The 72,089-nt window shown below is 41.0% G+C and overlaps 3 protein-coding genes and 1 long non-coding RNA gene across 6 annotated transcripts in view; 2 read left to right on the top strand and 2 right to left on the bottom strand.

The window, feature by feature from the left end:
• Positions 1-3,362: 3,362 nt before the first annotated feature.
• Positions 3,363-17,712, bottom strand: tmem38b (transmembrane protein 38B). 2 transcript variants are annotated; one of them, XM_061263190.1, is made up of 7 exons: positions 17,370-17,469; positions 13,770-13,790; positions 10,150-10,306; positions 6,697-6,881; positions 5,842-5,929; positions 5,021-5,138; positions 3,363-4,014 (listed from the first exon to the last, which is right to left on the bottom strand). In XM_061263190.1, exons 3-7 carry the CDS (start codon positions 10,254-10,256, stop codon positions 3,712-3,714), a joined length of 801 nt encoding a protein of 266 aa, XP_061119174.1. In that variant the 5' UTR covers positions 10,257-10,306; positions 13,770-13,790; positions 17,370-17,469; the 3' UTR covers positions 3,363-3,711. The 2 variants fall into 2 exon arrangements, with proteins under 2 accessions (XP_061119174.1, XP_061119173.1); XM_061263189.1 differs by lacking the exon at positions 13,770-13,790 and having other exon boundaries at positions 17,370-17,712.
• A 13,288-nt stretch (positions 17,713-31,000) lies between these two features.
• LOC133141809 (uncharacterized) lies at positions 31,001-48,921 on the bottom strand. Its single transcript, XR_009710127.1, has 3 exons — positions 48,798-48,921; positions 35,521-35,690; positions 31,001-31,131 (listed from the first exon to the last, which is right to left on the bottom strand). It is a non-coding gene; the product is annotated as an uncharacterized LOC133141809 (long non-coding RNA).
• LOC133141807 (inactive tyrosine-protein kinase PRAG1) lies at positions 45,756-64,787 on the top strand. Of its 2 annotated transcripts, none has more exons than XM_061262564.1 (6): positions 45,756-45,946; positions 49,737-50,091; positions 50,287-51,833; positions 59,462-59,622; positions 60,112-60,845; positions 62,081-64,787. In XM_061262564.1, the coding sequence occupies exons 2-6, from the start codon at positions 49,840-49,842 to the stop codon at positions 63,122-63,124; spliced, it is 3,738 nt and encodes a 1,245-aa protein (XP_061118548.1). In that variant the 5' UTR covers positions 45,756-45,946; positions 49,737-49,839; the 3' UTR covers positions 63,125-64,787. The 2 variants fall into 2 exon arrangements, with proteins under 2 accessions (XP_061118548.1, XP_061118549.1); XM_061262565.1 differs by lacking the exon at positions 45,756-45,946 and adding an exon at positions 46,030-46,142.
• Positions 64,788-69,208: 4,421 nt separating this feature from the next.
• oaz1b (ornithine decarboxylase antizyme 1b) overlaps positions 69,209-72,089 on the top strand; it is a 6,640-nt gene continuing 3,759 nt past the window's right edge. Inside the window, 3 exon segments of the mRNA XM_061262566.1 lie at positions 69,209-69,479; positions 71,245-71,296; positions 71,298-71,384. Coding sequence (XP_061118550.1) covers positions 69,355-69,479; positions 71,245-71,296; positions 71,298-71,384 — 264 coding nt within the window. The 5' untranslated portion in view covers positions 69,209-69,354.

Here is a 72,089-nt window from a genome sequence, read left to right as displayed (position 1 = left end):
TCATTGTACCATTGAACTAGTGCCCCTGGGCCACTGGGAGCAAAACATCCCCAAAACATCAATGACCCACCGCCATATTTAATAGTCGGTATGAGCTGCTTCTCTGTGTATGCATTCCATTTTGCCGCCAAACATGTCAATGGTGTGTATGGCCAAAACGTTCAATTTTGGTCTCTTCCAGTCATAATGCCAATGAGGTTTGGCAAATTCAAGATGCTTAGTTTTGTGTATTGTTTATTGTATCCATAAGGGCTGTCTTTGTGGCACCTTCCGAAAAGTTTGTTTTAAAATATAAATATGAATCATTATGTTATTTATTATATACAGCCTTTTTCCGGAGCCCACTGTATATTAGACTACACCCAATGCTCAAGGTTGGAGTGCATTCTGTCAATAAAAACAAAAGAGAAAGAATTGTGCAATAAGGCTGCATAATAGAGGATTCCATTGCCTAGGGATTCTGTCATCAGTGTCAGGTATGGTCATAGGCAAAGTGGAAGTTCATGAAAATACATGCATTCCTAGTTTTAAATGTCAGGATGTAGGCATTTTCACCCATAAAGAGTGAAAGGAATTGATATATTATCCAGTTGTTTGTAGCCTAAGTTGCTGACACAAGAGGATTTTGGGCCACAGATGGCTCACTGGAGATCAAGTGATTAGTCAGGGAGGACAGGGCAGGGGTGGCGGTGCTAGACTGCAGTCATAGTACGGGGGCTTTTTCCTGAAATGGGTTCATTCTTTTGAAAAAAAGTAATTGAAAAGGCATCCCTGTGAAATTTATGAAATGCTTTCTGCAGTACTTATTATAAAATGCAGTTTTGCTAATATTAACAATGCCTGAATGAGCCATGAGGCAGCTGATGAAGTAGCTAGAAATGTAGTCTCCTAAATGAAACAAATTTGCCTCGTCACGGTACAGAGATGTACTACATAAACCATTTCACAACTTGTGAACTGGCTTCATCTACAGTATGTCTGAACATTGACAGTTTATGTCACACTTACGTTTCCTCTCAGTAAACCTCACACTGAGCTGTAATGGGATATAAATATAAATATTTTAGTAGATATTTAAATTCACACATACCTCATGCAAATAAACAGTGACGCAAAGAAAGCTATTTCCTTTTTTGTTTTATTTCTATTGCAATTACAGAATTTTTGAAAGGCATAGATATTAATAAGAAAAGCCGTTAATCTTTTTCCCAATACTGTGATGAAAGACGACTTCTCAGTTGTATGATAATGTTACAGGGTCAGTTTCACAGACGCAGATTAAGCCTAGTCTTGGACTAATTTGAGTTTTGTATGGGTGTCCATTCAAAGTGTCATTTAGTCTAGGACTAGGGTTATTAAGTGAAACTAGCCCATAGTGGAGAAGGTGCCAATGAAATGGGTGACAGTACAGCGGTGTGTTTCTGTGGTGACTTACTGATAGCTGAATCAGAATAGAATTTGAGTTTAGCAACAATGCTATAAAAAACAACGTGATGTACATCTATGAAAGAAAATGCCTGTAGCATTCATGTTTTGGTTTTGGATGTAAATGGTGTACATGCACATAGAAAAAAGTATGATGAAACATGTATTGCCAGCTGGTAAGCTGGGGAAGGGGGACAGCTGATCCCTCTACTGGTGGACAGGATCCAGGGTCAATTTACCAGCCAAAATTCAACATATGCAAATTTGAATTTTGAATCTGAACCAAAATGACATGGGTTACACACATTATACAGTATTTTAATGTGGCCAGGGGGGATGGGGATAAAGAGCTACTGATGTAATTTCATCTTAAGAAAAGCTCTGACGTTTATTTAAAGTAAATGGTGAAATGGTTGGAATAATTTATGTATAACTGATGCTTCTCACACTTAAAAAAAACCTGTCTTGTTTTTGTGGCTGTTTTAGATACTAAAACCAGGAAGAGAACACTGATGTGTGGAGGCCTATAAATAAATTGTTAAAAAGTCCTCATATGAAGCTGTGATTTAACAGTATCAGTTTGGACAATGCAAAGTCTTGCATAATGGACTTAAGCTGAGAATCACAGTCCACATAAAGATGAACCTCCTAATTGTGCTTTAGAGATGACTCTTGTGCCAGCAAATGCACAAGAGATAAATTACCTCTCATTTAGTTCATGCAAATAAGGCTGTTGTGTTGTTACTTGCTTCAGGTTTGGCAACAGTCCCACAGCCAAAAAAGTATTCAGACAGCGCACACTATTTTGCCACACATTGAAAGGTTAATTAGGGTAAAGGTGTCAGGATCTACTGAGGGTTACTGAGTCAGAATGATGAGACTGAACAGAACGGTAAATCAGAAGAGCCATAATATACAGTCTAATTATATTATACAATTCACTCATAGTTCATTTTACTCATAACAGCCATAGTCCTACACACTGGAATGAAACCTTTTTAAAGAGTATCTTTTTTTTTTTTTTTTTTTTTTAGGCCTGGCATGAATAATCTGAAAATATTGCCATGTTTCTCAGCGCTGTTGCTCATGCTAAAACACCCCACAGCACCGGGCTGTTTTTCACTGCCATGTTCTGCTGGCAGAGACCGTGTGAGCAATTAGCACAGATTACAAAAATATATGCTCCAGCTGGGAAATCTCTCTTACAGACGGGACATGCACGGTCCTGCAATGTGCAGAAAGGCCCACAATCACAATGACTGTGATGTCTATGTAATAAGCCTGAACAGGGTGCAGCCTAAGGCTTAATATCCGGAACTAATGCAATGCCCACTACATTACCATCTAGGCCCAATACGACACACGCTCTCATTGCCGTGATTCATAAGTTAAAGCTTTATGAAGCATTTTAGAGTTTGCTACAGCAATTTCAAATAACAATATGAATTGTTTTTTAATCGACCAGGTTTATAAAGGCAGAACCAATAGGGCTACAGGATGGCAGTACTATTTAAATAATTCTAACACTCTTCAAACTTTTTCTGAAATCATAACATGTACAAAGTGTTTTATAAAACTTCTGAACTTTGTGTGGGTTTCTGTTCCATTCAGGGTAAAATACTTAAAATAAGGTAGCCATATATTTTCATTGCATATCCATTACAAAAAATTCTAGCCAAAAATAAGCAAGCAGCTTATCCAAGTTAAATAGACACACAATTACAGTACCAATGGGTTCATGAAATGTTTTGCCAATAGTTTGATTCCAAAACATAGATTGAAGACAAGACAATTAAATCAGTAGACATGCAGCAGCAACTACCTAATGTGGTTTCAATGTATTACAAGAAAAGTGAAGCACAGCAATGACATTTCCTATGAGTTAATATTAAATCAACCAGAAAAAAACAAACCATAATATTTCCACTTTGGCCAAGTTTAAGTGAAAGTAACATTTTAATTTATTCTCAATAGTATTTCATGCATTCACAAGAAAATTACAGCATATTACATTCACAGGTGCAGGGTCATTGTGCATAAATCATGTCATTTTAAAAATCTCATGTCAAATCACCAACATTTCAACACAATAAATAAGTTCCCATTGCCTTTCAGAGATTCCCCTACATCAAAACCCCTAAAAACCCAACGTATCAAATTACAAAATTACCATAATATTTTATTTTATAAATATGAAAATATAGCTCTATTATATTAAATTAGCCCCACAGTCCTCAACATGCTTTTATTGAAGTGAAATGACTATACGAATGTGAAAACTGGTCCTTAATCAGTTTTCTTGCTCCTCCCACTGCTCTGTGATTGGTTCCTGTCCCTTGTTCCCGACATGGCCGCCGCTTCTCCCTCGGAGTCGGAGGCCACGGCACCGTTCTGGCACTCTGAGGCAGCTTTGCCCTCCCCCTGGGGCGCTGCGCAGGTGTCTGAGGAGGACGTCCTGCCTGGCCCCTTGGCCTGGGATGCAGACGCAGGGCTCGGCTCTGCGGACGGCTCGGCGAAAAGGACGCTGTACACGGCCCCTTCCACCGGAGAGAACAGCCAGGAGGAGGAGGCAGAGAGCATCATGGTGGTCTGTGGAGGGGAGGGGAAGACCGGCCGGATTGTACAGGACTGTGCAAGTCTTAGGCACCTGTATAACATTCTGTACAGATAAGATTCTTTCAAAAATCATTCACTGAAAGGTCCTAAATAAAAGTACTATACATTTTACATTACATTTTAGTAATTTGGCAGAATAGTTAAACTGAATCAAATCTATATTTTTTGTGACCACCCTTTGGCGTTAAAACTGCATCACTTCTCTGAGATAAAGAACTGCAGGACAGCGTTGGCTAAGGCAATCAGCAGGGAGGTTGTTCCAAGCATGTTGGAGAACTTGCCACAGTTCTTCTGCAGACTTTGGTCAGCTCCTTGCTTCTGATCTCAGACAGCCTTGATCAAGTTTTTATGTAAATGTCTTACAGTAATATGTTACTTTTAAATTAAATTAAATACAAAAATGTCTCTAAAATGTAATCTTTGGAAATCTCAAATGTGTTATTTTATACTAACACACAAATAAATAAACATATATATAATATATAAAGTCTAGGGTATCGAGTGCACAATACTGTACTTGTGAACACTAAATAAAAAGCAGTTAATAGCTGGAGAACATCATTTGGATGTCTTGTTACACCACAGGATATCACAGTTATATTGTAAATGCATCTTTTCAGTCATTAGAAGGTCAGATTCACAATTAGTCTGCATCTGGTGAGAAATTAGGCTTTCCCACAGCCTGAACCAAACCAGCCCAACAAGCTCTAGCTAAATTAGGCCTGAAATATTTTAATGAGACTAGACTTGCCTTCCTTTCTGAAACATCAACGCACGCAAGGCAGTAGAAAAAGGAAACCGCTTTTGAGTGTTTCCTTTTGATACGATGGTATAAATTTAATAATTTATCACCAAGCCGATACTACATTTTCTAAAGTAGTGACAACTAGTTAATATACACAGAATTACAGAATACAGAAAACCAAGGTATCTGTGGCGGGATAAGCCATCCTGAGAGGCTGGAGAGTGGTGAACTAACCTTGTTGACAACCAGGAACACAGTGTAGATGAACATAAGGTGGTGCTTCTGGAGCGGGAGATACTGGCACTGCTGCAGTGAGAAGATGACTGCCCCCATCAGAGTGACCTTAGTGGGGCTGCAAAACAGGACTGAGATTAAAGGGTTTTAATGTATACAAAACAAACAACAAGCTCAGAGCTCATTACTTTCCCTGTTTCGCATTATTCAGTGTGGCAGAGAATAACCACACTGCTGACACTGAAGAAGACCAAAAAAATATATAAATATAATAAATATAATCCCTAAACTGCCATCTGAATTAATGGACTTATCACATTATATCATTCTACTATTATGTTCATAGTTTGGAAATCATATGAAGTTTTTTCCTGGTAGAATAACACAATTATGATGCATTCAAATGGATCCTCATGTTTTGAAGGTCTTTTGACATTGTTAGGAAACTGACCAAGAAGGAAATAACAGCTTTTTTAACTGCAGTGTAAGAAACAGGATCAGAACGCATGTTCAGAAACTGCAAAAAACGATGTGTGAACACTTCATGTTCCTTTATAAAAAATAATAATAATACACAACCTATTATGTTACCTGCAGTCTTTGATGTAGACTCAAATGATTTTGGTTTTTATTTATGAAAGTATACAAGCCCAGAGCCATGAAAGAGATGACTTTTCAAATAAGAGTCCAGATACGTACAGATGAGAAGCATGGCACTACATCCGTTCTGGATCACATGTAGAGTTTTTCCGTTTCTGCACATGAAAACATACTTTTCTAACTAGCCAAAGATGGTAGTTGTGTGTACAAATGTGACTCACTAGGACATTTTCAGAAGCTCATTGGTCTCTGGTTTCCAGACTCCTCGTATAAGCTGCTCAAAATTACTCATCAGCCCACCTCCAGCACCTGCAAAAGGGCAAAGAACACTCTGAGGCTCCCTTCTCTCCCCGCACTGCCTTCCAGGTCAGTACAGTGTTACACAAAGGGCGCCGGTAAGTGTTTTCTCTAGCAGTCTACAAACCGAGTCGATACGATACAGGAAATACTCGCAGACATTTTGTTCAACTCAGAAAACCGAAAACCAACGCATCTGTGGTGGGATAAGCCATCTTGTGAGGCTAGCAGATGGTGAAGGAAGACACAAAATCCTAACTTTGTTGACAAGCAGAAACACAATATAGATGAACATACAATGATGCTTCTGGAGCGGGACTTCAAATGTGCCGACGGTCAACATTTGTTTTGAAATTCAATGCATGAAATTTCAGTTTGAAATGATAAAATATAGCACAGATTGGAATTATCAGCAGTACAGCTTCAGAATAGCCTCACAGAAATGTAAACGCTGATGGGATATCAGGAGAAAGGGATGATCCAAGATGACAGTGAAATCTAAGCCTCTTTCAATATTGCTAAAGCTATTTTCATATTGAGAAATTTACAGAGTAATGTAGATCCCGGCTTGGTCTTGGAGGGGGTAAAGGGGATAGGGTAAAGTGGTGTTAAGGCATTCAACATCAAACATTATTACAGTAGAAAAGGTTACCTGTACTACAAATCGTCTAAATATAATGTGTAAAATGTAAGGATACTTGAATATCTTAGTGAAAGCAGCGGAATGCAGATATAGTGGCTAGAGGTGCTTTCAGAGATGGGGAAAGCAGCGCAGATACCTTTAGCCCAACCCACAGCGATCATCACCAATATCGCATCCTTGTAATGCGTCTGAGCTTGCACAACTCCTGCCAGAACCTTCCTGGTACGGGTCACTTCCTTCATCCCGGACAGAACTATTCGGATGGGCAGGAGGGAAGCTGATCTGTGGACCAGGTCCTGGGGGCTATAGAACACCAAGTACCTGAAAATAAACAGAAGGGTACCTTTAGTGCAATTGGAAGCGGACCGTCTCATAAGCTGCAGTGCTCTGCATTACATGTAATATTATTTGGTCCCGGCACATCTGCACTGGTTTCACATGCTTCTGTAAAACAGCATGTTGTCAGTAGATGGCGCTATTTTACTAAATCAAGCTACAGTATGTGCCCTAGGTAGAAATTAATGCATATTATCATATTCTTATGCGTGTAATAGGAACATGTAAATATCATTACTTTTCACAGTTAACATAGAAGGCATATTTGTGCATCCAATGTACATACATTGATAGACTTGCAGAATAGTGATGCTCCAATTAATACTTTGGTACCTTCTCTTAGGTAGTTAAACATATTTTGTGAATAACATTCAAAATGTATTAACTGTCTCTGCACAACATGCGTGTGATTTTATGGGGACTGAATCATTCATTGTTGGTTAATGTTGTGTGGCTGATGAAGTCACCGTCTTGTGATGTACTTGTATTCACTTGAAGTTGGCACCCTTCATACGAGTCAAACATCCAATAAGGTAATTATTTTATTAGAATGTGTGACTTGCAAAATCATCACCAATATAGTTAGCTCTCTGATCCTTTTCACCATTTAGTGCATGTTAAATTAATATAACTGATCCTAGTTTTTGATGTCGGACATTCTGCTGTGTTTGAATGAATCATCAAAACACTATATCCCTTAAGTGCAGATCATTTATTTTAAAAGGCTGTCACACTTTGATATCTGTAATGTTAAATGTCTCATCAACAACCCTGCAGTGAGTCACATCAGCTGTAATTGCATACACAAGCTGAAAAGGAAGCCAAATGTTTTGACTGGTCCTTTTGCCTTTCATCACAATGCATGATGCTGGCTTTAAATTACTGACTGCTATAAGCTGAAAAAAACATTCTCTCTATTCTACAACTGTGCAGGGTTCAGATAAACATGTGCAATTGATTTTTGCCACAGAGCACAGAGAACATGAACATGAAGGCAGTTTATGTAACGTTTTTTTTTTTCCTGTCAAGTCTTATAATGGAAGTTCAGATTTGTTTATGAACTCTCCCATAAACAACCTATTCCAGCAATAACCATTAAAGTGGTGACTTTTACGACACTTGCACCAGAAATAAGGGGTTAATTTTAAAGTTTCAGAAGCGAGTCACACAAAAGTTTGTAAAAGCAGGCAAGTGGACATCCTGCAGCAAAGTGTCAATTGTTTTAATCAGTGTTTTAGCCAGCCGACTGCTGCGCTTGGATTGCATATCGAAACAGCAAAGCATACATTAGCCAGCTGCAAACTTCAGTTTAGCTAACTCCTTTAGTTTGCAATGTCAGACTACAGAGCGGACATGAACACTTTGCCCATGAATACTGGTGTGCTTTAGTGGAATATTCTGCTTGTGCTCTGTTTGAGTCCTAGCAATATAAGAATTAGTTCTGAATTTAAATGTGCATTTTTGACTGGTTGATGTTCGCAAGTAACTGTAGTATTATATTAGGAAAAATTGTTGCGCATTGATTATCAGAAAAGGAGTGGTGCATTATATTATGGTGAACTGCATCTTAAAAACTGCATCATGTCGGGGGCGACATGGCTCAGGCAGTAAGAGCAGTCGTCAGGCAGTCGGAGGGTTACCGATCCCCCGCCCGGGCTGTGTCGAAGTGTCCCTGAGCAAGACACCTAACCCCCAAATGCTCCTGACGAGCTGGTCGGCGCCTTGCATGGCAGCCGATCGCCGTGAATGTGTGTGTATGAATGGGTGAATGAGAAGCATCAATTATACAGCGCTTTGGATAAAGGCGCTATATAAATGCCTGCCATTTACCATTTAAAAAAAAAAAGTTGTGAAATCTAGAAAATGTGTCACATCACAGCAAAACTATTCAGATGATGCCGTTGCCATCTAGGAAATCGGCAGCTCACACCAGGGCCTAGTGTTTCTTGATATGTTTGGTGTGCACAGGGTCTGACGTTTTCATCTTACATTTTATCTTTTTGAAATATTCAGCTTTCTTTTGGACAATCACACCATCATTTGGTATTGAGTAAGTGGGATGAGATACAATAACTGAAATTAATGATTTCTTTCTAACATTGCTTGAACACCTGAAGTAATAAACATAAGTGAGAATAAGTATAATCAGGGTTACACAACACTGACAAACAATCCTGTAATATGTCCTGAGGGAGTGTGATGGATTGCATGTTGGTTGGAAAAGAGGAACATCATCCAGGAACATTAACTGTTTAAACATAGCGTCAGATATGAAAAGGGGAAGGTCACCTTGGAAGCATGTCACTTCTTTCCATGCTTCCACATCCATGTTTAACGCCACTTACGTCCATTAACGCTTTCAGCCCAAGAGTGACAAATGGCTGCTTCTCTATTGTTTTGAGCGCCCGTCAAAACTAAATTTTCAACTCTCTCAATCTCAACCAATGCCAAAATCCCTTGGTATTGGGCTTGGGACTGAAAGGGTTAACATTTTTGCAGTAAAAAGGTATCATGCCTTTCTATCCCAACAGAAGGCATTCCAGGCTTCGATGAGCAATACAGATATCATGTAACATTCTTTAAAGAGTCAGGTTTCTATTACCCATGCATATACATTTCCTCCCCCACGACTGCCTGATGTTAGTTCTTTTATTGTGCATTATTTTGTTGCTTTAGTAGTCTGTCACTATGCCCTGTAATGTTTACATTCTGCCAGGAAAAAAAGAAAAAAAGATGTTGCACAAAAATATGAAACGCCCCTCACTGGTCAGATGTCTAAGCTCCTTGTTTGGAATGTAAATATTTTACCCATTTGAGGAATTCAGTACTCTGGCATTTACAGTATAGCTTGAGAACAGTGATAGGAATGAATGCATGCGAGAAGAGAAGAGGCCATATGTTTTGAATGAAACATTGATTATACCAAGAGGCTGTCTGTATGTATTCTTAGGAAAATAGAAGATACAACAGAAAATATCTTGAAATTCATGGTTGACAAATAGAATAAAGGGGATAGCTTGAAACACACTTTTACAGACACAATTATCAGTTGTAATTCCAATCCTCAACATAGACTATACTACAGTATGATTATGTTACTGTATAGCACACCACAACAAAGAACAATACTCGATACAAGAAAGTCCATCTGCAGTCGTCTTCATGGGTGAATGAGAGGCATCAACTGTACAGTGCTTCGGATAAAACGCGCTTCAGATAAAGTGCTTCGGATTTAAAACGTTGCAGGACTCACCAGATGAGAGAGGCCAGCAGCACGTTGCCACCATTGGAAAGGGCCGCCACGGGAGGTTCAGCCAGCATCAGGTTGGAGAGGATGGCCCCTCCGAAGCAGAAGAGCATGGAGCTGAACCAGCAGGCCAAAGGGCTCCGGCGCGACACAGCCACGGCCCCTGCAACCGGTCAACACTGTCAATCACCAGGCCCGTGGCCACCTCCTCCACCAAAATGCCTTTTCTTCAATTCAAAATGGATGTCATATGGAGTTAAGAGCCACAATGGAAAGAGACCAATAATCGCACCAAGCGTTCAGTTCCGGGCCTAGTTAATCATCAGACATTTCCTCTGACGTGGATGTTCGGCGAAAGATTATGCAGCCATTCGCGTCATGACCAAGTAAACGGTCACATATTCCAGAAGACTTGGCAAGAAACGTACGGTTTTTATGAATAAATGCAATAAGTGTACAATGCTGTCAGTGTAGTGCAAAGCTCTAAGCAGTTACAGAGCTTACAACAGAGCTCAAAGCCATGTTATTTTGCCGAATGTATGCATTGAGAGGTCTTAAGTTTAGCAGGGAGCAATCATACTGAACGAACAGCACATTTTCCACTTGCCTCTGATTTATGTGAAAATATTTGATATCTGATTGCACAGAGTTCTGCATAAAGCAGCATAAACACAAAAAGTTCTTAAACTTCTCATTTAAACAGAATCCATTTTATCTAGCCTACGCCATGAGAAGATCAATTCAGCACTACACACTTTGCATAAGAGTCTATTCATCAACATATTGACAAGAATAATGATGGGAACAGAGGTTTCTACATTTGGCATTATCAGAGACACCTCATAAAGGACTATCACTAGCGACGCTGTTGCCGTCTAAACATTAACTTCAAGAACTGGAAAACGATTATTTGAAAGAAGGCAGATTCAAATCTAGCACATACTATAGAACATTTATTTTTGATTTAGAGCATTTCCACTGATGCATAGCCTAGGCCTTGCTACTTGACAGCTCCATTACTGGCTGTAAAGTGCATAGTCCAAAGGTTAAATACACATTTTCACCACTGCAGATAATGGCAATAATATAAAATAGTCCTTTCAAAATTAGACCATCACCACCAAAAATTAAAATTGAAAATGAAATGAAAACACTTTTTTAAATAATTATTTGGAGATAGTAAGAATTTATTTGCTGACCAGATCTTGGTCTGAGACCAGCACACTATGAGAATTGCTGATCCAGCCATTTTCTCCTTACAAGATTTGCACAACCTTCTAACTGCACTGACGCAATGGTGGGAATCTGGAGATTAGATGAACACCACGTTTTACTGTAGGTTAAAAAATTATTTCAAATGATCAGTGTTGTAACTGTACTGACTGGGAAAGCTTGCCACTGTGATCAGTTTTCAAGATGGTTTCCCTCCTGTTTCCAGTTTCAATAATTAAGAAGCTTGGATAGTTTCAGGGCATTTTCCATCCATCTCGCCAAGTTCTGATAAGAGGTTTATCCCAGAAGGTTTGGTGTGCTTTTATTTTTCAAATTATTGTCCAAAAGACCTCAATGTTTGCTCAATGTTTCAATACATAAACACAATCTAAGCTGGCACCAGACCTTAGACCTAGCAGCCTCTTCTGCTTGTTTACATGAAGTAAAATGAGCAACATAGCCTTTCCTCTCCAGGTAGAAATGCATAGCAACAACTACTGGAGCACAAAAACGAAGTGTAAGATCAAGTGTAAGATCTGGCCTTGCCTTAACACCTTCTAAAAGGGTTTAATTTTAGATACCATGCTGAATTCAGGAAGGAAGTGGAGCGAAAGTGACTGGCTAAATGACAGTTGGCGATGTTTCCAGAGGACATGCTTGGCTTAAGATAAAGCTGATGGAACAGGGCGACATTGGCTCTGGTGACCAGAGCAGCCGTCTGGCAGTCAGAGGGTTGCCGGTTTGATCCAGCCTTGGGTGTGTTGAAGTATCCCTGAGCAAGACAACTAATCAATCGCCATTGATGTGCGAGTGTGTGTGTGTGAATAGGTGAATAAGAATCATCAATTATATAGCACTTTGCATGAAGGCACTATATGAATGCAAACATTTCCATTTATTTAGAAGAAGCTTATGTTATTGGGCTAAATCCACATACAGTCATAACTTCTTTCTAACCATCTTCCATATAGCCTTCCATTCGGTTAAGCTTGATTCGGTGTACATGGAAAACCTTCACAGCCAGATGAATTTTTTTGCACATGAATCTTCAAAAAGGCATTTGAATGGTTCCAGGCACATCAACTGGCATGCAATCCTATCAAAAAGGCAATAGGAGTATCCAAGCTGACATGTTCTGGTTATCACCACTCATAGAACAGCCATTCAAGAATTCAAAATTCAAATATCCAGTCTTTTCATTCCCCACAAACTCTCTTATCAACCCCAACTCTAATCTCTCTTCTGGTCAATACACACAACAAATTAAAAACCTGAATACACATCTCTCCAAAGGACCTTCTGTGATATAAAGAGCGGCCCTCGAAATGTCACTGCACTTCCTTTAACTTATTTCTGTCTGAACCAACCAGAAACTATAAAGTCGTCTGTACCTCTGAATCCACACATCGAAATCAACACTGATTAGTCTGTATTGCCTTATTTAGATTTCATGCATTTGATGGTGAACCTAGCTCTGCAACTTTGAATTATTTTTTAATTATACTTGCTGTGATTGCCCTTGGAGAATTCTACTGCACTTTCAACTGAAATGGGGTGTGCTTTGCCCTATCCTTTGCCGTATCCAATAATGCCCAGTACATGTTTCTGGATAAAGGCATCTATCAAATAAATAATCATCATAATTACATACAAATTGTTGGATCAAAAAATAGTCCATTTCACCCTTTGTATACCTGAAGGGTTTTTTTGGAAATACAGTAAATCGATGTGAACATGCACTGGGAGTCATTACCTTCCTAGGGACACACAAATGAACAATGAACAAACTAGTTTAAGATAGCAACAAATACACAAGGTTTTGATTTGCTTTGCAGTAGCAGTACGTGGTCATAGACATGAGTCATAGATATTGTTCAACCAGTATATAATGCAGTTCTTTATAAAGCCTTATATTATTTTACACAACGTTTGTACATTTGATTAACATGATAAATTATACATTAAAAGTGAACACTTCGTCCATGGCAGTAAAATGCCATTGGATGTTGCAGATGGCTACTTGCACATTTAGTACCCATCTAGACACAGACACACGTATGAAGAGGCAATTTCTGTATCACCATAGTTAATTAGGATATTAATAGGGTCAGATCTTTTTCGCCCAAAGACACCACAATGCAGCCAAAAGTCATTCTTGTTAAACATGTTTTTTTATATAGCCACACATTTTAAAAAGCTGTGAGTACAGAAAAAATTTGGCTAGAGACTGATGACAGAAGTTTGCCGTTGCAAATTCAAAATATCACAGCCTAAGCACCAGGACACTGAGAAACAGGCATGCACTGGGTCTGAGACAAAGCCATCTTCAGCAACGACTCGTCAACACTGATCATGGAAGCAGAGAACAGCAAGGAGCAGAGATGGGGGATGTTATGATTCATTTAGTAACATACCTGTCTACTGGAAGACATAACCTGCAATGTCATCAAAAGCAGCACATTAATCATTTCAAAAGTAGAAGTCAGAACAGTGTTTGCATCATTTAAATATCCAAATATTATAAATTATAGTTACAGGCCTGAAGTAAAGTAGTGTCCAAACAGACATTTTATGAACAGAATGATGGAATGTACAATCCTTGAAATAAAAAACAGTGCTTGTACAAGATTTTGCCAACTCTGTGATATAGGCCTAGGATTTTAAAGCTGATATTTAACAGAATTAGGATGACACAAATAGGTACGCAGAGAAACCGTGAAATGCCTTTTTAAAAGAAAACGGAACAAAGTGTGAGAGAAATGGGCAGTGATGAACTTCTCAACGTCCCACCCCAATGTAACTCTTTCAGTGTTAGGGTGCCAATACGCTGTACTGTATTTGTATGGATGGAAGGTGCTGGAATCCCATCCTCTTTGTCATCGTCATTATGGGTCCCAGCTGCAAAGCTATAGGAGAGCCCTTATTGTTTTGCATTATGTGTAGGGGTCCAAAAACAACATGGTCGATCCATATTGCTTTTGTTCCATTATTATGGGTACAAGCAACACGGGCACTTTATCGCCAATATTTCAGTGCTTTTTATGTGACTTATGTTTCTTTAAAACCCAAAGTTCAGTGTGCATAGTTATGTAAAGAGCTCAGCTATGGTAGCTCTAGGTTAGAGGCTTATGACATTATTTATTTTGCGGACACCCTTATCCAGTGTGAATTTACAAGGCTTATAATATACAACTCTGGGCATGTATTCCAGTAATTGCAGGTGGTAAAGTGCTTTTTCCCGTGGGTACAACACCAGTGTCCCCCACCCCCTTGCACTTGCACTTGCTCATAGTTTTGCATGGATTTTTGCGGTTCCAAAGTGGTTAGACCGACTTTAAATATTTCTCAGAGCTGTGAGAGAACAGAGTGCTGACTTCTAATGAACTCAAAGAAATGTGCCGAACTCGGTGAAATTAATGCATACACATTGACCAGGGCAGATAGAAATGCCATTCCTGACCCCTTCCAGTTTAGGGAATGCACACTGCCCAGTATGTCACCCTGTAAGACACACCGATCGCATGTTATTTTTGGACAGAGTCCAGAGTGCACATTTTTATACCAGTCAGGTATCTTAAGGATCTACAGAAATGAAGACTTCAGACTCTCATCGCTCGTCTGCGTTACTGGGTTAGTCCTCCTGAAAGAACGCCATTATGGGACCTTTATACTGTATCAGAGTTCAGGGAGTGCTCTGTGAGTTATTCTCAGGGCCTTATTCCCATCTGAAATGACACAATAAGACTTAAAATAGAATTTTAATTATACAAAAAACTCATTAAAAAAACAAGTGCTACAATGATAAGACTATCAACTAATTATGAACACCATGGCTTGTGGAAATAGGGATATTCCTTGCTGTCCTGACCATTGGGGAGATGGCCGGGATAAAAGGTTGAAAGGCCAATGGGACACGAGAGCCAAACAAGGCAAGCAATCCCGGCAGCTCTGAAATAGCCAGGCACCAGGCCAGGGTAACAATGGGAGATTGCTGCGGAAAGGTCACGGCAGCTCAATAAACAAGAATCTACTGCAACTGGCACAGATCACACAACTCGCATGGATTAATGCTTTTAAGAGTACAATAACTAAGAAGCTTTAAAGGGTTACAGTCCCCCACAATTTAACTAAAGAAAAGCATAGCATGCAGCTTAAAAAAGAAATGGGAAAAGAATGAGTCCTATTCAGTCCTAGTCTTTACTTTTTTTTCTTCAATAAAAGTAATACAAGTGAAAACAATCACTTGCTTCACATTTATAATGTTAGCCACTATGTGAAAGAATATCTGCTTAAAATGTACCTTATTATTTCTACTGGCCTTCCTTCAGTTTTAATATTTAAGGTAACATCTGCATCTGCGTCCCCTAGTGCATTAATATGTTGTGCTTAATGATGGAAAACGTTTAATCCCTCTTTCTGTCCATATGCGACCAAAAAACTATTTATATAACACTGGATTACAATAAGAAAAAATGTTCCAATATGCAAGCTATCAAACCTTTTTTTTTACCTTCTTATTTTAAGGCGCCAATATTAATTCCATAGCACATGTCAGTCCAAGGTTTCTTAATTTGTTTTTCTTGTTCCAAGGAGCACAGACCTAACGAATGAGCTTCCGGCAATGTTCAAAGTTTAACAACTTCCTTAAACAAATAGCTAAAAATGACACCATCAGTCTATATCCTACCTTCCCATTTTAAGAAGATTGGTATGTGCCAAAGAAGGTTTCCACAAGAGAAGAAATCGCGTGCGCGTTAAACAGCCAGATAGGCCATACTTTACTTACATGTTATTATTCAGTTATTCAAAACTACCCTACAAAGTTTTCCAGTAAACTCGGGGTTGGGGATGCATAGCTTCGATAGTTAAACCAGAGATCCGTTCAGGCTCAATCTCACCCAACCTAAAACAAATCTCAATCAATCAGCTGACATGACAATTTGTCAGCATGGCGAAGTTACTTCATAAACATTGTAGATTAATTGGAAATAAAATTCTGCAAACACAATGGCCTACACATCACACCAGTAAGCTGACCAAAGTTTTAATGCGATCGGCTCCATTTAGATGTGCCGGCTTGCCGCTTGATGCATAACAGCAAGGTGGAGTAAACCGTTTAAAAGGAAAGTATAGGAACAGTTTGATGCGCGGGTTCAAATGGAGTGGAAACCACGTCCACCCGGTGCGGTTTGTTAGCAGTGGGGTTTAGGAGCCGACCCATGGTTTAAAACCAGCATTTCTTGGCAGTATGACACGGCCTAAACCGAATGTTTATAAAATATATAACTTCAGTTTTTCTGAAATGACTTTGTAACTGTACACTCGATTGACTACAACTTGACAGGCTACCGGTATATTGCGAATAAGTTATACTCAAAGTAACCTACCATTGGTAACATTCGCCAATTTAGTTTAATATAGCAGATAGTAGCCCCACTGAAACATAAAGGTTACCACTCTGACCTTCACTGGCTATGTTATTTGTAATAACCAGAAAATTTAGGCTACTACCTAGGTACTGTGGCCAACCCTACAGAACACAATTTGGCTAGGGATTCGTTGGGACGTTGGAATGAAATATTCCGTTTGCTAGCAATTTAGCTATAACGTTACTGCACAGTGCAACAAAGCCATTCTTTTGCATGTTACATATCTCAATTCAATTAACTTTACTTCAAAACAACAATAATTTCCCAAGCTTCACGGAGATATCACAATGTAATTCCATTGTCTCTTCAAACGTCATATCTAAGAATTAGGCCGGATATGGTTCCAAATATAGGCTAACGTTAATCGTACCTAAAATGTTTATGTGTCCAATCGAAAAGGCTTATGTCATGAGTGCATTTCGTATAGCCTACCAGCGTTTACGAAACGACTCGGTAAAAAGGACTGCTATCCCGTGGTATTGTAGCTAGTTAGGTAAATTGCACAGAGAATCATATCTGCTACTTGCTATGCAAGTTAATTAACGTTAACTGGGCATTGCTGGTACTGCTAGGTCACTGGCTTACCTGGCTGCTCCTTCAGTGCCATTAACGACACAATATAATGTGCTGTGTCGAACAGTGGGTACATTGGAAGCTTGGCCATTCCGAGGGAAAGTTCGTTTACATTCAGAAACGCGAGTAAATCCATGATTGTTTCTCCGCTAAGCTGTCCCAGCAAACTTGCTTAATTCTGCGTGCGCTGAAATTTCACGGCGCTCATCCACCCATCAGCTGCGGATGAGGTTGGTTATCCCAGAGTTGCACACAGCTGGATCTGGTATCAAACCGCTGACAGCTGTTATGAAAGCTGCCAGCACTCCTATTTCTCTTTTCGATCGTCACTAGAACGGGATGAGCGTAGAACAACGCCCGCCTTAAACGTGAACAGTACGTACCGTCGGGACTTGAAAGGGTGGGAGGGGCGAGAACGTGAAGATCCAGGAAGAGAATATAAACGGCCTCCACTGCGCATGTTGTTAAAAAAAATGCTGAAACATTGTGTACAATGAAATTACATTTAACAGCCAAACGAAACGTTTTTGAAAGATTTTTTGTTGCGCCTTTTTTTGTGTTTTTTACTTTTTTAGAAAATGCACAGTATATTACCATAACACAAATCCCATTTAGCTCTATTCACAATAGGTTGTCTTTGGAAGTATTCAAGAGCACCAATACCGTCGCAAATGTTGGTGCAGTGTTGCAAGAGTGTGTCAAATGCAGAAGAGACAGAACTTCCTAATTGCTAGACGGAGCAATGAGTTTCATCATCATCACTCTTTAATTTCCTCTGCCTTTAATTTCTTTCAAAGTGAATAGTTTAATAGACATGCAAACATATATCATACCTGGCCATGTGTTTTGAGAATGGCCTGTGTGCCAGAACCATCTTTAGCACACATTTTTGGTGCCTAGCATTATCCTGGCAATAATCCTATCATGGTATGGGAATGGAAACATTCTACATGCTGCAGTGAGGATAACTGACATTGTTGCATGCTGACTATTCTAGTATATTGACCTATCCCTCCTCCAGGGCATTTGAAAGTGATTCTAGGTATGCTGCCAGTAAATTTGAATCTATTTACCATGCCACGGGTATACTTTGCTTAAAATGCAAATTCTGCATTTGTCTATAGGTATACTTAATCAAAGGTCAACCTACTTATGTCCACTCAAAGTAAGCAAAGCCTTTTGGTTCTGCTAAGTTTTGTCTGCATGTTAACTTGCGGAATATGTTTACTTTAGATCGCTCTAGTGGTAACCATCCCTGATCCTGGAGATCGACTGATAAGTTTTTATTTTAACCCTAATTTATCACGTGGGCGGCACGGATGGTGCAGTGGGTAGCACTGCCGCCTCACAGCAAGGAGGTCCTGGGTTCGAATCCCCTTCGGCTGGGGCCTCTCTGTGCGGAGTTTGCATGTTCTGCCCGTGTCTGCGTGGGTTTCCTCTGGGTACCCCAGTTTCCTCCCACAGTCCAAAGAAATGCAGGTTGCATTGGAGAGTCTAAATTGCCCATAGGTATGAGTGTGTGAGCGAATGGTGTGTGTGCCCTGCGATGGACTGGCGACCTGCCCAGGGTGTATTCCTGCCTTTCGCCCAATGTATGCTGGGATGGGCTCCAGCCCCCCCGTGACCCTGTTCAGGATAAGCGGGTTAGGGTAATGAATTAATTAATTAATTAATTAATTAATTAATTAATTAATTTATCACGTCTGATGAATCTCACAGCTGTTGTGTGGAGGGTGTGCTTTGTTAGGGTTCCCACTGCTCTAGATTGTTTGTGGAAAATTTGCAACTGAGTCCTAGTGCTCAAACTCCTCACCAGCTGGTATATTTGAGTAAAGCAGTCATTTTTGTGACATCTGAGTTTCATAGAAATAGAAATATTTCCCTTGGAATTACATTAAAATATTAAACCTCTCCTGTTAAAAAAGGGAGAAAATACTGGCTAATTAGATGCATCACATATCAGTCCTTTAAACACTGCCAGTTCGCTTGCTTTATTTTGACTCCCATTCATCCCTCCGGGAGAGGGAGCGCATGCGCAGCCAAAGCAAAACAAGGATGTAATCTGGGACAATATGAGTTTCTATTGAGCTACACTGATCCTTAGTGTTTTTGACGATCGTTCTTGTTTCTCAGTGGGATTTCACTTTCACGTTAACTATCCCAAAGGATAGTTTTTAAACACGCAATGAGAAGATGCTTGGTTGCAGTCATCTCCAGTGGCTGACCCTTCTTCAGGCAATGGGGAAGCATGTCGTCAGTAGTATGATAAAATGAAATTACATGCAATGTTCAACGGGAACAAAACTTCCGTGCTATTTGCCGTGCCGGACCGATATATGACGTCACAATGCCTCATGCTCAACACTCGTGCCCTGTAACTGCAGTTTAGAAATTGTTTATTACACTTGAGCTCCAGTAGGTGGCGACAATTGTCTGCATGTTTGCTCGGTGCTCTGCAGAAGACATTTCAACTGCTGCATTCAAATGAAGACATTAATAATGAACTGTTTCTGCTCTCCCCTCCTCCCTGTTGTGAAAAGCATGTGAGGGCCTAAAAGGTGCAGTGCGATATTTACCTATTGATCTGGAATAGGTAAGACTTTTGTGTTAACATTGTTACAAGATCATTCTAAATCCTTTCCTATCATTGAAAAAGGCTCACCAAAATTTTGACTCTCTGCCTGTGTTCTTGTCCTTAAATTCGGGTTTCAAAATATACAGTTGACAGGCCGACACTGTATCAAAACATTGTACTGAACAAACTGTATAATTATTCAAGCTCATTGGTTGAAAATTGGTTCTAATTGCCACAGCCAATAGCGTGGGAGTTTCAATGGGGGTTTCAGCCAATGGGGGTTTCAACATCAGCACGTTTACAGAGAAGGGGGAGGGATAAACAGTGTTGTGGTTTGAGGGTGTTTGTTGCTGCAATTCCTCTCTTGACCATTTGAAGTCTGAAATTACCTATTGTACCTTGAAGTACTTCAATGTTTATTTTTTCATGTGGTTACTTTAATGTGTGACAGATCTCTTGAAGCGGTAACACATATTTAAATCTACTTTTCATTGATATAATTTGTAATCTACAAGAATACATAAGAAAAGAACGTATCAATGCACATCATTCCCTTCTCTAAGACATTGTGAATTAAATAAAAATGATTGCATTGCTTTTCAAGTTATTTAGTATGTTATACGCAATCTGTCAGCATCTGGCTGCAGTGATAACATCACATAACAGGACATAGCATTTTGTTTTTGCTTCTTTGCTTTTGGCCTTATATTCACTTGTACTCACAGCTTTACCGACTCCCTAAAATTGTGATTGTGCTTTGTTTAAAAAAACACACAGTAGTATTGCTCTGCCCTCCTGCTCATATCTTAGTGATATGAGCAGGTCAACAGACAAGGCTTAATTCTCCATGTTAGGTTCTACTACTGTATGGCCTTGAAACACCCTGAGAAAGACAACACAAAGCATTAGCTTTAGTTCTACAGAGATGTTCCTGTGTGGTTCCCCGGTCTTGTGATCCTCACAAACCTTACACATCCTGGACTCATAGACATAGATTGCAAACACACATTGGAGGATGCATTTTTTTATTTTTATGAACGAGTCAGCATTTTTCTTCTACAGGAAGGATTTGGGGGTATCCTTACCCTTAGCTCACATCCTCAAAAACAGAAATCCCTGATTATGGTTTATGGAAGCCTTCCTTCTTGGCTGACTAGTACAGATACCCACTCACCACAAAACAGAGAGCAGAGTATCTTGGCATCAGTTTTGTTAATTAAATGATGTTTTTAAGGCAACAACCATTAAAAAAATCACATCAGAATTTGGGCTGGTAACCCTAATACACCACTAAACCTAAGATATGCATGCAAGTATTACAAGATCCCTTTGGGTTGCAGGGACATTCCCAGATGGAGCCAGAGAAACTGGGTGAATTTTTTTACCAACCTCCCAGCTCGTTGCAACAAGCCAGAGACAACATGTAATTGCAGTTCGTTCTCATTTCACCGAGAGAGACTCCCCAAAGGGTGCTATTTTGATAAATGCAGTATGGAGTTGAGGGATGAAATGTGGGTGGAGGTTCCCTGTTGAACCACAGAGGACCATGAGGGCTCATACGGGATGCTTATTCACTCCCAGACACGTTTAATGGAATTCCCAATTATAAGCCTGTCTGGGAGTTTGCAGGCCGTTTGCTCACATCATCCCGACAGAAGTTTCCAAGGGGCTCAGTCAAGAACAGTAAGGCTTTCAGCACCGTATGAAATGACATGTCACCCTGACCAAATCAAAACTATGGGCACATTCTAAAGATTTTGTGGTCCCACTTTAATTATTGACATAGATAGCCTTAATTCTATTCATTAAGTTGAAAGGCGTCAATTTATATTACGTAACCTTGGAAGTATAAGGTTCTATCTGTGTTTTGAGTGGTTTTGAGATATTGAGTTTCAAATATACCAAACTGAATGGGCTCAAAGCAGATACAACATTAAACATTTAGTATTTTTATGTAAAACCTATTTTGTTTATATATACTCATATATTTAGTGTCAAATGTCAGTTAATGATAAGATCTCAATTATCTATACTAGCTAGGAGTGGACCTGGAGAAGTGCTCTGAAACCATGTTGAATTGAGCAGGTTCTTCTATGGACTCATTTTGGGTCGTAAAGGATAACTCCATCCTGATAGAAGTGCATTTAAATGGAGGTCATAACAAAACCGTCCATTAAAAGTGTGTTCCCTCCCACACACAGATCAGAGTGGTGTGGCTAGCACCCAGACGGGTGTGACAGGAGCAGTGGTTTTTCTTTACTTATTTATTTTTGGGATGGTTATCCCGTCAGCAGGGTGGCACAGCTAGGCTCCCATCCTTCACGCTATTATTTCTGTATGTGGTCCCCTAATGTGAGTTTGCTTACGTGGTCCTTTTCCTTTTGTGTTAGTTAGATAGTGTTGAAGGTGAAAGGCCCAGGGAGAGGGGGAGTGAGTGTGTTTGCAGGGAGTGGTCTGGAGGAATGTGCTAGAATTGCCTCATAAGGATTTAATCTCCTGCTGTGATGTGCTTAAAGGTGCAATAGGTAAGAACATCAGCGCGTTCACAGAGAAGGGGGAGGGGTAAACAGTGTGGTGGTTTGAGGGTGTTTGTTGTTGCTGACCGTTAGAAGTCCGAAATGACCTGTTGTACCTTTAGGTTCTGGTAGAATGTGGGTCACCAGCAGGAGGCGCTCTGCTGCCGTCTCGTAGGGTCCGGGAGGGGTTGGTGGCCGAAGTGGAATTAACGAGCGCAACTCAGGACAGTCCTGTGCTTAATCCGCACGGCTTAGACAAAGCTTCGCTGATTTATGGGAACGTGGGTTGTTGAAAGGCTGCAGATGGCAGAGGAGGAAAGGGTAATGTGGGGAAGCTAATGCACCCTGGCAATAGGATCCCGATATACTTGCTAATCAAAATGGCTGCTTCGTTTCAGCTGTACAGATGGAATTAAATGGCAGGGTGTTTGTTGTGATCCACTACAAAAGTCCTGGATGAAAAATATGTTTCCCATTTATTACATCACCCTAAGAATATTGTGCTACGTGTTTAAAAAAATGTTTTTATGATATTGTGCAGTCATGCGACAAAACGAAGGTGTCTGGTTGTGCTTTGTAGAGCTTACTGGTTTCTGACTGCACTGGTCATCCTGTTAGATAATTGCATCAAAGGAGAACACAAAGGACTTTTCCAACCCCCCACTCCTGACCTGTTTGCACACATACCTGTAGACAGGGCTGTCATAAGACTGTGATTGTTTATGTGGACTAATGTCTTGCCTGTGAAATTCCCAGAGGTGGTTTTTCCCACGGTAATGGGGATGAAATCTTACCTCGTAAGTGTCAATGGTCTTGTAAAATATTCTTTGAAACTTGAGAACATTGAGAACTTGTGTTAAAGGAGTTTTTTTTTTAAACTTTAAAATAGCAAAATCTCATTTTATGAGAGGGCAGTATCAGAACATTTTTAGTTTCACTCTCTTTTTATTTTGCTAGGATCCATTTGGTGCTTATTTGCACTCTTGAATAAAGAGATATATTAATTGAATTTATATTCCATTGTCATGCAGACGTCTCTGAGTTAAAGATGACAATGCTACTTTCAAATAAGTGACAAGTTGTAATATGTAATTGCAGATCACTGTATACCAAAAAAACATGTGTGATATATTTTCATTTGGGTTCGAAAATAAACAAGGTACTAAAAGTATTCCAGAATGGGTAGATTTACAGCCTATTTCGTGCCCACAAATTTCCTGGTGCACCAGATGGCCAATTGTTCAGGGGCATTTCAATTAGGAGGTGGGTAGTGTTGGATCTGACTCTATTTCATTTAAATCATCATCCTATGAGAAGGATGGCCTGTTACTTTTAGCAATATGCTCGCATATCAAAGCATACCTACAGCAGCAAGGTGAAACTGGACCCAGGACAGGCCCACTGGAACCTAGAGGGAGGGGGAGGCAGAATAGGAGGCTGTCACAGCTGACATCGGGGTGGGGCAGGAGGGAGGGCCTCCCAAGGCCCTGGTCTCGGATACAGCAGCTGATTTATGCTCTGCAGGTGGCTATAGTGGCTCAAGAAGCCAGATCCGCTAAGAACAAATGGGCCCCTCGATGTATTTACATCTTAATGTCGCTGAAGGATAGGGCAACTGTTATACACTCTTACACTCGCACTGAAATGCCACATACCCCATTGGTATTGGATTAAGGGCTCTTTTATGACATCACTTTTGCTATTGAGTAGCAGCATCTCAAGTCTCAGGAAAACCTGTTGTTGTTTTATGTTCAGCTTAGACTTTAGAGGCCACCAAAGGATTGGAGACAGTGATTTTGAAACAAACACGTGTTGCAGTAGGAGGCTCCCACCATCTGTATGCAAAAATACACTTGTATGCTGATTATCCTACACAGTATAACATTGGTTGCTACTTTGCTAAATGTTCAAAGAATTGGTGTGTTGAAAATAAGAGGCACAGAGCCATATAATTTAAATAGACTATATTTAAAAATTATAGACCATGGTTGGCTCAAAGAAAACAAGGTACTGCTGTGACTGAGCAAGAGCAGTAGATGTTTACAGTAAAATGTTCTCAGTAGCAGCTTTTAGCAGTGTTGATAGTTAATGGAAATTTCCTATGAACTAAGCCGATTGCTCATCCGATCCTCATTTTCGAGCCTGGTTGTTCACTCAGGACCACTGTCATCAAAGCTGGAATCTTTATTAACAATCTGCATACTAACAATGGGGCGGTCTGTCATACTCATGTTCTCACAGCGACCTGCATTTCTGCTGATGCTGTAAAAATGTCATCTGATACACTGGATACCTGCACTAGCTAGACCAGTTTTCTAAATGATGACTGTTTAAAAGAGTGTGTTTGGTGCATCATATCACTGCTGAGCTATGGAATATTCCAGATGAGCTCCCAGACTTTCAACTGGAATACATGCCAAGACATGAATCTACTGATCACAACTGTGGGTCACCTTAGTCAGAAAGCACAGCACTGATGAGAAATGTGTGAGTCACAAGAGTAAGTAGCTCATCTGTAGAGTCAGAGGGAATGTGAAAGCCCTAGTCCCCATTGGCGTTTTCAGAGTGAAATAGTGTGGCCAAACCAGGCCCCATTATAGGTTTTTAATTTTAATATTTTAATATACATTTATTGAACCCCATGGGGTAGTTTGTCCTCTGCATTTGACCCATCCTCGTTATGAGGAGCATTGGGGCAGCCACAGTGCAGTGCCCAGGGAGCTAGACCTGGGATTCGAACCACAGACCTTGCGGCTCTCAGTCATGTACCTTAACCACTACGCTAATTAGAACACAGAAGAATATTCTGGTCCTTAGTGCATCATCTAATTAATTTGAACACATTTGTTTTGGGAAATAGCTGATGAGGAAATAGAGGCCTTAACAATAACAAGATCCTAATTAGCCTTTTTTATTATTATGTATCTTCTTGTTGTACTGTATTTACTGTATGTATTAAATTCATGTCGTTAAAAAATTATTTGGCTTACAGCAAATTAACAAAAAGACAGTTACGTGGTTGATGTGTACTTATTTAAGTATTTTGATCTGACATACACCGGAATACACCGGAAGGGATTACTCTCTGTAAAGCTACACGCACACATACAATAGAATGTAATTTGCGTGTGTGCATCAGTGATAAATGGCAAACAGTTTTCTTCCCACACAAAAGGTGGAAGGACAGTTAAATGTCCTTCCTAAATTATGCTGATGCTCATGCATACTCACAACAAACTGACATTCTGTAGAGCTTATACAAGACTGGCTGATGCGATACAGCCTTTAAAAGCGGTGTGACAGACAAACAGAACCTCTGGCTTTAAATGTACTTACGTGAGTCTGCCAGCTCAATTTACAGCTCAACGGAGCACAAATTAGAAAGAATAATAACCTCTAGCCTGGTGGCTGCTCGCAAACATTTTGTATCATGTTTTTACCATGTTTATTTTGTATTTTGCCCTATGTAAGGTGACCTTGAGTGTCTAGAAAGGTGCCACTTCAAATAAAATGTATTATTATTATTATTATTATTATTATTATTATTAAATCCAACCAAATCCTCTGTTCTGTGGGGGGAAACATTTCAAAACTTAAAACTAAGCTTTTGCAGTCTGACCTTTACTGGAGTACAAAAGACCATGTTGATAAGATACAAACAGGTGCCAAAGTGACAGTTGAAACAGTGAAACAAGAAAGTGTTTCTACCTTGGTCCTGTGTGGCTTGTAGGCCTAGCTTCCAACCAAGCACTTATAAGCACAATGTTTACACATATGGATTACAGTACAAAAACACAGCTGAAGATAGTCTTCAAAAGTGATTGTTATTTTTGCTACAGGTTTCAGGATATAATTTCATTTTAATCAAAGTTCTATTTGATGGGTTCACCAAAATAAATATATGCTGCCTCTATTGATCTTTACTCAAAATAATCTGAATCATTCAGTGCAAAAAACCCTAAAGTAAAATTAATTCTGCTTTGTAAAATCCCTTGAAACATTTTAGTATAAAACAATGATTTAGAATGTAACAGTACAGTCATTTATACAGTAAGTAAAGTCTCAAATGGAGGCAGATGACTAAAATGGTAAATGATACCAGTTTTTAGAGACTCAGACTCGGGTGCAAAGTAACCCCTGCTATGCCATGAAATGTGGTTTTATGCCATGAATTGTGGTTTCATGCATTTTGTGGGAAAGTCCTCCAGGGATCAGCTCTGTGTGTTAAATAGGCAAAGGAACCGGTGTTTAATTACTGTCTGTATGTAGTTTCCTTTCAGCTGTGCACTTAGCATTACTAATGCTGATTCAGGTATTCATACAATGAGAGGAAGTGGCAGAGATGTTGTACAACCCTGTTGAAAATAACAGCTCAACCAGTTAGAACAGCTCCATACTCAACATGGTTTGACCAGTTCAAGCTGTTTTCAAACACCTGGTTGCTGGTATTTCAAGCTGGTCATAGCCGGATTTTACACCGGGGAAGTAGGGCAGCATTGTAAAAGCTTAATTATATCACCAGATGTATGTAAAGTGTGTTCATTTATTAGGTAGACCTGTACACTAGCTTGTTAATGCAGATAATAATCAGCCAATCATGTGGCAGTAATTAAATGCATAAAAGCATGCAGACATGGTGAAGAGGTTCAGCTGTTTTTCAGACCAAATGTCAGAATGTGGAAGAAATGTGATCTAGGTGACTTTGACCGTGGAATGATTGTTGGTGCCAGACAGGGTGGTTTGAGTATCTCAGAAACTGCTGATCTCCTGGGATTTTCACATACAACTGTCTTACACCTAGCTCCATACACAACATGGTTTGACCAGCTCAAGCTATGTTTTGAAACAGCTGGTAGCTGGTATTTCAAGCTGGTCATAGTTTTACACCAGGGCGACCAAGTGAAATAAACTTTCATTTTGGCTAGCAGCGTCTGTTAAAATACTAAATAGTAAATTGTATAACAATCATCTGTAAAGTGTGAGATATTATTTGAGACAATACATTGCAATATCTTCTAGTGCACTTCCAATTATCTCAATATTATCTCAAAAGTTCTATATTATGTACAGTAGAGTATATCTGATTAATAATCTATTTGTAGCTTCAATTTACATAACAAACATAGCTAATACAGTTATATGAAGAAAACAACGTAATTGTTTTGAGTTCATTGAGGCCAGGGAATGTGATGAAGGAAGATGTTTCCTTAGTGAATCCTTGTGACTTAACTGTGGCAGTAAAATAAACCTGGATAGAGAGCAATGTGTTCACTGCATAGAAATAATGGCCCCCAGTTATTTCCTTTTTAGACCGTGAAGCCCAGGGAAATACCTGCTACATGACTGCTTCATCCAGGGGAAAGGGGCAGATGTGTTGCTTTCCCATGTCCTGTACTGTGACAGAGCAGCAATAGGCAGAGAGCTTGTGTCAAAGAAAAAGCTGTTCTCGAAATCCCTTGAGCTCCCATAGAGTTCCTGCGTATTACGCACCAGCAGAAACTACACAGGGCAGGGTCAGGTTGCAGGGAAATCCGTTGCAGTGAACGGATGTCTGCCATCTGTAATCGTCTCGGTTACGGGACTTGATATCAATGAAGGAAGCAGAACTGCCATTCAGATGACAGCCGTTCAGCTTCAGTGCTTTGTTCAGCTGTGACACGGTTGTTGTCAATCTACTGGATCCCGACTCGGAACGACAACATTTATAGCCATTCAATAGGACATTTCCTACTTGGAAGTCAGAAACTGCCGACTTTGAGATGTCATGAGCGCACCGTAAGCAATGGATGGACCCCACTATGTTTAGATATCAAATGTAACGAATGACAAAGCAATGTTTTACTTTCATTTTATTAAGAAAGACCTCTAATTTGTGTTGTCAAAGATTTAAAGAACATGCATCAACGCGTCAAATGGTGAAGAAATGAAAGCGTCTGCCGATTATTCAATGCACGTCTAATAGGCAGCCACTCAATAGGCAGAAACTCAACACAACTATCTTTTCTTCAATAGACCTGCATTGGCTTCCCTGCCCTTCCCTATTGGACAGCAGCAGGCATTTCTCAGAGGCTGATGCTCTCATACTTCAGATTCTCAGGCTGCCAGATCTGAGCTATAATATGCCTTCAGTCTGAGCCAACAGCTGTCCCAAAACTAGGTACTAAAAGGAAAATAACTGCTTGTCTCTTGGGGGAGGACAAGATACAAATGTGTTGTGTCCAAGTTATTTTGCTTTACCTTCTTAAACAATTCAAATGCAAAAACATTCCAGCAATGGAAAAAGACTAAATTATTCATCTGTACAGCTTTTTTCTTTCTTTCTCGTGTTTCTGTTCCAAATATATCATGATAAAATGCTCAGAATGTTTTTACATTGCACATTATTGAGAGCAGCCTGGTGCATTCCCTTCTTGATCAAGGTGTGACCACGCCCTTTCTTTTGGGCTTAAAAGAGTCAGTAACCTGCACACCTGGATCCTACCTTCTTGCAGTTAGACCTCATGGCAAAATGATAAATAAATAAATAAATAAATAACCCATAACCATACAAGCGCATATTTAGACGCTGATTCTGTCGCTTTTTTGAAAATTCATTGTTAATCATACAATTATACTTTAAGTCCTTCCTGCTTCCTTATTTTTCCAGACTTCTTGCTGGTGGAAAGTCATAACAGTTTGTTGCTGCATCACTGTAGTCTACTTCTAATTCTAGCAAATTATTTAATGATATGAAGCGATAAAATTGTATGAGATGCCACAAGATGGCATTCTCAACACATCTGCTTCTTGGCTATGCGTTATTTAGCCACATGTTTCCCTTTTGCCTGCCCAACAATTTCTGTCCGAACAAATTTCCATTTGTTCTTTCATCCGTGGGTTTCACATAAACTTGAAAGAAACTGGAGATAGTTGCTGTGCATGTTCCGCTGACATCTTTCCGAAGTGCTCGTTTCAGTCTCGTTTGAACCCGGGACTGGCAGTAGCTTCCTACATGAAGGGACTGAAGGCCCTGCCACATTCCATGATTTCCTTTGTCTGACGGGGTCAAAGACCCTCTAATGCAAGGCTGCCCCCCTTCCAAAACATGATGTGCTTGTTTGGGTTTCCTGGACACATGGTGTCCTCTAACATCTCAGCTGCTGTGCTACTCACATTTGTGAGTTCAGGTGCTGCATATCTTTCTGCTGTGGCTGTGGGTCAATTATAGCTGATTATTTATTGCCAGTAAATAAGTGTTATCAAATGAAGCTTAATTAAAACGAGGTCACCATTAGGCAAAATTTTCAGATTATGGTTTGGTTATGGTTTCGTTATGTGACAGCTTTACAGTGGATTGCAAGCAGTTTCAGTGGAGGCCTGTGTTACAAAACAAAATAGCGCAAAACAATCTATGTTTTCGGCATAGTTCATTTTAACTGTAACTGTAAGTATTTATCAGTCGATTTCTATGCTGTATACTGAAATTTAGCACAAGACTACACACACTTTTTGTAAAGGTCATTACCAGAAAAAAAAACATTGACTGGTATATTATTTCCCAAAACCGCAATGAACAGTATGGATCACAAAATCTATGATGTTATCACTGACAACCACTTTGCCATGGTACTACAATGATGCGAATATAAAATACTGTCGGCCTACTACCCAGGCGAAACTGTATGTAATGTTACTTCTTCTGTATATCTGGGGTACATGCTGTATCAGTTCCTCTGCAAATGCTTTCGAAGCATCCTTTTTTCTATTCTCTAAGCTGTACAAATCACATAAACACCGACTCTCCCACGCATCTTTCGTGACTCGATGTGAAATGTTGAAGATGACAAAAAGACATGTGTTCCCGTCATAGCCTCTCTTTTGAGAGGAATGAGCAGTAGTACTTTCAGGCAAGCTCAGGATAGTTTTCAACTGCGCCGGCCTGTCTGAACCGGATCCACGCAGAACTCGTAAGCTGTGGGACTGTGGGAAGCTCCACAGAGTTCCGGAACCCTCTGAGTCATTGTTTTCCAACTCCAACTTCCGAGCCCCCGTGTGTCATAGCCCGCCCACCAGCCACAGTCTGCTCCTTCAGCCTTTGTAGCATGTTCGGCGCACAGCAGACCCCTTTCCTTTGGGAAAGGAAGAGGACTATTACTGAACTCCGCCAGCCCAGATCTTCCTCAAAGATGTATAAGACAATGTAAACAGGCAGGGAAACGCAGTGCTACCCTGCTCCCAGGAGAAACTAGATCCGCTGGGCAATTAAGGATAAAGCTGGAGATAAATGGACCCCACAGTTGTGGATAGTTATACTCCAAAATGCTCCCATTCAAAACATACAACAGTGAGGATTCCTTTACCATTGACGGTAACGTTTTATACCAGATATTTTCAGCAAAATATAACAATTATATATTTTTTTCGATGATATCTATCTTATTACACATCTTTATCAGTTAAGAAGTGATGATATACTGTTAACCCTAAAATAGATCATCATGCAGTTGAAATGACAGACCATGTGATAGTCTGAGGAGGATAATCGTTCCCCTCCGGTAATATCTATGATTATCGTCCAGCCTCTGACAGCGCAGCAGTCGGTGAACACCACACAGGAAGTTGTCATCCTCTGTCCTTGTGTGCAAACTTCCTGTCACTCTCGTGAGCTCCCCTTCCTTCCTCTGGTCACCATTTCAGCTTTCATCTGCCATGAAAACAAATATCAGCAACTTTGTCACCTGCAGGTCTAACAGAAGAAGGAACGGGGGCTTTTTTAAATTGGTTGACAACCTGCTGAAATGACTGAACTTTTACATTTTTAAAAGATTTTTATTGAATATATGCAGTATATTTTGTTTATTTATTCCATTTTTATATATTCTGTGTGTGACTTTCTAACTGTTGTTGTGCCAACCGGATCAATACAGGGCTATCTAATCAAATCTAATTTTGTGAGAATTATGTATTAATCTCTATAACAAGGAAAAGTTTTGTGGGTTCATCCACTGGAACTAGTAAATATTTCTGACATACAGTTTCCCAGAATAGTATAACCAGATGGCAGCTGTTATGTCCTTGCTAAAAGCAAATTACGATGTAGTATTTCATTTTAGCTTCACAATATCTGGCATGGCTTTTATGCTTATGCAAGTTGAGAATGCTTTACATGCCACCCCATCATGTTTATTACTTATGCATGTGGAAAGTAAATAATCACGAAAGTAAATTATAAATGAGTGTTCCTCATAAAAGGTTGCTTCTCTGCTGTTCCGGGTATGTTTGCACTCTGAAAAGACACCAAACAAATCCCTTTAATTTATAAATGACCCTGCACAGCTGCTGAAGCCACCTTCATGGGCTCGACTCACACACACGATTGACTACGTGACTCCAGGCCAGACTATGAGTCCCCGGTAGTGCTGGGGTAGGGCCCAGTGTCGCTGAACAGAACACCAGCATCCTGCTTCAGACAAAGCAGCCCTAGCCATCCAACGGCCAGCCCTCCCCCCTACACCAGCGGATTCATGCCATACACCAGTGTTTGGAGCCTTTAATAAAACAAATTTAAAAAGTCACTCAAAATGATCAAATCATCGCAATTCTAGGTCATTTTTGTAGATCTATTTCCCAGAAGAACTATTAGTGAAGCATTGCAGACTGGGGTAATTGGCTAATTATTATCATTTTGGCTAATTACTGAATCATGACTTGGTCAGTTTGACAATATATTTTTGATAATCTTGCATTTGCTCTTGTCTGGACATTTATTTGTTAGTGGACACATACAGTAGCTTAGCTCACATCTCACATTAGCTCACAGCACACAGCCCTGAATTTGTAGATACAACTTTGTCCATGTCCAGTTCGTAAGACAACACACACTGTCCCTTATTGCATGACCCTGCACATTAATTCAGTGTTAGCTGCAGCCACAAAGATATATAGATAAGAGCACACAGAGATCCCTGTCCCAGTGATTACGGCCTGAATGAGATTCAGGAGCACAACGCTGAGAGCACTCGGGCTAGGAGATCAGCAGCACCTGTGCATCTTCAGTCAACAATTGACAGGCAGTCAGAGATCTCTAAGGCAATTATTTTCTCCCCAGACAGGAATTTCTTGTCTTTGGACAGGTGCTTTTAAGACACAAATCTCTACTGGCAAGGAAGCCTACATCCTAGTTAATTGTGAGGTCAAAATACACAGAGCCGTCTTTGTTGTTTCATAGTAGTTCTCAGGGTTTGTGTTGCTGAATTAAGGAAAGTTGTGATGTGTTGGTTCCTCTGTGGACCACACACAACCACCAGATAAGAGCTCATTCTCTTCATTCTTTGCTGGAGTAAATATATACTTAGTTAATCTGGATGTAATTGTAGACAATCTTTTTTTGAAATGTAAATTTGTGGCTTTTCCTACTTTGGAATCTAAATAATGTGCAGAAGACGGCCAAGAGGCTGCTCTCGTGTACTGTTGCTGCCAAAGTTCTGTGAATCTGTGAATATTTTGAGAATACCATCACTAACTAAAATTTCAAGAGCGTGTGAACCCAACCAAATCAATAGCATTACTTTGGTCAAAGGAGCAATGTAATAACAGCTGTATAGTGCTATAAAAATGATGTCATTAAGTTCAGGAGCCCCACCTATGTCTAGCAACTTTGTACCAACAATAGAAGACCTCAGGCACAATATTTAAAGTCTAGGGCAACTGTGTGGTGGCAGAATTTCTGCAAGCTGCATTTACTACATTGCTTTATTACATTGCAGAGCAGAAAAATTAGCACTGCACCGTTTGCTATGGTAACGTAACTTGACAATAACAAAAGGTAGCCACTGATGACTAATGTGTGCATAATGAATACATGATACTGATGTAATTGTGGTTGATGTGAACAGCTGTATCACACAATGAATGAATAGTTTGACTATGCTAAACGCTGATGTTATCAGCAGAATTCATGCGTTGAAGCAATCGGAAAAATAACCAAATTCATTATACCAAGCATTATACAGTATAATGTATAAGTATAAGTACTTAATTGTATGTATTTTTTTGTTATTGTTGTTTATAGCTTTTGTTGAACCATATATATTATATATAAAGTAATCAAATAATGCAACCTGAGGGTTTCTTGTCTGTAGACTTGGTCAGGATGGTCAACATTTCAGAGTTGATGTCCAGAGAAAGCAGTCTCAGTACTATTGCTATTGTCCCTCGCTTTGTGGTTAGGCCTGTCTGTTTCCAATTAAGGGTTTCTATCCTCATGTAAAAGGCTTAATGGTCTGTGTGTATAACAAAGCTTTTAACATGGAGTCCGAGAATAACAACGCTTTCAAGCACTGGGGTGTGGTAGGCAAGGATTAATTGTGTTTATCTATGCTGTTACTTGGCGTTGAGAAAATTAGCAACATAAGATGGCCTGTCTATTCAGCATATCCCTTTTGTTTTATCTATCCTGAATTATGGAACAAGGGTGTAAGAAACAATACTTCTTAACTGTCCTATACAGCTCTTAGACCAAGAGAACCGCTCCCTGGTTCTTTAGGTCTCCATAAAAAACTTATCTCAGTTCATGTAAATGGTTAAATAAAGTGTTGGTGAGGATTACATCTGCTTAAATGGATGTATAAGAATTAGATACAGCTTCTGCCTACCAGCTCCATGGATTCCTATGGGAGCTGCCCTGTGGTTCATGAAGCCAGTTCATGGAGGCGGCCATGTTTGACTATAGGGAGTTGTCGGCAAGAAAGCAAGTGGCAAGTGGACTGGGCACCAGAGCATGTACAAGTAGAGGGATGAATAGGAATGAAAAATATCTTATCTTTTGTGCAGCTCAGAAAAAAATGGTTCCTGGAGAGTAATAATTCAGTGTGAAGAAATGTCCTAATTTAAAAGTGCTGTCCAAATCAGTATAATTGTTTGAATGGACTTTAATAATGGGGAAATTAGCTTTTTGGCACCAGAGGCTTAATAAACTGCAGTACCAACAGCTTCTGAGGGAATGCCAATCCCCTTGTTCCCCCGGGTAGGACCAAGTAGGATAGTTACATCCAATCAGATTACACATGTTTTAAAGTAGTTTCTGGATTCCCTGTGCTCATATCAACCGGCAGACATTTTCCAGCCCATTTTGTCTTACAAAGCTTTAAGTGGAGAAAAAAAAGAGGAAAACAGGTATCTTTAATTCTGTCAGCATTCTGAAAATAAGCCAAGCAGGGAAGCTTGCCGTATTCTCAAAAACTCTCATTTGTTGCCAAGGTTACAATCCTGCCCAGGGACCGATTGTGCCGGAAAAGAAATATGAAAAAGGCACACATGTGCGCACACACACACACACAAACACGCACACACACATGTAAACGCGCACACACACACACACACACACACACATACACACACACCTCTATGGCTGGGAAAGCTTTCCCTGTGATACCCCCTTAGCTCTGACTCTGATCTTGCCATGTTATATGCTTTCACCAAGTGAAAAGAGTGGCATGAGAGCAGAAATAGTTTGTTGTCAGCAGCATTCAGTCCTGGGTCTGTCCCTAGATTTCAAAAATTGTTTAAAGTCATTAATAATCATAAATTAGTATCTCCGTATTTTTTTCAAATGGAATGAAACATCTGTTTTGCTAAACTGAGGGAAGTGAATGATTCATTCACTGCTCTATCATTAAAAAGCCCCTTGTTCGACCGCAGAGCCTACTCATGCACATCTTTCCTTTGTATTCACGGGTGACTATTTTTAAGTAATCAAAAACTCATATTGTGCTCTCTTGCCTTGGTTAGTTGGTGGTACTCACACTGTTCCGAAACCTATCATACAAATTGATTCAATTCATTTCACAAGAGGTCAAAAATGCGAAACGCTAACCTTTAATTCTGCCGGACAATAACCACCGTTCTGCTGTGGAAAGCCTGACATGGGATATAGCATTAATCGGCCCAACGGTCACCCATAATTGTCCACACTGAATTTGAGTACGGTCGAATTGAGCCGTGAATGAAGAGGTGCAGTATGTCTGTGGAGAGCTGTCTGACGGAGTGCCCAGTGGGGCAGAGAATAAGTGGAATGCCTCCTCATTAGACTCACCCTTCAGTCAGGGGGTGGCGAGTCCTACCTCCTGCATAATGGATTGGGGGGGGCGGCCGCTGTGTCCTGTCTTTCTCCTGATGATCCATGGCCTAATCCTCCACCTTAATCACTGCTGCTGCCTGCTGGGTTTGGCCCTGGCAACCTTCGAATCCTCAGAAAGCCTTAATCTAGAGAAGTAGAGGGGAACCGGTTGGTCAGCTGCTGGGTATTTTCACATACTATACTGTATAGTACAATCATTCAGATGTGATTTACAATGATTATTTAGCTCTTCACTGGTGTCATTGACTTCATTAAACACTCTTGTCTCATTAGGGCAATATTAATCTACAATCTTGACTGACTACAGTACAATTGTTTTTTCAACGATTCTGTTTAATACAAATGTGTATTGCTCTTGAGGCGTTAAAGTGCAATTCATCTGTAGATCAACAGACTTATTTAAAAAATGTTGTGTTGTTCGGAAACAGCTTAGTGAAGATCACAGTTGTTTAAATGTGCAGAAACACTGTACTGTAAAATTCCTGTAAGTGTGGTACAGAAAGAAACACAGAGGCCTTTATCTGTTTGCATAATCTGCAAGTCACGATAAGCTATAAATATGATTTGGTTGGAATTTTGCTGACAAAATGGAGCTTTGTAGTTTCTATGCACCAGCATGACTCATTGGCTTGGAAGGCCCAATCGAGCTGTTACACTGCAAACACAGAGACGTGAATTAAAAGGTTGGTGGCATCAGATCTTGGGGAAAGATCTTTCCCAAGATGTGAAGCTTTTGATGTTTTCAATTCATGGCATGTAGAGTTGTGTAACTCATATCCACCAGTAAGAGGATTTCAGAGCATAAACAGCAACTTTTTCCTCTTAGAGCTTAAAGAGCAAGAACTAAAGCTGCCCAACTACAAACAGGAAGTTAAGCATGATTTCAGGAAAGTCTTGACAGTGGAAAACCAAATAAGGGAGCTTTTGTCCTGAGATGAAGCTGAGGAGTCATTAGTCATACCACGAGAAAGCTTTAGATTTCCCTGGCCAACAGGCAGAGAACAGAATATATAGGGAAGCATATTTCCCCCATAGTTTTAAGTTTCAACTGTCGAAAAATGTATACAATGACCTGAAACCTGGTAATCTATGCCAGCTACATTTATGTGAATTTTAGTCAGGTTATATGGGAAATTGGGCCGAATGTATTAGCTTGTGCATATCTGACATATCAAATGTGTTTATCAAATGCAGGACAGCACTTCAAAACATACAGAAAGGCTGGCTTCAAGTCATCATATTGACATAATAAAAACTTAAATTTCATAACTAAACTTTCTTCATATGGCTCTAACTCATTAAAAACATGTCTGTGCCAATTTCTTGCCTGTTTGTTTAGCCCCAAGAGAGACAATATTATTTCTACAAGCTCAGGTAGAGCTGCCTCTGAAGAGGTCGTCTACTGCTGTTAAATAATTCTGTTATGTCTGTACACATGTGTCCAGTGTTCTGTAAAATATGAACTATCCACAATTGAAATTTGCAGACCTGCCAAGTGTAGCATTCATTCTCAACAATCTAATGAGAAAGTCAACTTCGATATCCTGTCCACCTATAAATCCCAACTGAAAAAGTCAACTGAATACATTTCAAGAGGATTCTTCAATTCTGTTATTTTAGGCTCTCATACGTCCTGAAAAGTATTTTAGATATAGAGTTTAATTTAAGGATTACATTTTTCTGTAGTGGGTGGGTGCTTCAGATTATGATTTAATTAATTGTATGTGTCAATGCACTGGGAGATCCTAGAATAGTATCCCTGGGTCCTTTTTCAATATCGAATGGGTGCCAATAGCTCCACAGTTACCATTGAGGTATTGGTAGAAGAGTGTGAGGGAAAAGTCTAGAGAATACTTTCATCTGACAAAAGAGCATGGATCATATCCTATTCCATAATAGTAGTCCTCATATGCCTAGCGCAATTATCTTCAGTTCTCTTTATTGGTGAGGGGTTCTTTGTTAATATCAGAAACTGACCTTAGGGAATTAAAAGGTATGTTTTACTCATCTCTTCAGGAATTATTTCACAGCTGACTCTGTCTAACCACCCAGGAGCGATAGCTCGGTTGCTTCTGTGGGTAACCAAACTCTGTTGGAGGACTGTGGTTGCGCAGTTCAGACAAATAAATCACTTGTGTAGTACCTGAGCCAGATATTTGAAGGATGACCTCAAATTGACACATTCCCAGCACACACCTTAGTTAACACATCAGTCAGGAAAAGAACAGACATAGTCAACAACAAGCTGTACATCACAGACATCAATGGCAGTCATTAATTGAGTTTCTCTTTGTTTGTTTTTGTTTCGCATTCATAGTGTGACATGTGGGTATGAAAATATGACTGCTATTGCTTTATTATTTACTTTGAATGAACACTTTCAATTGAAAATATAACAGCAGTCCTGGCTCCAGTAATACAATGTGAGAGGCAGAGCTATGTTTTGCGCATGAGATATGATGAGGCTTTGTATTTGATTCACCAAAGAATTTTATCTTACAAGCAGTCGTCTGAAAACTTTATTTACCCTTGGGTCTTCAGGCCCTCCTGAATTACCCAGGCAGACTGCCTCCCACTGGTAACCATATGTCAGCGTATCATTTCCACAGGTCCTCATCAGTTCACAGTTGACCAGGTTTTACCAGGTTAAAATATTTTTTAATTATAATGTATTGCACAGCAGACACCCACACGCATGAAATTCCCTTCAGTGGTTTCTATCTTTCATAATACACCACAGACAGCAAACCTAAATCATTGAGAGGTGATTTCAGCGCATTCCCCACACCAGCAGCTACAAACCCTGCAGAGCTGCCCACATCCCATATCCCAGGCAGGGCCCTCCATTTACACTAGCAAAAGAGAAACAAAATACTCGGGTAACACTCATTCACACCACCAAAACACAACATTGTTCAAGATTGGTCCCAGTCACACCATACTGTTGGCATGACAACCATCCACAAAAAATATGGATATAAAAACAAGGCATAAAACTGAAACCAAAACGTTGAGAATAAACCTGGGGACTCCACAGTAGGGGTGGGCAGCTCCGGTGCTCGAGGGCCAGTGGGGTATGTAGCAGATACATATGCGAGGGCATTAAATACGTGTTTGATTGTGTTTTTGTAACTGCTCTGGCTTAATTAGCCAAACAGCTTACCGGAAAATTAACTTTTTCGTATTTTGTGCATGTGTAGTCTAGTCGTTGTTTTAAGTTCAAATGGTAGATTATCATTCGTACACTAGGCTGGATTGATAAACCCCACATGGATTGACCACTTTATTGTAATTCACTATGTGTTCACTTCAAGGTAAAATATTTTGTAAACGTGTGATTGAAGCGAAACAGTTTCAATGAAGCAAAACCAATGAAAGATGAGCATTTTGTTCCTCTCCTGCCTGCCAAAGAAAATGACGTAATCTGTGTGATGCACAGTCGTTTTTGGCCCAAGGGTAGAGGTATGCTCCCTCACAATTCAAGACTGAACTTGATCAGTATCATCACAGGCAGGGACACAATGCTTGGAGAGCCAAAATTTTTCCTTAGCTGTAGGCAAGGTTCAGAATCACAGACATCATGTTCAGCGTGTTTGTTCATTTCCTAATATGATTACTGACTTTATTGGATTGCTGGGGATAGATTCATTTATTCATGAGTCATTCATTCAAAACAAAAAATACATTCAAATACATTCAAATACATTCAAATACATTCAAATACTAGTGGGCAATGTAGAGTGTTATAAAAAACATTCTGTTTAGCATGAAATTATTTCCTGCTGGTAGATGTTGACCATTATGCTTGATAATGACAGCTACCGTAATAAGTGTATTGTAGCAGTGATCTACCAGCCATGAAATCAATAAAATAACCTGAATAGCCTAGATTTTAAGGTTAGATATGAACTAAACTGTGTCTGTTCCAAATGAAATCTGTCCCATATAAATCGGTTGTTTCTGGAGAAAACTGTTAAGATAGATATTTTGTCAACTTTTGGATTTGGCTTAATAACAGTGTACCAGAGCAGCCAGGGCATAACATTGGTCCAAAAAGAAATATTTTGTCAATATTATTGTACTCCTATCTGTATATGTCTTTCATTCATGTTCCATTACATAGGGGCGCATAAGGACTTGAAATGGCATTTTTAAAAATCTATAAGATATAAGAAATGACAGTATAAATGTGCAGTCCTACCAGTGGGTTCAGTCTGAGGTTTACAGAGTATATAGAGTCATTGTAAAGCCCAGCCCTCAATGGAAACCAATCAGAAATCGGCCTTGACTCGACAACTTTTCTGAGCAAACTGTCTTCTTGCCTTCTGTTGGCTAGGTGTGTCACTTACAGTATGTGACACTGATTCTGAACCATGCTGCTAATTGTTTTGTTTAATGGCATGTTTCTCTGTAAAAAATGCCAAACAAAAGAGGGATGGGTCCAACAGACTTCTGAAGTTTCTCCCTCTGTTCAACCATCTGTTTTGGTATTTGAATTCAACTCTGGCTGCATCTCCTTCCAGGTCAGAGTTCATAGAAAGGTCATGTGTCAAGATATTTCCCATCAGGAATACTCTTGGACCAAGATGGGCAAAGAGGGCCATGTCTGTTTCTGGATTTCAGACCAACTTCTGCTCTTAATTATTTAATTACCCCAATCTGGGGTTTTCAATCTGTAATTTTTAGTTGCATTCCATGATTCCGCTGATAAATGATTTTGTCTTGTAGCATTTTATCATGGACTAATTTACGAGTGAATCGGTCATGGTCCATATGGCTAATTAGCTGATTGTGCCAGGGTAACTGATGGCAGCGAAATCCTCCATACACACCGGCCCTCCAGGACTGGAGTTGCCCATCCCTGCTCTAGGACATTCTCCCTCTGTCCATAGAGTGCATCACAGACAATGACCAGCACCCAATGTGTCTCCTTCCCACATGTAGGAGCAAAACATACTGCAGAACATTATCCTCATAATAAAGTGGCCACTGAGGGTGTGGCTCTGTGGTCACCCAAGAAACTCAACCCCTAAGATAAAGGACAGTAGTCTCTGGCAGCCATGTTAAAGTCATTCACTAGCCTTGTCAATCCCCAGACTCATTAAACCTCCATACAGCCTAGTCTGATGACCTGAACAGATGGTGCTGTTTGTTAAGTGTGAGAACAGAGATGCTTGTAAAGGAGGAAAAGCAAGAAGCTCATATAGTTAAATTGTTATAAATAGGATTTTCTGAAGATAGGACAGGACTTTCTGAAGCCACTTGTTCAACAACAGCATGTTGCAACACCTTAATCGTCTATATTAGTCATTCACTTCACATAAAGGTGTCCAGTCTTATATGAGAATGGCTAGTGCAAGCTTTTGTTGTAGGCTGAGATTGCAGTCCCTTATCTAACTAATCATGATCTTTAGTCAACCTTAATTAGCTGAATTGGATGTTTTAGTACCGTTCCAGAACAAAAACATTCTCCATTCTGATCCTTATGAGCACCCCTGATTTAGTGACTTGCACCCTTGCTCCAACAAGCTTTACAGTTGCTCCTTTATTGGAGAAATCAGCTGCGGTCCTTTGACTGTTTACCACTGATCACTGCAATTAGTCTAGGGTCTGTTTCCCAGGTCACCCGTTAAGGAAACACTCCTGACCCAACAGTAGAAAATCACAGAGGCACATTAAAAAGTCCTGTATCAACCGGCAATGTGGACGTGAGATTGAGTCAACGACCGGTGATTCACGGTCATTGTAATTATTACACTAGAACAAAAGGGTTCCTAGTAAGGTACAAACAGGAAGCCTGCTCCAGGATGTTTAAAGGGAGCAACCATATTCATCTAGCAGTCAAGTGATTGAAAGTAGGGCAGAACAATGTTTGGAATTCATTTGCTCGCAGCCCCATTTGACTTAGTCATTTATAATCAAGTAATTTGACTTTTGGCCAACAATAGGAACGTGAGGACTTGGGTGAAGTATACTGTATGCGTTTTGAATGTTTCCATCTGAGGGGGGAGTCATCGGTACGTGCTTCAGCACGCAGGGTAAAGGCTGTGAGGAAACAGTCATGGGAAGGTGCGAGGCTGACGATGGCGGCGTGTGGAACCACCGCTGAGGCGCGGCGTCCCGTGTTATCTGCATTCCAAACTCCACCTACCCCTTTATTTAAACACCATGCTGCCATGGAAACCCAGCTGGAAAAAAAGGCATCGAAACTGACACCTTCTTCGCACTTCCTGCCTGCATGCTTCGCGGTCTCTCATTTCTGTTTTACTTTTCACTCGCCGGCATACTTTGAAGGGGATGTTCGGTGTGCTGGGCTCATTAAAGAGTAACCTGATGAGGTTGATATTTACTGCAGTTTGCTCTTGAACTGTTGTTCAGACTTAAGACATCTGTTAATGTTAAAATCAGGCAGAGCTAGGGCCTAAAATCTGTATCTGCGTGGGTTTAATGAGACACCTGGGGGAGGCGATTAAAGTTGTTTCTTAACAGATTTGCCGGCTTCTTTGCATTCACTTGGTAGTCATGTTAAATGTCATGAAATTGATTAGATTATAAGATGCTTTTAGCCACTTTCTTAAAATGTGAGAGAAACAATGGATTCATTTGCCCAATTAAATTAAGCAATATTGCCAGATTTGGCTAAGAAAACTACCTAGACTAACATTCCCTGACAAACAACATTAGATCAATTATCATCAGTAGTGTCCCAATACATTTATCATAACAGTTCTCTTAATCGCTGTGTCAACATCCAACTGATATGTTGACATATACATACAGTACAACTTACACAAAATCATACAAACGGGGGCGACATGGCTCAGTCAGTAAGAGCAGTCATCTGGCAGTCGGAGGGTTGCCGGTTCGATCCCCCGCCCCGTGTCGAAGTGTCCCCGAGCAAGAAACCTAACGCCCAAATGCTCCTGACGAGCTGGTCGGTGCCTTGCATGGCAGCCAATCGCCGTCGGTGTGTGAGCGTGTGAGTGTGTGTATGAATGGGTGAATGAGAAGCATCTATTGTACAGCGCTTTGGATAAAAGCACTATATAAATGCCAACCATTTACCATTTACCAAAAGCTGTATTGTCAAATAATAGGTGTGAGTCAAGTTTGAAAAATCAGACTCACCATGCACCACCACATCTGACAGAGGGAATAAATAAAACCTTAAAAATGGAGCACTACCTGCGATGGCATACATTTTTCTGTAAAACCTATGTATTACTTATTTGCCAATAAAAATGAATTACAATACATTAAATAGTTACACATGTACATATTGATTTACATGCCAAACATGCATTAATGCGCACACAAACACTCTATTTGTTGAATATGCTATAAGGAATGTATATAAATATGCTGTGAAATGTATTGTATACACATAACCTCTCTCTCTAACTATCGCAATGAGAGGTAAAATGAAACATTTAACCTATTAATTGTGATTAAAGGAATGACAAATATCACAGATTTCCAGTTTACATTCAAATATGAGTTTTGCTTTTGCTTTCATTATGCAATGATAGTGTCTGACTGTCAACCAACAAATAGCTAGCCAAGTGAAACTGATTCAGGGCACAGCAAGACCTGTCTTGTGTGTTTGACAGATAACAATCATTCTGGTGTGGTCAATGGATTTGTGAAGAATACTGTTTTGACAAACGACTGAGTCACTGAACCCCTTGGAACTGAACTACCTTTGGGGGAAGTCCTCGCATTGACCATAGGGTGGGCAATAACACTGCAAACCCCAAACAGAACGAGGCAACCCTATCCGATCCCATGAATTATGTAACCATCTAATGCAGTCCACACCATGGGGGTGTTCTGCTTGAGGGTACTGACTGGTACGGGGACACTGAGCTGTCTAAATCCCTTCTCTGAGCAGACTTGGCAGAAATGTGTTCCTTAAGCTTGTCTCGTAATTCCCTGGAGGCCCTCCCCTCCTCGCTGAGGTTCTCAGGTCAGGATGCACCTCCCTGACAGGGACGCGGGGGGAGGGGAACTGAGAATCAAAGTGAAAACCAAATGGAACTGACAAGACTGGCGTGGTAGAAGGAGCTGAAACTGACACTTCTGTGTTTAGAGGACTACCCCGCGCTTCCTCTCCTCCACTCTTCACTTACTCCAAAGCGCTCATCAATGATGTAAGGCTAGCCATAGCCTAGCATATGTTCGGAGTGCCAGCAACAGTCCGATCTTGCGAAAAGCAAAAATTTTGTGTTTAAGAAGAACAAAAGCTATATTTCACTGTGTGAAATAGCTCCTTTTCTACAGGATTGCAGATCTAGAGCCTCGGAAGGTAGACATTTTTCACATTCATAAAATGAAATCGGTTAAGACGATGAAATCGTCAGTTAGAGTTTTTAACACAAGAAAATAGCTCTGACACTTGGTCTAAGGATATTACGTTACAGAAGGGTATTACCAAAGGTTATTGTTATAGGAACTATTCTGAGCAAGGAAGACAGGACATGTGCTGGGCCATTTACACAAAATGACAGAATCCACTTAAACTCATGCCTGAAACCTTTTTGATGGCTGACTTTAATTCAACAGGATTTGAGCTTTAATAATTAATTTCATTAAGGAATGCATGGTGGGATTTTTAGATCTTCCACTCTGTTGGAAACAACTCTCAACTGCCTGAAAACTCATTAAACTCATAGTGTTGCTGTTGTTATTCTCATCATAATTTCAGTAGCAAAATGGATTTCAAAAAGGATTGCGATTGAACAAAGACCAATGTGATCACAGCAATATCACAACCAATACATTACTGGCCATCTGCAAATCTCCAAGTGTCATTATGTCACCTTGTAAACAGTAGAGTTCGTGACAAAACTGTGGAGTGGTTTTTGATATACACACAAAAGTGCAAAACTTCATGCTTCTCTTCAAATGTTTGTTTGATTATTAGCCACTGTAAAGGACTTTTGCATTACATTATATGTTATAAAAATAGAACATAAAGAGACATTCCCACATTGGCTTACAGTATGTGCCTCATCTCAGTCCTTCATGTGTTCACCATCGCTGCCTTGTTTGTTTTATTGGCTCCATTTCCAGTATTTTTCTTCACTGCCATGGTACCTATACTACTTTCTACCCATAACACTGCGGGGAGTATAAAGCAGTGCTGACAGAACATAATGATACATTGCTCACAAACAAACAAGTTTCAAGATTATGATTTGCTCCCCGTTTTATGCATCAGTAATGCATTATTCTGTATAATTTGGTTGTTTCTCTCATCTCTCTGTGGTGGAAATACATTGCCACGGTGTGGAGAGCTCCTACGGTCCTGTTATAATGGAAAGCAGCGGGGGTTCCTTCATGACTTCCTTCTACTGTCTCTCTCCAATTACAGAAACTCAAACTCCAGGGAGCATACACCCACGCATTACAGCCAGGGATGGAAGGGAAATCTGATCTGCCCAAAGTTTGGGTTTAATTAGTTCCAAGTTATCCTATATCATTCCCTTTGGCATGTTTGTTAAAAGAAACATCAATACACCCTTGCTGAATACAAATATACTGCAATATGGACTGCTTTTTGGACATAATGTAAACCAAAAATAAACATTTTAAATAATTTTATAAATAACAAGAATTATTGTGCCACCATGAGGAATTATGTGTGTTGTTGTTGTTGTTTTTTTACTTTGGTTATTTATGAGATCTTCCTACCCTAAAACAGACATTTTGCAACATAGCACACACACACACACACACACACACACACACACACACACACATATATATATATATATATATATATATATATATATATATATGCTATTGTTGCAATGTTTGCAATCAGAATTTAACGGACATGATGTGTTTGTGGCATGTGACAGAGAGGCATGCGTGGGGGGATCAATTTGGCCAATGCCTTCAAAAAAACCTTTCAAAGAGAGAAACAGAAATCGTTTCAAATGTGTCGGGGAGAAACCCAAGGAGAAACCCCATAATTACCGTTAAAATATGTGGCACATCACACAGGAATTCAGCAGTGCTACATGATTTCCAAAACTTGAAAACTAAGCCATTATTATTGTTCACTTCTACGATGTCCTACATGTGGACTGAGTCAGATGGGTATAGTTTTACAGACAAAGCTCCTCCCCTCTTCCTCGCTTCAGGAGCTGCGGGTCGGCTAGCTTCTGTCCGTTCAGATAGTCTGCCCGAGCCTGTACTGATCAAAGACGCATGGTGGAATATTTCCGCACACCTACTTTCTGGACCCCCTTTGCGACAGCCTATCGATGTGGAATTTAATTAAGCAAGACTTCGCTACGGACTCTTCAGTCATTTCTCAGGTTTATTTCCCGGAGTAGCCAGTTTTGCCGGTATCAGACAAGTCTGGAAACCACAGGTAAACTGAATGATTAACTTGTTCGTATAAACTGTCATAGGACTAGAGTAGAGGTCAGCGCGCTCTTTCAAACAATGAATAGAGTTCTCTTGATGTATGCTAAACTAAATCCACATTCAGTCTGGTAACACATCAAGGAAGATTAAAAGAAAGAATTAAATAAAATGTTTTCTTTTCAAGGAATAACAAGTCACAGGTAAGGCACCGGAGAAATAATTGTTAGTTAATGTGTAGGTTACTCATTTTTAACAATTATTGGAATGTAATTAGAAATAGGTTACAAGATAATACACAAATTCAACCAGCAAGGTAGGGAAAAAAATACAACAGCGCGTGCATTATTATTATTATTATTATTATTATTATTATTATTATTATTATTATTTTGCGGTTTAAATGCGGTTTTGGCACTCCGAATAATTAAAGAATTTCTGATCGGTAAGAAGAATTCTAGTGAACTCGTGAACATGTAAAATGCTGTGTTATCGTACGACTTAGCCTATAGGCTATGAGTGAGGCATAGAGGAGAGGTGCCTTAAACAACAATTCATAATCTTTTTCTACCAAAAATCGGTATTTGAATTCCGGGAATATTCACTTAAACTTACACTGTTATGTAGGCTAGAAATGTCCCATTTTGGACGAATTCCCTCATAGTGTCCTCCTGTCTGAGGATGTCAACAGTTGGACACCTGACACATTAGTGTGAGAAAAGTATATTTCTTGTTGTTTTCTTGTCCCTGTGCCTGCACTTGAATGTATTCTTTGTGCTTCTCAGTAGTATACTGTAATACAATTCATTAGATATTTAGAATACACGGTGACACTCAAAACATATTGTCTAATGTATGCTTAATAATACTGTATCAAGTATAGCAACCAGAAATTAGATGACACATGGAGAAATGTGTCTGTTTCTCCATACAGAGCCTCTGTCTCTCTGTTCATATATCTGACTGAGGCCAAGGTGGAAAAAAGATATAAGTATATTTTGGAATTTATATTTCTGTACATTCTACACAACCTAGAGGGAGCTCCATTTAGCATCTGTATAGCACCTATATACTTGTATTTCGACATATATATCATTAAGCATATTTCTCAAGGCAAATAACAATATATTGTTCATTCAAATAACATTTACATTCAAGTAGCTTGGCAATACATTATCTCTGTATGGAAATTGATATTTTTTGTTATTATGGAGCAAAACTGAGCGACTTTATGTTGTTTTCTAGTTCATTGTCATACACCTTTGTTGGGTCTACAGACCACCCTTTCAAACTGACTGTTTTGATTAAATTAGGTGGTTAAATTCAAAGATTTGGTCATATAGTTTAGGTTTGTTTTTCCCCCGGTGCATATGGCGAGATGAATCACTTTTACAAGCGTACCTGCTGAGAAGAGCTCTGTTTTCACTGCTCATGTAAAAGTCAAAGTGAAGTAAGCACTTTGTTCTCATGAAAGGAAAACTCACAGGACAAATATCCAAAGTTGTCTGTAGGCACAGAGAAGGTCTATAGCTGCTTAATGTTTTGACTACAGGCCCTGGACTGAAAGAATAACTGAAAGCATCCCGCATATTTTCCCTGTATTCTCCCAGCTGCCATGTGGAAGGAAAAGAAAGACCCCCCCCCCCCTCTCTCCACCTCTATTTTGTCAATAATGTACTATCAAACTGTAGCAGCAGAGTCTCACATTGTCATACAAGCTGTTTCCCAGTAGTTAAACTAGCCCAGTGCAAACATGCTGTAGCCAGTAGTATTGCTATGAAAGAAGCAGCTTGCCTTGTGGGGACTGTTTATTTTCTGTGTGAGACACGGACCGCGGGGGGCAAAGCAGAAGGTGGCAATGGTGTTCAGACACAGGAGGGGACACAAAGCAGGTCTTTATTTAGCGCCCTGATGGCAGAATGCCCCTATAGTCCAAAGGACAATGTTGGAGACCCGGGCTGTCGTCCGAGGCAGGAATCCCAAGCCGCGTTTTTACCACAGACAGCCCACATGGTTGTCTGGGAAGATGAATAGTTCATCAGGATCGCCTCTTCTCCTTAACCTGTCATTTGTGTACTTATACAGGCAGAAGATCTCCAAGCTTTTTTTGTGCTTTTTTTTTCCAAATGAGCTGTGTGATCTGGATGTTAAGAAGTGCATCTTTTGGTGTTTTTGTTTTCTCTACTTCTGTTTATGAACTCATTGAGTCATTGTTGAGAAAGTAAAATGAGTACTGCACAGGTTCTATGTCCTTTTGTTTTTGTTAAAACTCTCACATGAGAGTGGAACATTCAGGATCAGTAGAGTCAAGTAAAAGCAGAAGCAAAAACTTCAGAGTGCTGTGATTAAAACAGATATTTACATATATGAGGACTCTGAAAACCACCTACATAAATCTGTTGTTGGGCTGTGAAACTTTCTTCCGCCATAGTGTCGGAAGTGAAACCCTTTGCTCCCATTTAATGGACCGCAGAATGTAGAATGTTGATATCCTTGTTTCACATTAATCTCAGTCGAAGTTGCCTCATATACCCACGCAGTGTCAATATTGTGGCCCCATCCTGTGGCGTGATGTAGAGAATCAGCACAAAACCCTAGGGCACTCGTTAACAGTGTAGAGAGTGTGGGGGAACTAGTGAGTGAACAGACTGCAGTCACTGCACCCTCTTCTCAGCAGGTAATGAGATGAATAACATGCAGTTTCCAAGACATGTCAAGAAGAATTTGGAGCTCAGTCTAGAAAGGGGGAAAACCTTTTGGAAGAAGACAAATTTACACTTCACTGTGTTGATTATCCCACTCTTCTTCTCTTGAATGAAACAGACACAATGAGGGGACTGTTGTGGTGTAAGACTCACCTCTGTGTGACTCACGCCTCGGCATTCTTCACATTCCAACCTGCTGGATGCTGGAGGCGCATTGTGGACCTCCATGGCCAGATCGCCTGAAGGACTTGAGGCAGCCAGCTCAGTAACATTTCCTTTGTGGCACTTACGAAGCATACGAAGCGAGAGCCTTTTTTTGGCAACTTGGGGAAGTTGAACACATCTGACTCCGGACAGTTCTTGTTCACTTTTAAGCAAGAACAAACTGTTGTAGGTTTTGCCTGCAACCAGTAGTTTTGAATGTTAAAAGTGATATGTTTGGAGTCTTTTGCTGGTCTTGTGTTTAAACCCCAGTGTCCCATTACAGTTTCCTCACATAATGCCATTGTGGTTGCTCAGTGCAGCTATCTACAACCTTGCTGTGTCATAGGAGACATGTGGGAAGGTTTTGTGAGTTAGTTTGGTAGCTTCCTGAGGTATTGCCATCTATATGGAGAAAATCACTGAGAGAAAATGGTAGCTGTTTGCACCATTTGGCTTTCGTTTATGGTGTGAAGTTCTTTTATCCTGAGAATGTAGCCATGGTTCTTCATTGTTATAGGATGTTTTCGGCAGTACTCTATCAATCTTTTTAGTTTCATATTGCATAGTCTTCATACATCTGAGTAGAAATGGGGAGGCATGCACTATAAAGCAATAAACAAGAGACGGGTTTATTTTTAATTAGTTCTACTAATTAATTCTAGTTCTAATTAATGAAATGTGTGTGTGAAATGTTCTGCTCATAAAAAAAAAAACAGATTCATTATTTGAATAAAGGTTCATTAAGTTTATTTTGTAAGTATTAAGTATTTTAAAAAGGTTTGTAAAAGGTTCCAGCAAATGTTTTTTTCATGGATTGTGAGAAGTGGATCAGATTACATTTTCTTACTGCTGCTTCACATGCACCATATCGTTCCTCTTTCCATGCAGGCAGATAATCTGGGCAATTAGACGCTGTGAACGAGCCATGCCGGTCACTCTCCCCCCCTGTGGACCCTCTCTGGTTTGGCGGTAGCGTCCGTGGGAGCTGAAGATGTCGGTGTGTGGAGAGTTTGCCGAGCACAGGTGGAAATCGGGCTCCTGCAAGAACTGCTTCCACCCCCGCAGCGCCCACCGGCCCAATGGCGGCGCGGTCCGCACCCGCATCAGCCCGGCGGGGGACGATGAAGACGGCCTGACCCTGTCTGCCTCCTACTGCAAGCCCACCATCGCTGTCAGGCCCACCGTCATGAACCCCGAGCTGGCTGAAGTGCGGCCGGATCCTCTCAACGTGAACTCTGAGCAGGTTATTGCTTTACATTTATTATTTATTTTACTTTTTCTCTCCTCATTGTTCTTGTAATTGCATGACAACAGTGTTTTGTATAATCCGCAACTCGTGGCAATTAAGACGAGGCTGATGTGATAAACCAAATCTGTATCTACTCATTAGAGAAATATTCATATTGGATATAAACATGAACTGTACGCTTTATTTTAGGATAATCAGAAGAGTCCGTTGGATAAACTAAGCTTGAAGAAGATGTTGGACCTATTTATCGACAATAATGGCTGCAGCAAGGATTTGAAAGAAGCTGTTTTACAAAATACTGGCAAGATGGACTATGCCAGGAAATTGTCTGCAAACACTGTATCCCCACCATGCCTTCAGAAGGTCTTTGTGACCCAGGAAGTGGGACATGGTCCACACAGTCTACAGGAGAACGGAACCAGTGATGGTTACAGACCCCAGACCAATAAAACCACAAAGAGCACTTACGCGGGCAGCAACAGTCGTGATTTGAGAGGTGCTGTGCTGGAGAGGGCAGGCTTTGATGGTGACAGTGATGTCCTTCATGACGCCTCCTCTGCACAGGAATCCCAGGCAGCTCTGGAGATTGCTATTGACATCATCACCACCATCCCCACCAAAATTGGCAGCTCTGACGATGTTGAGGCATCAAGCACTTTCCCCTCCTCTGGTTTCTTTCCAGACTCGGGACGGCAGGGGTCTCGTCCTGGTGACGGTACCTCCTCTTTCCAATCCGAGCCTGCCAGTCTGTCAGACTCCAGCTCGTACCAGAGCAGCACGGATTCACTTTCCGGCTCTCAGGGACTAGATGTTTTTGGGCCGTCGGGGTTGGACAGGCCCCAGGCCCTCCCGTCCTCATCCGACCACCCGTCAGACACTGGAAACGCCGACCCGAACCCGGAGCCCATTTACGCAGAAAGCACCAAGCGGAAGAGGAAGACGGAGGTCGACGGCAAGGCCTCGGGTGCAGAGGCCGGCCTGACCGGTGAAGGTCAGAGGGCCACGATCACCGTCATGGCTGCTCACACGGAGGAAAACAACAGAACGTTCTACCTCAGCAGTCCCGACTCGGCAGTGAGCACCCAGTGGCCGCATTTCAGCCCCACGTCCAGCAGGAACCCAAGCAGCCCGACCTTCAAGTGGCCATCAAGCAGCATGGGGTTGGAGGGTGGGGTAGCCTCTCTCCAGCCGAAGCCACAGGCCAGCCCTCCAATTCCTCCCAAGAGGAATTCCCGCTCCCCAAAACTGGGCACCTCAAGCCTTTCTCCAGTGGCCTGCTCAGAGTTACGGGGTGAGTCCAGCACAGCGCCCCACACGTCCTCCCCGACGCCGTCTGTCCCTCAGGGGGAGGCTCTCACCACCAGCTCCATCATCACCACCCTGGAGCGGAGGCACAAGCCGTACGGCTCCACCTGGAACCGGGAGGGTCGAATCGAGGAGGAAGAAGAGGGAGGGGAGGAGGCCACGGCCCAGACCGTCACATCCGGTCCCATCAATGGGGCAGCTGTGTCAGAGCCTGCGGATTGGAGCCCCGCGGCGTACGGCAGGGAGAGCACCCCGCCAGGCACGGCCAACAATGGTGCCAGTCAGAAGCACCCGGGCGGCGGGGAGGAGAAGAGCAAACGTAGCGAGGACATGTTAGCCAAGGCAACGTCTTTCACTGCAGACCTGTCAGAGGGCAAGTGCAAGAGTCATGACCCTGCGCCACCTCCACCACCTCCAAAAAAGCACCAGAGGTAAGGGATTCCTCTATTAGATATGGCAGTGACTGCTAGGTTAATGATGTCCATGTAAAGCGGTGTGGTCGTAACCTCTGTTACACTGTGTACTTATTTTCTTTTGCTGTCAAACATGATCTGTTGCGGAAGTGTATGGGCCTTTTTTTCTGGAGTGACTCTCAAATGGGACTGCTGAAATAGCCAAAGTATTATTAGGTACAACTATTTACGATTGTGAATGAGTGCCAAGGAAATTAAAATTGAAATGAAAAAAGCAATGAAAAGGAGCTGTGTGAAGCAATTATTATTTCTTTCTGTAGTTTTCTTGGGCATATAATTTTATATTTCCTTTGACATACTAATAGCAATTCATGTACAACTCTGTAGGGCAGCATTGCAGTCAGTTTCTCTCCATGGAATTGGGTTCTGCGCAGATTATGGATTTCGTTTTTTAATTTGATGTATGACAGCATTTAGCCTGTTGCTAACCAATGGCAGTGTAGCAGCCACATGCTCTGCGATTATATTTTTCATGTAGCCTTGGAGGGCTACGCTAATTGTACAGTGCTGGACAATTGTTTTTTGATTGTGATATTATTCACCCTGTGTCAGCCTCCACTTCTAGGCTTTGGATTCGTCCACGATAGTTGATCTTGAATGTTCCTCAATGCCTCTGTTGTTATTAGTTGTAGTAGTGAAACTTGCCATTGTCATTTGCATGTAAAGAAAATGGGCTATAAAAACGTGCTTCATCACATCATTTGTTTGCCTTGGCGAATACACAATGGAGTGAACTGTACTTGAGTGAAAAAGGAGGTTTTGTCTCATTGCCATACTTGGACAAAGGAAACGCTTGTTCGTGATGTGCACTTAAGTACGGTGCAGCCTAATTTCTAACCTCTTATGATTATATAGTATTTTATCTAATTGCTAAGACGAGAAATTAGCCCATTTTCCTTCTGATCTGTATTCACATTCACAGATGGAGGATGCTGATGTCAAGACTCAATTCTGTATTAAGGGTGTGATGATGAGGCAGTGTGACCAGACTTATTTATACACTATGTCTCTGGAGTCACAACCCAAATGCTGGTGTTGATGCCCACGTAAGCGGTCAAATGATAATTTTAAAATAAACTGGCTAAATTGGCTTGGTTTACTTTTAAAATATATCTGTGAATTCTTCAAGTGATTGTCAGAAAGGTTCAGAAGGAAGGTCAGTCTGTTCCCACAGAGAGTGGTACGAATAGGGTTTACACAGTAAACGGGATAGATATAGCTAGCTGATACTTCTGTCACAGGTGTATTTTTCATCTGGGAAGTGGTTGTTGGTGCAGGCTAGTGTGTGCAAATGTGCCTACCCGGCTCTGCTCTTTGGAGAGGATGTAGAATTAATGTTTCCTCTGAGAAAAGTATCAACGGCTTCCATTTTCTGCACTTGTTCCGCTTCCCTTGCCATTTTAGTTGAAAGTGTTGACCTTGTCAATAGGTTTCCCGTCCTCTGCATGTAAACCCATCCGTGCAGATTGATGCTGTATTGTGTTGCAGGAAGCAGTGAACCGCAGGAGACTGTCGGAACTATTTTGTTTTCTTGTTTTCGGTCCGTGAAGAAACCATATTTTGCCAGTGCAGCAAAGGCCATTCAGCTATATTATTAGTTCTTTCAACCCTTAAATAAACATACGCATAAATTATGTCCTTGAAGCTCTTTAAATGTAAACAAATGCACCGTAGCAACATGTTGGCTGGTGCTTAGTTGGGAATTCTGTCACCCTGGTCACTGGTCAAGTTTCACCAGGCCCTTATTTTAGTAAGGCAGTGCATCTCTACATGCTCTACTGATAAAAATACACCTTCTAAATGCATGCCTGGGCATGTCTCATCCAACAGCCGACAGGAATTTAGGAATTTTGGGGGGTTTTTTTGTTTTGATTTGGTTGTGCTCTTGGACAATCCACTTCGTGTTATTTCCTGTTCTCACATCTAATTCGGTTTACAGCATGTGCAGTCTGAATTAATCCTCAAACTCAGATGTCTTCTTTATGTTTTCACAGTGCATTTGGGACTTGCCATTGGTCCGTTGAACTTTGCTTGAACGAAGTGACCAAAATTTGCCATTTTTAAAATGCTGCTCCCCCAAATATCATGGCTGAACTTCTGAAACAATGTTTCTGTATCATAAATCATTTAGCAGCCAGATGGTTTTGAAATCTGTTTATCACAGACGCACCATCCCAGCCATCATTATAACAACAAATGTTTTAATCTCTGTATTTACAGCTTTACTCGATGGACTGTTACGCTTGAAGTGTGTATCAAAAGGTTTATTAGTACTTTGTGTAGCACGGCACCTCAAATAAACATATTTCTGGAGGAGGGCACTGGAGGACATCAGTAGGCTCAGTGGAGCATATTGTTGCCCCCAGCAACTGCCCTACTGTCCAAGTCACTGCTGCACCTCTCCCCCGCCAGATCCTCCATTCTCCAAGCTTCAAACCATGCCTTGTGGATGCCCAAGAATAGATGAAGTTGACACATTAAATAAAAGCCGACCTGCATTCGGATTTTGCACAGACACAGCGAGCTATGGGTACTTATGTTGCTTCAGTGAGTGGCTTCATTGCTTTATTTTATTGTGGAATTACCCTTTAAACACGGCTTTAACATTCAAGGCGCTTGTTCCGGGGGGTGTCGCGTTACTCCATGCTGGTTTGTGAAAGGAAATATCAGAGATCTTAGCTGAGAGCATGTTTCAACTGCACTTGAAAGGATTTTTTTTTTCTGTGGTTCCATGTCATGTAGAGGTAGGTGGTTGTAATTTTTTAAAGAGGTGGCTTAAAGATGTGCATTTTCCCAGAAACTGTGTGCACATACAGGCAAAGCCATTTAGATGTGCTCTGTGGCTATCTATTTCCACATTTTTCCTTTCTTTGAATGTAGTCAAAGTAGTTCCAAAGGTACATACCATATGTAGGCAGTGCATAAGAGTGGTGCTTTGTGTCTGTGTGGAGGGGGTGCATTACTTTTTAGACATTATGCTAGTTTCTGTTCCCTGTATTATTTTTATAGCGGGTAATTTGTCATGAGCTTGAGTTCCAGTAAATGGTCATGCATCGCATAGCTTGCAGTTCAAGACACTTGTATCACATTTGTTGAGCAATGCTATTGCAGTTTTAAATGGTGACGTAGTACTAAAATAGCTAGGAATGGGTTGTTGACTTGATGTCACAAAGAGTTTCCAATGGAAACTATCAAACGTCGCTTCTTTGGCACTATTTCATCTGTTGCAATGGGGCTTGTGTGCCCAGGTGTAATCCATAGGTAATCTCTATGCCTAGAACTAGCCTCTCTGTTTCTCTCTCATGCCTCTTGGCTCTGCAATGCAGGCCTGGCTGCCAGCCCACACTTTACATTTTGGTTCAATTCAACTCAGGTTAAATTCAACAGTCTACACCATTGCTTATAGAAACGCCTTACAACCTCACAGGTTTTAGGTTTAGGGTTCTTTTGGGTGTAAGGTTAGCAAGAATTGCACCTTTCCCTGTAAATTTGAATCTGAATTTTTGCAATTGTATGATGACGTACTGATGATCCTGTTACCATTAAGTGCTGTAACTCAGCACCCTTGAATTGACAAGTTCTGCCGAAGTAACGTTAGTGCTGTAGTGAGTAACACAAGGTGACAAGAGCCTGGTTTACACACAAGGGTTTACCCACCCCCCACTCCCTCCCCCTGGCCCCCACTCCCTCGCCCCGTTCCCCTCCCCATCCCCTCTGGCATTCACATGACCCAACTGTTTAAACAACGAGGATTGCTGTTCCCAGCACTTTAATACCAGCCTGGATGGGTGGAGCTCATCCAGGCTGGTATTAAAGTGTACCACATGAAAATGTCCAGAAATTTCTCTGATCCGTTCAATTGGCCTTTCTCACGGTAAATTGGAATTTCGAGTGGTTTGTCATAATTGTTTGTACGTTTCTTAGTATTTCTTACAAAACACATACAGAAAATGTTCTCCATAAATTCTTTATTTTACAATGCAGGTTTACCGCATCCCTCATGTTACATTACAATGTCCTGATTTCCTTTTTGTTCTTAGAGGGAAGTATAGCATAAGAAAAAACTGTCTGTCCAAACAGTGAATGACCCTTTAAAAGTTTGATTAACATTTAAAGTAAAGCTATTTCCTCATCTTGGATGTCAACTGTTTGGCAAGAAGCGGTAAACCACTTTTCTTTTCAAGGTTATTTGCATATTTGATGTGGTAATTATCGAAACAAAATGGCAATCATTTTTTCCTGTAGTCTTGGAGGAGTACGCTAATTCTGCATTCGTACTAATTGGATCTTGTGATTCTTTTTTGTTTTACCAACAGTAATTGTCATAGGTTATTAAGTTCAGTTGATGCAAATGCTGCATTTTGCTGAAGTTAGATATTGCAGATATTAGAACCATGGCAGCCATATTTCATATTTTGTTCAGATTATCATCAGATTATTTGGACCCTTAAAATATATACATTTATAGCACATACACTCACCAAGCACTTTATTATGAACATGTTAACTTTATTACACCTACTTATTAATGCGATTATCCAATCGTGTGGCAGCAGAGCAATGCATACAGTCATGTAGATACGGGTTAGGAGCTTCAGTTAATGTTCACATCAACCATCAGAATTGGGAAAAAATTAGATCTAAGTGAATTTGACTATGGATTGATTGTTGGTGGCAGACTGGTCAAAGCTAACAGGAAAGTGACAGTTACACAAATAACCTCACATTACAACAGTGGTGTGCAGGAGAGCATTTCTGAACATGGAACGCATCTTAACTCTAAGTAGGCTACAGTAGAAGTAAAAAAAAAAAAGTGTAATAAATACCTAATAAAGTGCTCGGTGAGGGTATGTGTTCCTTTGTTGGGGACACACAATGCAGCTGTGTCAGAGAGCTGAAATGACTCGGTGCTCACTCAGGAAGTGGATTCTTGTACTTTTAATGAATGTGCTAAATTTAAAAAAAGAAATACAGCTCAGGAAGGAAGTTCTGGTGGCTTTCTTTCGAAAGTGTATATGACCACGCCAGCTCAGACAAGCAGCTCTGAGCTTTCAAGACCGCCCTACTCGCCTCAACCTTTAACCATGAGTATGTAATCACCATCAATTCCAGTCTTTCTGACCTAATTTGTTGACAGATATTGTTCTGTTCCTAAGCAGATAGCGCAGTGTGTTGGCACCTGTGGCACTCTGTCAAACATTTATTACAGCCAATATCAGTCCACTGGCCATCTGAAGGCATACTTTTGTCTGTGTACTACACTTCCATTCATATAGCTGTATTTGCATTGGACAGGAGTCAAAGGATTACATTACTCCATCGAAGGAAGGCTATGAAAGAGATTTGATGTAAAGATACAAAAGCTTTATGTGCATGACATGGAGCCGTTTACATTGCTTCCACTATACTTCCACAGGCTTTCATTATATACTTTTGTTGTCATGAAATACAATATCCAGTTCTGTACACAGGCTTAGAGAATTCATACAGGGTTTGTTGGGTTAATTAATGATGTGAAAGGCAGATGGGCAGAGTAGTTAATCTGAGATGAGATAAATGATTGAGAATTGGTCATATGAGCCATAACGATTACAATGAAGGCCTGAATGGCTGTCAATCAAGCTATTTGAATCACATGATCAGTTAAAGTAACAGAAAATAATGGGTCTTCATTCACTTACATTCAGGTGGGATTGTTGAGACCGATGTTCTCAAAAAATGAATTCCAGTGTGCTAGACATTTATGAATGACAAAAGAGACGAGGAAACCTAATAGCTTTGACTTTCAAGGGGAACAAAAATCTCTGTACACATTTCACCATAGAAAATTGAACTGAGGAAATAACAGGTTGCATATAGGCTGATCTTGGCCCTCAAATGTCTGAAATGCAGAAGTCTAAAGCTGTTTAAGAGAATAGTTTTTCTCAGCATATGCCTGTGTTGGGATTCCATAATCTAAAGAATTGTGTCCTGGATAGCTTTGTTAGTGTTAACACTGTTTGTAAATCAGAATTGCAGTTGACCAGGAATGACAATGGTGATGAAATCTACTCGCAATGCAGGTTTATTATGTCGCAATGTGAAATAAAATGTTTCATCATAACTGCCTTTTTCTCCTGTGTAAGATGATGCATCATTGGCTTCAGGAAAGGAAAGTCATGTACATAGGGGATTCAAACAAAACATTAAACAATAATGATATACGTATACTCAGAGAACCACTTTATTATATATTTATTCAACTTATTTTCAGACTTATTGGCTTTCTGCCACTGGAGCCTATCTACTTCCAGTTTCGATGTGTTGTGTGTTCACAGGTGCTCTTTGCATACTACTGTTGTAACACATGGTTATTTGAATCAGCTTGAACCAGTCTCGCCATTCTCCTCTGACCTCCCTCATTAACAAGGCATTTTCCCCAACAGCACTGCCACTCACTGGAGGATTGTTTTCCATACACTGTACACTCTAGAGACTGTTGTGCATGAAAACCCCAGGAGATCAGCCGTTTCTGAGATACACAAACCACCCTGTCTGGCACCAACAATCACTCCATCAAAGTCACTTAGTCACATTTTTTAGTCACATTTTTCTCCATTCTGAACAACTGAACCTCTTGACCATGTCTGCATGTCTGTCTTTTATGCACTAAGTTGCTGCTACATGATTGGCTGGTCAGATATTTGCATTGCAAAGTTAATAATTAACCTGGTTAGTTACTAAGATGGCTAGGGGTGGAAGGGTTGAGTTACCCATTTTTAAATTTCTTCTCATGGGATAATTATGGATTTAGTATTTCTGTTGGTCATCTATTTTAGCTGTGCTAAAGGAAACAGCAATGGTATATTTATTTCAGATGTCTCTTTTCCAGCCCAACTTTAAAGTGTAAGCCTTACTTTGCACATAATATGTATGGTCCCAGGAAATTATATAGCATTTGGACCTAGAAAGAGTAAGGTAAATCTCTGCACTGTGAAATACTGAATATTTTCCTCTGCTGTTTTACATGTGTACAAGAGACTATAATTACCCCCATTTGAACAGTGAGACTGAGTCTCTGACATGCAATATGTACTCCTGCATCCCCACCAAAGTGTTTTTGATAAACAGGTTTTTTGCATCTTGTTTGTGGAGATGGGCTACGTTATGGTAGTGCTTTGCTGAAGAGACATGATGCAGAGGCGGCATAAGTACTGATTGTACATCCTGGAACAGGATGTTTTAAGTATCACATCTCTGAATGACAAAGGCTATAAGTGGAGCCTGTTTCTTTCCCTGATTAAAGGCATTCCTATTTCACTGACAAAGTGCAGATAGATTGACAGTGGATGACATCAAACATGCAGACTATTGTAAATTGTTTGAAGAGAGTACATTAAAACGTAAGGGTGTAACATTTCCATGTTCTTTAGATGAGCTCATATTGAAGTTTTTGATATATTGATATAAAATATTGTTATTCGCCAACTTGAGATGTTTACACGCCAGGACAAGGTGGCTTGTATTTGCAAGTCAGATATTATCGGACCACTCTACCTTCCCTCACGGGTGTGTCCTCCATCCTCTCTCTCTCTCTTTCCTCACAGGGCCTCCGGTAAGATGAGTCAGAGCAGCACGGATCTGGAGCAGGTCTGTCAGCAGGGCTCTGTGGAGCGTCTGGCCCAGTCTCCCAGGGGCCTCCGGGGTGGTCAGGTCGCCACCTCTTCTGACAGCCTGCATTCTGACTCTAAAATGCCCAGCGATGGAGGTGAGTGGCCTCTCGCTTCCAGAACATTCTTTACCCCCTTGGAATGTGTTAATAATATGCTCTTAATATTTAACGGTTGAGGCAAAAAAGATTACAGTTTGTAATCGTGTGACATTTGAATGTGGTGACATTCAAATGCCTTTAAAAAAATTGTCTCGGTTGACATAGAATTACATTTATTGAATCAATTTAAGCTTTATTGCATTTCAAGCCATTGTTGTCGACTTCAGGGTAAAAAAACAATTTGGCTGTGATTTGATATGCTGTCCAATAGGCCAGACCTATTTATACCACCTTCTCATGCATGCAAAAGCTGAGGAGATAAACCTAGTTAAAAAGTGTATGTCTCAATCCAGGATTAACATAAATGGGAATAAATTATTTTCAGTTTGACTGAGTTACCCGTATGATTTCATAGTCCTTCTCAGTGTTGCAGTGCATCAGTGTTACTGGCTTTACATTGGCTTCCCACACCTATTTTTTGTCCAGGTCTCCAGGATGCCCTTAGCCCATCCCCATTTCCCAGCAGCCCCCTGACTGGGTCTCCAGTGTCCCCCTACCCCGACCCTTTCCTGAGCGCCAGTCTGGGACGGCAGGTGCAGCCTCCGCCTCTGCCCGAGAAGAAGACCGTGAGCCGCACTCTCTCCGCACCTGCCGAGGCCGCCGGCTCCAAGCACCTCCCACGGACACCCAAGTGGTTCCCGTTAAGCGGCTCCGAGGACAACGTCTCCCGGCCGAGCTGTGCCCTGTCCAGCCCGGGGGACCGGAGGAACCAGTACTCCTCCAGCGAGTCCCTGGAGCACCTCCACCCCCCCCTCAACCGCTCGCTGCGCTCTCGGACGTTAGACGAGCCCCCGGCCGGGGGCGGGGGCGGGGGCAGGCTGGGGGGCTACTGCCGCGGGGCGGTCACCTCCTCCTCCTCCCCCCAGCTCAGCGCCCCCGCCTCGGGCTCCAGCCTCCAGCTGCACGCCCTGCTGTCCAACATCGACAGCCGCGAGGGCGTCTACGCCAAGCTGGGCGGGCTGTACGCCGAGTCCCTGCGCCGGCTCACGCTCAAGTGCGAGGAGCACTTCACCCGCAGCCAGAGGAACCCCATGCGCTTCGACGAGAGCAACTGGTCCCTCTTCAAACTCACCTGCAACAAGCCCTGCTGCGAGGCCGGCGACGCCGTGTACTACTCCGCGTCCTGCGCCTCCGACCCCAGCAACCCCTATGCAGTCAAGGTACGGCCTTCCTCTCCTTCATTCCTCTCCTTCATTCCTCTCCTCTGATTCCTTCATCTTCAGCTCGGGCTTCACTGCTGAGGGACAAATGCAAGCAGATATTCTCCAACATTTATTGGGCAGAATGTTTTCAGAGGTGATATAATCATTTGATTTACTAAAATTGAGTAGATTAGGCTAAGCAGGAGACAACCTACCCCAACCCCCCCCCCCCCCCCCCCACCCCCCCGGAGCAATGTGGGGTTAAGGGCCTTGCCCAAGGGCCCAACCGCTGTGTGGACCTTATCATTGCTACACTTGACCCACCAACTTTCCGGGTCCTGGTCATGTACCTCAGTCATTGTGATGGAAATGAATTACATTCTGTGCAAGAAATATGCTTAAAATTGTCATTCAAAACTGTGAAGCCACTTTACAGCTATAAAACTGTGGAATAGAATTCCCAGTATTTCAATTTTGTTTATTTTCATTAATAATAATTATCATCTTTTTTTTAATAGAAGGCAAAAAAGAAGAACCTTTCTCCTTTTCTCATAAAGTGTGTAGTGCAGTTATGTAAGGAAACCCAAATGTACAGCGTTGAATATTCAAATCAATGAGATATAACTCCTCTGCCGAAGGAAAATTCCTATAATTTCTTTGTGTCTGAGGAGCATGCACTGTAGCTAGACCTGGGAGTGGTCCAGTCAACCCGACCTTTGTCCCGCCCCATTAGCAATGCATACAAGCCAAACAGCTGTACTGCAGAAAGTTGCCCAAGGACAGAGCTATTTCCTCATGTCTCTGAATCTATAAATCTTTTCAAGACTGGGTTTACAAAGGGACACGCCTTACTCATCAAGAGCTGTACATGGAACTCTTGCCTCCTGCGTCACAGCAGTGTGAAATCACTAAGCCCGAGATTAATCACTAGACTGCAATCTGTGAGGTCAGAATTAATCACTCTTCCATAGCTAAAGTGCCAGTCCCTTTTTTGTTTGTTCTTTAGTAGAGCAGTAGTAGTCAGTTGGCATGTACATGAAAATGGAATGGGTCCTTGTATTCAGTAGCAATGCAACACCTCTTCTTGTGAACGCAAAATGTGGAAAAAATATGTATGGGAAATCGAAAAGTCTGAAGATTAAAAGACTGAAAGAGTGTTTTCAGAAGAGAAAAAACTGTGACCTCATTTTCATTCCGTTCCAAATCAGGCTTGAACGGAATGTAACTGGCCTGCTGGTCTGTCTCGTTTGCAGATTTGTAAGAACCAGACCCCCGACGCCAAGCAGGGCCACCTGTACGGGCTGTCCGTCCAGCAGGGCGTGCCCCCGCACTTCAACCTGCAGCAGGACTGCGGCCACTTCATCGCCTGCGTGCCCCTGAGCATGCTTCCCCCAGACGAGGCGGCGGGGCCCGGGGCCCAGCGGGAGCCGGAGCAGGAGCGCGTGGTGGTGGTCACCCGCGAGGTGCCCCAGCACAGCGCCGCGGACTTCGTGCGCGAGTGGGCGGCCTTCCACCGGGCGCAGCCTGAGGCCTACGAGCGCCGCGTCTGCTTCCTCCTGCTGCAGCTGTGCAGCGCGCTGGAGCACCTGAAGGAGCACGGCGTCTCGCACCGCGACCTCTGCCTGGAGAACCTGCTCCTGGTGCCGCACCGCCGGGCCCCGCCCGACGACCGGGAGCAGAAGCGCCTCCCCCGCCTCCTCGTGGCCAGCTTCGGCAAGGCCAAGCGCCGCGGCCCTGACGACCTAGCCGCCGACCCCCGCCTCAAACGGGACCGCGCCCGCCTGGCGCCCGAGATCGTGTCGGCCGCGCAGTACCGCAAGTTCGACGAGTTCCAGACGGGCATCCTCATCTACGAGCTGCTGCACCAGCCCAACCCCTTTGAGGTGAGCCCCAAGCTGAAGGAGCAGGACTACGCCTGCGGGGACCTCCCGCCCATCCCCCACGCCTCGCTGTACTCGGCCGGGCTCCAGCGGCTGGCTCAGCTCCTGCTCCAGCCCGACCCCATCAAGCGCATCCACATCCAGGAGGCCAAGCGCGCCCTGCAGAGCCTGCTGTGGGGCCCGCGCCGGGACCTGATGGAGCAGCAGGGCGAGCAGGCCGGGGCGGCCCCCCGACACGAGGGCCTGCTCAACTGGCTGGATGTGAAGCGCGCCCTGCTGATGATGAAGTTCGCCGAGCGGTGTCTGGAGCCCGGGCACGCCGCCGAGCTGGAGGACTGGCTCTGCTGTCAGTACTTCTCCTCCGCCCACCCGCTGTCCCTCTGCCACACCGCCGAGCTACTCTACGGCCTCAAGTGAGGGGCTCCGTTCGCAACATCATGCGCGGTGGCCATTTAAAAAAACAAAATCAAACATATGAAATGCACAGAGACAGTGAGCTCTGTTACTTCCCCTGCTCTGCGCCCACGGATATGGAAGCGAGACGTTGCTGATCCGTCCAGCTACTGCATGTAGAGACATGGTGTACATGAACACACACTCAGTTGAAGAGATTGATTTTCATGCGGCACAGCCAACGTGTACAGCACTGTTAACACTTGTTCTGGATCTGGGATCTTGTATGACACGGATATGTATATTAAAACCAACCATTAATCGCAGTACTTATAGACATCCTCACCTGCAGTGTTATTGAATATAGGTTTGTCCGGACTTTGGGAAAGCTGTGTTACTGTGTGTCATTATCAGTCTTAACGGATAGGCTTCATGTAGCGCTTAACTCTTGTAGGCAACTGGTTTGCAGGAATCATATTGTAGTTAAACTCTCAGGTGTGATTTCAAAGTGTCCACATTCTGTAGGGCCATCATGTTTAAAGTGCTACTAATTGGAAAAATGTCCCTTAGTAGTTGATTATGCATCTGGCCTCAAATTACCAAAAAGATATTGCAAACATTTTTAGTGTACTTTTTCCCCAGCCCCATGGGCTTCAGTATTAAGGTTTTGGTAATGATTGTACAAAAGAGTTAACTGCTACAGCTAAGATGCCATCAGAGAAGTTATTCTGGTGCTGAATGATCCATATGACTAATTACAACTAATATCATACAGGCTATGATAATGTTAAAGCTGTCTCTATTGTTTTTGTATTACATCAACATGTGTAGTACAGATACAGAGATGTTGTAACAGTAGGCTAAAATGAAAAGGGCTGGAAGAAGTATTCATTGTAAAAGGACACCAAATCTGTTTGCTTAAGAGATGCCAGTGAGAACACATATGGCTGTTATAACAGAGGGTGGTATATAACACGGTTGTCCATCAGTGCAGTGATGTACGTAGATTAAATTGGGTCAAATCATATACAGTAATACTTTGTGAAGTCTTACTATGACCATTACTAACTGTTCATGCTGGGTTTGCTGTTGTTATTATTATTATTATTATTATTATTATTATTAATATTTTGTATAGTGCCTTCAGGTCTCGATTTATGTATTAGTGACAAATTGAGAACCTAACTATAAACCTAATAATTCCATTGTATTCCTCATTTAGGATAGTCTTAAACTGGAATTTCTAAATGGGCTTGATCTGTACAGTAATGGTTTAACAAACTGGGAGCCCAGTAGGTCTTAATTGCAATGGATCTGATCCATATGAAAGTATATTTATTGTAAACATTCGATTTTTTTGTTTTTGTTTTTGTTTTTTTTCCACTGGAATGTCATTGTCCTTTCTCTGAGGTGTGTTTGAGTGCCAACTGGAACAATGTTTTATAACTATGTATGTTTCTGGCTACATCCAATTTACCATTTGACTACTGAATGTGTGCAGTGTATTCCCAGTTGGAAGTCACTGGCTTTCCATGGCTGCATGAATCTTAAAATATTGTTTTCCCCTTATCATCATTCTGGTATTACTACTTCTGTTAAAATCTCTTCTCGCACTGATATTCATTTTGCATTCATGTACAAGTTTCACCTTCATCCATCAATAAATTGTAAATGCGTTTTGACAAAATTTCTAAATAATTTCTCAAAAACGTTCTAAAAATGTCATGTTACTGTGTTTTAGCAGGTGAAATTCAAATTCATGGCACTCGGTATCAGTAAGGAAACGCATTGATTCATAAGTAAAATCACACTATTTAGTGTGTCTCCATATCCATAGACAATTTATACATTCTACAGTTATGAGTGGAAAAAGTTGACTGTTTAGGTGGATGCTAAAAAGACAAGTGCTGAAGGCAACTTTAGTTTGTATTCATGTTCACATTCACCAATACATCACATTCCTCCTTTTAAAAGTGCCTTTTAACACTGCCATTATATGTTACTTTTGTTAAGGATACAAAATACACTCCAATACCTGTTAGTCCATACACTAATTACACTAGAGATTTTAACGATAATAAGGATCATAATGGTGGGAACCCCACCAGCAGAATCTCACTTAAATACCAATCAAGTTTACAGCAGAGGCTGCTGGTTATGCAAGGATGAGCACAAATGATATCTGCGTGGGATCCCACCCCCTGTTCCTGATTCTGGGGTTTGTTTTGCATCATATCACCCTCTCAAGTCCATCAAGGGCTCTTTTGTCATTTTAGGAATCACTTGCTATGGAGCATTGACTACATATGGTATTTAAAATTTACTTGGATTATTACCACAAATTATTAGACAAGTTTGGGCTATATACAGTAGTATGCAATGATGAAACTTTCAAATGCTGTGGCAACCTTAAATATGAGCAGGTCACATAATTAGCATTATGATCCTTTGAGTTCCCTCAGCCAGATATAGAATTTAAAACCAACCACAAAAGTGAAGTAATACACTAAAGATCAAGTAAGTTTCAAAATAAGAGAGTAGGTAATCAAATATCAAGGGAAGGCTACAGATATATTTTTAAAGATTCTGAATATTCCTCTGAGTAAAGGGATGTCCATCATTAAGCAGTGGAATGTACCACCCAGTCATTGCCTGAAACAAACTGCCCTTCTAAATTAAGCAACTGAACAGGCAAAACATTGTCCAGGGATGCTACTCTGAAGGTAACAAACAAAATAAAGAAAGATTTCCCAAAGTCCCTACACAAAACTTTACAGGCAAGTGGAAAGAAAGAAGATGTAATTTATATATGCACTAAGTACACCTGTTCATTAATGCAGATAAACAGCAAATCGTGTGAGCTACAACTGAATATATAAAACATGCAAACATAGTCAGAGGAGAACAGTCAGACTTGTTCAAGCTAATAAAGGTCACAAACACTCGAATAACAGCTGTTTACAACAGTGGTGTGCACAAGGGCATCGCTGAATGCATAACATGTCAAAACTTGATGTGGATGGGCTGCAGCAGCAGAAAACTACACCGGGGTCCACTCCTGTCAGCTAAGAATAGGAAGATGAGGCTAGAGTGGGCATGTGATCACCAAAACTGGACAATTGAAGATTGGAGTGGTCTGACGATCAATTTCTCCTGTGAGATTCAGATGGTAGGATCAGATTTTGGCAAAAATCCAGAAAAAATGTCACATTGGTACAGGCTGCTGCTGGTAGTGTTATTAGGCCCCTTAATAGCCATTCAGCATCGTTTCAATGCCACAACATACCTAAGCATTGTTGCTGACCATGTGCATACCTTCATGGCCACAGTCTACCCTTTTTCAAATTGATACTTCCAGCAGGATAATGTACCATGGCACAAAACACAACATCTCAAACTGGTTTCCCAAACATGACGGTAATTCCAGTTTACTCCAGTGGCTTGCATAGTCTCCAGATTTCAGTTCAATAGGGCACCTTTGTGATGAAGCTCACAGCATGAATGAGTGGCTGAAAAATCTGCTGGAACTCCATGAGGCTATCTAGACAGCATGGGCCTAAATGGCTATGGAATGTTCCCAGCACCTTGTTGAATCCATGCAGTAAAGGATTCAGGCTGTACTAGAGGCCTACTAGATAGCTGTACCTAATAAAGTGGTATGTAAGTCTGAAATAAAGTCATTAGTACTGGTTAAAGTCTGTGACATTTGCCTTCAGTCTTGTCCAGTCAAGAACATTTCACTTTTTTGGGCCTGAAAAACTCTTTAGCAGTATTTGTGGGTCATTGTCCTGCTACTGTCCAGTGGGTTTTGAGGCATTGGATCTGAAAGGTTTCTGGACAATTGCCGTCAGCAGTCACATCATCAATGAAGACAAGTGAGCCAGTTCCAATACGACTTCTTCATAATCCAGTTCCAGTGGCAGACATGCATGCCCAAGCCACAACACTACATCCACCATGTTTTACTGGCGAGGGGAGTGCTTTGGATCATGAGCTGTTACTTTTTCCCCAGTTTCCCTTTTCCATCACTTTGGTACAGGTTAATACTTGTTTCATCTGTCCATACCACAACTTAACCTTGCTGATCTGTTCTTGGCGGTGAACCCTCTGAGGTTATACTGGGGTTGGTGTCTCCTTATGGTAGTGTTTGACACATCTATGACCACACCCTGGAGAGTGTTCTTGATCCGTTTGACAGTTTGAAAAGGGGTGTGTCTTCACAGCATTCCTCGGTCATCCACTATAGGGGTTTTTTCCGTGGCCTACTACTTGCAAAAGGTGAATTAAAACAGTTCATTTTGACACACCCAATGTTTTTGCTAAGTCTGTAATCAACATATTCCGACTTTTCAGCCTCATGATGGCCTGCTATACTGGCACTGACACTTCTTTTGTTCTCATGTTGAGAGGCAACAGACTCAAAATGCAAAAATGTAGGCACCCCTGGTCAAAAACTGTTTTACAATAAATATCTAAGTGGACAGAAGTTAACCTCACCTCTAAATGGTACATTAAACATGACACATCACTTCAAATTTTAAAGCAAGATTATTTTGTGTTTACATTTTTTACCGTTTCAAACTCATTTTAAAAAAGTAAAAAGGCCCTGTGCAAAAGTTTGAGAGCCCTGTCAGTTAATACTTTGCAACTCCTCCTAGGGCAACTATAACAGCTTATAAATGATTCCTGTAGTGAACTATGAGTCTTTCAATTCTTGCTTTTGGAATTTCCCCCCATTCTTCCTGGCAGAACACCTCTAGCTCAGAAATATTCTTTGGCCTCCTTGCATGTACAGAATGTTTGAGATCTCTCCAGGATTTTCAATAATATTCACTGTGGAGTTGGCAAGGTGTTCTTCTCTACAAAGGCTTCACCCTTTCGACGGTCGAAAGCACATTTTTCCAAAATAAACTTCAGAAACTTAATTTTGTGTTGAGGTTATTCTTTCTGGCAATTCTGCCATGTAGGTTTCGTGTTTAACTCTGTACCAGTCAGAGTTCAGGTTTGCTTTCGATCACATAGAGATTCATTGTAAATTAATTATAATTAAACCAGGGGTGTCAACATTTTTTATCTACCGGTCAGGAGCTATAAATGCAGGAGCATCATGTAAATGCAACAGTGCATGCAAGACTTCGACGTGGAAACACTTCGTTGTCATTTTCTTCGATGGAAAAACACTGCAACCTAGTGGTGAAATCACGTATAGACACAAACAGGACAATATCAACGGCCAAGTGCTCAGTTCAGTTTTTAATCAAACTAGATTTGAGATATAGTATGTCATTACTTATTAAGAAAAAGAAGCACGTATTTATTTTATGTCTGTGATATCACTCCTGAACCAGTGAGTGCTAACAAGAGGATTCATCACACCGTATTTGTACAAATTGCTGCATTCTTGTTCAAATCCATACATGCGAAATAACGCATAGATGTTTTGCCCAAAGCATGTCAAACTTCAAATATTCAAGACAGAACAATGCTGTGATATGGGACTACTACATCATGCCATTTCAAAGCTATATTGAAACCCTTGTAATTCGGACTGTTCGTTATATCAACGCTTATGCAATGATGCACACCGCACAAAGAATTAGTGTAGAATCAGTTGCCCAGCCCCGATATAATAATCACCGAGTAGGCCTACTGGTCTCAAAAGAAAAGATAGACGGAACTCTCTTCAGTTCCCTCTTGTTTTGCAGCCAAAATATATAAACCTAGCATATTTGCACCTTGTCTGCAAATGTCATGATGGACTGTCGTAACGGCCGAGCTAAAGTAGTGATATTTCCCTCAAAACGTTTTGTCCTTTGGCCATTTTATTCAAATGGAATAGTTTGCCATGCAAGTCCATCTGGAAAGTCCCTTCGCCTTTTGTTGACAGCACTTCATTAAATTTCACTTCAATAACCAATAAAGCATTATTGAGCATTTTTTTAAATGCCAAGGTTACATTATACAGTACTCATTTCAAACATTAGTGTCAGCATTCTGTTTATGTGTGTTTTAATGCTGTAGGCTAAGCACAACTGCTTTCCAGTTTCAGTTCTCAGTACTTTTCCATTGTGAGCGAAGACGCCCCCACGTCGTCTCGTCTCCACACCTCTCGCTGGCCCTACGGTATCGCTTGTTTTGCTCTCGCCGCGTATCCGCCGCTAGCGTTTTACAATCTTCAGACTCATTAGCTTCATTCCACAGCCGACCATTGCAGTGACAAGAAGTCAGTCCGTCGTTTTCCTCTCCGAGGCCGGATGGTAAAATCCAACCTCCAGCGAATCCTGAATAGTCATTGCTTTGCTCGCGAAAAAGAAGGAAAACAACAGTATCATACAACCATGGCTGCTTTAAGTAGTAGTATTTGTGACATGATTGGCAAGTAAGTGAATCCAAAAGGCGGTGGGAGAAGTGCTTCGTTAATCCGCCGTTAGCTCTGGCTAATTGTAGGAGAAAAGCAGAATTATTTCACGATTAAATATGTATTACTATGTGTTACACCAGTGGAAATATGAGTTATGTAATCGCTGTTTTTTAATATGTAGAATGAAATGGATACATTTATCACATTTTATGTATAGCTAGTCATCTTTGTAATACGGCCCTCGTTAGCTATCCAGTTAGCCGTTCTTCCTTTGCTAGCTATGTACGTCACAGTTCATGTCCCTCTACACGATGAACTTGCTAGCTAGGTGGCTACTTTTGATATTTTGTCTGATTAATATGTATTCGCCATCTAATAACTGTTATTGTGACGATCGTTGTATCTTATGCTGTAATTAATTTACCATATAGACAACATTTATGAGATGTATTAGCTAAGTTAACTGTCTAAAAGCACAATTTAAAGGCCTGGCCTAGCTAGCAAACGTTAGCTCGGTGATACTAGCTACTAGCTACATCCTTGTAGCTAGCTAACTTAGCTAATTCCTAAATTTGTTATCAGTGTAGTTAGCTAGTAATATTGACATTGTGTATATGTACTTAACAAACAGTATTTGTATAATATTTCCGAAATCTTAAATTTTAAGATTTAAAATTTTACTATGTGGCATCGTAACTCATGAAATATTTTAGGCCTAGTCGACTAGCTGGTTAGCTAATTCTTCAGCTACGGAAGAATTCCTACGCAGCTTCTTCACAATAGATAGATGCACTTCCTGCTTTTGACGTCATTGATTTCTGGGATTTAACAGTAGCCTATGCGGAAATATTTTATCTTCTGGTTAAAAACATACGTTGAAGTTGAAAACAGCATTCGTTTTGCTACTTTCACTTGTCGATGGTTTGGGTAAACGTGTCACGTATTGGTACTACCCGAATATATTATGTCTGATTAAGGCAAAACGAAGTTGTGAGAACAACTTGCTCTTAAATTGCGAATGATGGATTTATCCTAACATTAAGATGAAATACTCTGCACTATCAAGGTTTAAAATCTTAGCATGTTTAATGTACGATTCAAGGTACGGCCAGCCCTTATATTAAAACAGTTAGTCCATTCTTTACTTGGGCCTTTGTTAAAAATGGTGCATAGATTGTTTTAAAGATTAAAGTCGGCTAATATGATTTGTGTACGAAAACAATGCATTCATTGCTCATCCTAGAGGATGATTTTGCTATATTAGCATGCAGCATCCAGTAGTGAAATTGCTTGTGAAAACTAGACAGGAATATGTTAGGAAAGTCGTGAAAATATACCGTGTGAGCAATTTATTAGGTAAACCTGTTCACTGGCTTGTTAATGCAAGTTTTAAATCAGCCAATCATGTGGCAGCAACTAAATGCATAAAACCATGCAGATGTGGACAAAAGGTTAAACTGTTTTCAACCGAATGTCAAAATGGAGAAGAAATGTGATCTAAGTGACAGTAACGCAAATAACTATACATTACGACAGTAATATAAAAGCATCTCTGACCACACAACGTGTCAAACCTCTTAAGTGGATGGGCTACAGTAGCAGAACAAAAAAAAAAACCAAGTCTAATAAATACCTTTTAAAAAATTAAAAAATAAAAGTAAAAAAAAGTGCTCACTGAGTGTATATGACTGAGCTTAGTTGCTGACTAATGGTGTTGTAGCTAACCTGAAAATTTGGAAGATGACATTATGTGGTATTAATGCTTGTTTTGTTTTTCCTGTAGCCTGTCTCTGCACTGTAGCAGTACCCGCGGTCCGGGGCCTCTGTGGTGCTCCTGATGCCCCTCTCCCACCCCTGAAGATCCCAGGTGGGCGAGGGAATGGTCAACGGGATCACACTCCTTCAGCTCGGCCCCTGTACTCTGTGAGTAGAAGCGGGGTGGAAATCCTGACATTCTTCACGATAAAATGACTATTCACGCAATGCGTAATCTAGTGCAATGCATCTTTTCTCTTCGGAGACTAATGTTTTTTTGTACGTTGTCCCTGAAATAAACTTCTAAATAAATAAATAAAATGTTTGGTCTACTTCCAACAAATATATATATATTTTTATTGAAGAAGATATCTGCAAATGGTTGTGCAAACACCCAAACAGTGATATATGTAATACCCTGCTTGAGAAGATCACTGTGGTAGGAAGATGACATGGGCAGGAAGATCTCTGTTCAGCTTAATATGTACATAAGCATTTATATTCTTGACTATTTTTCTGTGTGTTTAAACACAGTTTTCCCTCAATTTTATAGGAGTAATTGACTATGGTAACTGTGTGTCGCCGAGGAATCCTCTTAATAGCTTTTCTGTTTGCAGTTCAATATTCGGAGCGCGTGCCTTTTCAATGTTTGCATTGGAAGCAAAACGAGAGCTCAAATGGACGTACAGCCACCATTCAAATAGGCTTGTGCTTAGCACACGTGACAGAAGGCTTTGCATAGGGAGGGACTGACCGACATCTTGTCACACGACCCACTAAGAGTAAGAGCTAGAAAGAGCATTTGTTGCACCATTTGTACCTGGTGCATGTCAGGTGTGTCTTTTTAAACAATACAGTAGTTTCCATACTCAA

The sequence above is a fragment of the Conger conger genome, chromosome 12 (assembly GCF_963514075.1).
Source record: "Conger conger chromosome 12, fConCon1.1, whole genome shotgun sequence".
NCBI classification, from domain to species: Eukaryota; Metazoa; Chordata; class Actinopteri; order Anguilliformes; family Congridae; genus Conger; species Conger conger.
This window is presented reverse-complemented; position numbering and strand designations above follow the sequence as displayed.

Excerpts from the sequence above, each read along its gene's own strand:
- tmem38b (XM_061263189.1), bottom strand. The coding sequence starts at position 17,493 with ATGGATTTACTCGCGTTTCTGAATGTAAACGAACTTTCCCTCGGAATG. Across the intron at positions 6,882-10,149 it reads CTGCTGGCCTCTCTCATCTG|GTACTTGGTGTTCTATAGCC; the intron begins GTGAGTCCTGCA and ends GTTTATTTTCAG. Across the intron at positions 5,139-5,841 it reads GAGCTTCTGAAAATGTCCTA|CCCCACTAAGGTCACTCTGA; the intron begins GTGAGTCACATT and ends CCTGTTTTGCAG.
- LOC133141807 (XM_061262564.1), top strand. The coding sequence starts at position 49,840 with ATGTCGGTGTGTGGAGAGTTTGCCGAGCACAGGTGGAAATCGGGCTCC. Across the intron at positions 59,623-60,111 it reads TAAAATGCCCAGCGATGGAG|GTCTCCAGGATGCCCTTAGC; the intron begins GTGAGTGGCCTC and ends TTTTTTGTCCAG. Across the intron at positions 60,846-62,080 it reads GCAACCCCTATGCAGTCAAG|ATTTGTAAGAACCAGACCCC; the intron begins GTACGGCCTTCC and ends TCTCGTTTGCAG.